This window comes from Phaseolus vulgaris, chromosome 7 (genome assembly GCF_051622355.1).
Source record: "Phaseolus vulgaris cultivar YP4 chromosome 7, ASM5162235v1, whole genome shotgun sequence".
Classification (NCBI taxonomy): domain Eukaryota; kingdom Viridiplantae; phylum Streptophyta; class Magnoliopsida; order Fabales; family Fabaceae; genus Phaseolus; species Phaseolus vulgaris.
Window position 1 is genome coordinate 50671617 of NC_143504.1, and position 71419 is coordinate 50743035.

General features: G+C 32.0%; 7 protein-coding genes across 16 annotated transcripts in view; 2 read left to right on the top strand and 5 right to left on the bottom strand.

Moving 5' to 3' along the window:
- Positions 1-2751: 2751 nt before the first annotated feature.
- Positions 2752-8143, top strand: LOC137829956 (ATP citrate lyase (ACL) family protein). The gene is made up of 12 exons (XM_068636997.1): positions 2752-3091; positions 3375-3485; positions 3662-3773; positions 4007-4071; positions 4754-4831; positions 4961-5035; positions 5130-5282; positions 5368-5502; positions 6568-6732; positions 6932-7054; positions 7532-7603; positions 7689-8143. Exons 1-12 carry the CDS (start codon positions 2990-2992, stop codon positions 7764-7766), a joined length of 1269 nt encoding a protein of 422 aa, XP_068493098.1. The 5' UTR covers positions 2752-2989; the 3' UTR covers positions 7767-8143.
- Positions 8144-14559: 6416 nt separating this feature from the next.
- LOC137828167 (CRIB domain-containing protein RIC6) lies at positions 14560-16208 on the top strand. The gene is made up of 4 exons (XM_068634629.2): positions 14560-15099; positions 15187-15287; positions 15401-15479; positions 15548-16208. Exons 1-4 carry the CDS (start codon positions 15039-15041, stop codon positions 15934-15936), a joined length of 630 nt encoding a protein of 209 aa, XP_068490730.1. The 5' UTR covers positions 14560-15038; the 3' UTR covers positions 15937-16208.
- A 678-nt stretch (positions 16209-16886) lies between these two features.
- RIC7 (ROP-interactive CRIB motif-containing protein 7) lies at positions 16887-18665 on the bottom strand. Its single transcript, XM_068636998.2, has one exon. The coding sequence runs from the start codon at positions 18489-18491 to the stop codon at positions 17124-17126; it is 1368 nt and encodes a 455-aa protein (XP_068493099.2). The 5' UTR covers positions 18492-18665; the 3' UTR covers positions 16887-17123.
- Positions 18666-26744: 8079 nt separating this feature from the next.
- On the bottom strand, positions 26745-33671 carry LOC137829958 (uncharacterized). Of its 4 annotated transcripts, none has more exons than XR_011084119.2 (12): positions 33415-33652; positions 32903-33191; positions 32529-32624; positions 30921-31024; positions 29921-30099; positions 29252-29374; positions 29073-29161; positions 28308-28413; positions 27862-27959; positions 27444-27703; positions 27267-27350; positions 26745-27183 (listed from the first exon to the last, which is right to left on the bottom strand). XR_011084119.2 is itself a non-coding variant. In XM_068637000.2 (12 exons), the coding sequence occupies exons 2-12, from the start codon at positions 33026-33028 to the stop codon at positions 27169-27171; spliced, it is 1269 nt and encodes a 422-aa protein (XP_068493101.1). In that variant the 5' UTR covers positions 33029-33191; positions 33415-33671; the 3' UTR covers positions 26745-27168. The 4 variants fall into 4 exon arrangements, 2 of the variants coding, with proteins under 2 accessions (XP_068493101.1, XP_068493100.1); XR_016523132.1 differs by having other exon boundaries at positions 29252-29398; XM_068637000.2 differs by having other exon boundaries at positions 27444-27692; positions 33415-33671.
- An 8389-nt stretch (positions 33672-42060) lies between these two features.
- Positions 42061-48701, bottom strand: LOC137829961 (casein kinase 1-like protein 6). Of its 5 annotated transcripts, none has more exons than XM_068637008.1 (15): positions 48316-48701; positions 47951-48166; positions 47800-47840; positions 47045-47114; positions 46618-46766; positions 46429-46524; positions 44874-44944; positions 44437-44498; positions 44254-44317; positions 44065-44149; positions 43593-43719; positions 43381-43454; positions 43244-43307; positions 42898-43031; positions 42061-42653 (listed from the first exon to the last, which is right to left on the bottom strand). In XM_068637008.1, the coding sequence occupies exons 2-15, from the start codon at positions 48024-48026 to the stop codon at positions 42405-42407; spliced, it is 1362 nt and encodes a 453-aa protein (XP_068493109.1). In that variant the 5' UTR covers positions 48027-48166; positions 48316-48701; the 3' UTR covers positions 42061-42404. The 5 variants fall into 5 exon arrangements, with proteins under 5 accessions (XP_068493109.1, XP_068493105.1, XP_068493107.1 ...); XM_068637004.1 differs by having other exon boundaries at positions 43244-43310; XM_068637006.1 differs by having other exon boundaries at positions 47951-48064; positions 48167-48701.
- Positions 48702-62253: 13552 nt separating this feature from the next.
- On the bottom strand, positions 62254-64230 carry LOC137828243 (scarecrow-like protein 23). Its single transcript, XM_068634726.2, has one exon. The coding sequence runs from the start codon at positions 64081-64083 to the stop codon at positions 62542-62544; it is 1542 nt and encodes a 513-aa protein (XP_068490827.1). The 5' UTR covers positions 64084-64230; the 3' UTR covers positions 62254-62541.
- Positions 64231-67598: 3368 nt separating this feature from the next.
- The window catches only part of LOC137829962 (uncharacterized), an 8350-nt gene continuing 4529 nt past the window's right edge, over positions 67599-71419 (bottom strand). For all 3 annotated transcript variants that reach the window (XM_068637009.1, XM_068637010.1, XM_068637011.1), the window contains 6 exons: positions 70965-71096; positions 70759-70872; positions 70620-70667; positions 69262-69346; positions 68202-68258; positions 67599-68041 (listed from right to left, as the gene is read on the bottom strand). In XM_068637009.1, coding sequence (XP_068493110.1) covers positions 67929-68041; positions 68202-68258; positions 69262-69346; positions 70620-70667; positions 70759-70872; positions 70965-71096 — 549 coding nt within the window. In that variant the 3' untranslated portion in view covers positions 67599-67928. The remainder of the gene's footprint in view (positions 68042-68201; positions 68259-69261; positions 69347-70619; positions 70668-70758; positions 70873-70964; positions 71097-71419) is intronic.

Genomic DNA, 71419 nt, shown 5'->3' on the forward strand with positions numbered 1-71419 from the left:
GAGTCTGCGCATGTCTGCGCTTGGCTGCGCCTGTCTGTACCTTTAGCGGTACGGAGTGCTCTTTTGTCTGGACCGCGCCCCTCTCAGATGGTGACACGTGGAGGCCTGCAACTCACATCTAACCACACGCGTGTCACTTACTGGAAGGGCTCTAGCGCCTCTCTTTGTCTGCCTAAGTTACGCCCTTGCGGAGTAACTTAGGATGCTTCTCTTATCTGGGTAAATTGCATACTCTTATGAGAGCGTCGGGTGTGGCTGGTTTAGGCGCACTCACCAAACGTTACTCTCTGCGTAGGCGACTTACCCTTCAGGATGACACGCACGTAATGGGTCGAGGGAATCACCAATCACCGACTGGCCTACTAGCTCCCTCAGGCCACTCTCGTGCATGATTCCTTGAGGTGTGCTCATGCGAGGTCCATGCGTAACGCTCTCGCTGGGAACCTTAGTCCCAGTTTAACTACGTGTAGCACGAGACCCCGATGACAATACACCCGATGACTGATCAGTGTTTATTTGCTACTCGCGCTCTGCCTCCAGGCGCGAGTCTGGGTACTGGTCTGCTGGTGGTCACTTGGCTACTGACCACCGATCACCATTCTGGGTGATCTACCCCCCGACCTCTCTGCCGCCTGATCTGTCGGTGGTAACTTGGTTACTGACCACCGATCACCTCTCTTGGCGATCGTCCCCTTACCTCTCTGCCACCTGGTCCACGTGTCACCCTGCGAGTGGTCCACGTGGTTCTCTGATGCTGACGTCATCGACTACCGATGACCGATCGGATCAATTTCATTACTCAAATCAAAGTTAAAAATCATGTACAAAAGACTCTTATTTATAGGTGAAAGTCTCTCAAATGAGAGTGTGACAAGTGTCACCACATTATTAGTGTAAATTCTCTTCATTGGGAGAGTGACAAGTGGCATGTCTTATTGGAGTAAAATTCTCTCCATTGAGAAGAGGACACGTGGACCTTCTTGTCTTCTTTGCCTACATTTCATTTTTACCCCTCTTTTACTACTTTACACTATACTTTCTTTTCTATTTATATCTTACTTTACTTTGGCCTAAAATATAATGCCCAATACTTTCTAACTACTCTATACAATATTTACAAGACTAAGAAGAATAAAAAAAAATTTACAATTTTTTCATTAAGACTCAATCTTCGTCTAACTTCTTAGTAAAAATTTTTGAGACTGGATGATTTTTATAAATACAAAAATAAAAATCTAAATAAAGAAAGGATTTTAGAATTTGTGAGAAGAATATAATGTCCTTAAGATTGATACATGCATTGTGTAACGAGTGAGTCATGCATAGTATGTTGTGTGTGCCACATATAATTAATATAACATATTACATCTATGTAATATTACTTGTTTTAACAAACTATTAGTTTTTTTAAAAAATAAAATACGAGTTTTTATATTTGGTTTTTAATCTAAGTAACACCTCACAAAAAATTAATTTATGTTTCCTTTATTTATATATTACGTAGATATAGATGAGTTTAGAGTTGTGTATTTTTTGCCTTTACCAATATTTTATTTTTTGTGATGTGACTTTTATGAGCTTCTAAGACATGTATTGACTCCTTCAAATATGTTTAATTTACATATGTCACCTTTATTTTAACTTTCCTTCTTCATAAAAATGAAAGTTTTATGAACTTTCTTAACAAATCAACACAAAATAGTTGTAGCAGATACAAATATGATTTTCAAGGTCGTCCTCTCCCTTTTTTCCTTCACAATACCATAAATACGCAAACAAATGATAATATTTATATTAAATAACACTTTACAATACCATAAAGATGCAAATAAAGGATAATATTTATATTAAATAAAACTTTCATTTTTTTAGTATAAAATAAACACTTATCTCTTTATGTTTTTAATAGACGAGACTCCTTATGTTTTTAATATAGTGACAATCACTTCCATTTTTGAATATCTAAATTTTAATTTTTAATTTTTATATTTTAGTTGATATAATTTTTAAATAAAATAAATAAACAAGTATCACTTTATTAAAAAATAATCATAAGTTAACCTCATTTATTATAAATATAATAAAATTGAGTATTTATTTAAAAAAATCTAAATATTATTTTATTTAAAAAATAAAAATGAGTATTTTTTAAAAAAAATTAAAAAGGATGTGAATGTTATTTCATTAAAAATATAATGTATATTTTAAAATACATCGATATAAATATTTGGGACATTTTTTTTGTGGTGATATATATATATATATTCATTAAAATTTTACTCTTTATTAAATTAAATAATTTTATTTAATGCCCTTTACTTCATATCTTTTCTTTCTTAAAAAAAAGATAGTTTTTCAACTTTCATCTTTATGAAATTATTTATTTTCTATTTTTTTAGAATTATATATACACTGACCACTTATATGTTTGCCCTATTTGTTCTAATTTGTAATAATTTGGTTGTAATTTATGGTAAAAACCATAGTATTCTTAGACCACTAATAAAAGTACATGTGTTACAGTGGCTATATTTTTATTATATTAAAATAATATAATTTTTGAAAATATAAAAAAAAATATAAAAGTAAAAGTTGAATAATAATATAATTATTTTTAATTAAAAATTATACTATTAGATAATAATTATTTTAATTTAATAGAGAGTAAAATTGTATACAAAATAATAATTAACCATATTTTGTTTGTTTTCAATTATACATGATATACTGTACTTCTACTGTATTTGAGTTAGGCTATTAAACATTATTACACAGAAGAAAAACAATAGGTTTAAACATATGGTATTTGGAATTTTTATTTTTCTTTTTTTTAAACAAAAAAAAAATTGCTAGGGTCTTGGAGTCTGCCACAGACTGCGCAGTGTTTGAACATTGAAGGGAGCATAAGAGGCAGAGGTTTTCTCACTGTTCAAACGAATCCAATTCCATTTGATCGTTCCACTCTCCGATCTGCAAATTCGCAACAACAATGGTGAGGGGATTGCTTAACAAACTCGTCTCTCGCTCCCTCTCGGTTGCCGGAAAATGGCAGCACCACCAACTCCGCCGCCTCAACATCCACGAGTATCAGGTCTATCTCCTTTATCCTTCCTCATCGTCATCGATATATTATTATGATTTACAAATCAATTCCGACCTTCACGGAATCTGTTCCCAGAGATGCCTCTCACCGAATCTGTTCTTTTCGTGCCTTTGTTTTAATAATCGATGATTAATAGTTTCTATAGAAAATGAATATGAAGTTTCTTCAATATATAATTTGTGAAATTGTGGATGTTTATTTCTCGAACCTCTTTGATTTATTGATCGAGCGAGCATCGCTTTTAATGACTATTGAATTTTCATAAAACTAGGGCGCTGAGTTGATGGGTAAACACGGTGTGAATGTTCCAAGGGGCGTGGCTGTTTCCTCTGTTGAAGAGGCCAGAAAGGCCATTAAGGACTTTTTTCCTAATGAAAAGGAGGTAATCCATGTCACATCTTGATGCTCTCAGAAAAATTCTGTGTTTCTATTAATTCTTTCCTTTAGGAACAATAGAAACCTTAGTTCTGCAAGTTTTCTTTTGTGTAATAATGTCGTGGCTGGGTTCGATTGCATGTGACTATGATGACGAACGGTGTAAATGGGATTATTGTGCAGTTGGTAGTTAAGAGTCAAATTTTAGCCGGTGGAAGAGGCTTGGGAACATTTAAAAGCGGCCTTCAGGGAGGAGTGCACATTGTTAAGACTGACCAGGTTGAAGACTTAGCTGGTAATGCATGTCTCCCCCTTTATTCCTCTAATTGCAATTTCCTTGTTCTCATTATATGTTTTTTGGCTTTCAATACAAAACTATGCCCTATGAAGTAACGTGCTCATATGCATTGATTTATTAAATTGAATTCATATTGGATATAGTACTTTATAATACGATTTTCAGTGATATTTTTTCTTAGTACTATTATTATTTCATTGCTGTCACTGTCATTATTCTTATTATTTCAGGGAAGATGCTTGGACAGATACTAGTTACCAAACAAACTGGTCCTCAGGGCAAGATAGTTAGCAAGGTTTGAAATTATTCAACCATTCTCCATGCAAATATGCTAGCATTTTTAGTTTGTATGTATATGCCAGGAATTTTCATTTCTAGAAATTGAACATTTGGTCTGGCAATGTATGTACCTTCACAGGGGTATAATGCGTGAGTACTTATTGTTTGTTTTCTTTATGGAAAAAATAGCAAACCTCTTTTGAGCCTCCAATGGGTGTTGTTTCTGTAATACGTTCAGAGATAATTTGGTGCTTCCAATTATTAGTTCAGTTACTTCACAGTTGTAGTCCGGTTTTATGTAGGTTGATTTCAACACATGAACTGGTGTAGTCTGACAGTTGAACTGATGAACCCCTGTTACTTTTAGTCCTTGAACTGGTTAACTGAACATTCTTCCTCTCAAAAGATTTCTATTTATTCTTACTTAAGCTATTAATTAATAACCAATTGTGCTAACCACTTGTTCCATTTGATTCCTAACCTGCTGTATTGATAATGAAAGTAAATTTCATGTGAATAATACCCAATTGGGTATTCAAATACCTTATGCAATGCTCATAGTTTCTTTATTTTGAAAATTGGATGCACAATGGCCATGGCTATTTTGTTTTATTTTGGGTATCATTCAATTCATTTATATAGAAATATTCACTAAAAGGGGGTTTTTTGTTTAACTTTGCATTTTCCATGTTCCACAGGTTTACTTGTGCGAAAAGCTTTCTCTTGTAAATGAGATGTACTTTGCTATAACCCTGGATCGTACAACTGCTGGTCCAGTAAGTTTTCTATTTCAATATGTTATCTTTGATTTGCTTTATATATACAAAGTTAAATTCTTATTACCAATAAACTGTTATATTGCTTAATGCAATTATTATTTTTTTGTTTTGTTTTTTGTTTTGTAGATTATAATTGCTTGTAGCAAAGGAGGAACCAGCATTGAAGATCTTGCAGAGAAATTTCCTGACATGATTATAAAGGTTTGTGATCCATGGTTCTTCTGTGATGGTATAATTTTTTGCCTGAGCAGTCTTCTTTGCAAGACACACCTGATGCACTCTTTCTTTCTAGTAGGTACCTATCGATGTTTTTGAAGGAATTACTGATGAAAATGCTGCAAAGGTTGTTGATGGTTTGGCTCCCAAAGGAGCTGATAGAAATAAGTCAATCGAACAAGTGAAGAATTTGTATAAACTTTTTGTTGATTGTGACTGCACTCTTTTGGAAGTAAGCATAAGCAAGTTTTAGTTGTCTGACTTTATACAAGTTTATTTTATGAAGAATGTCTCAAAAAATTGATTATTTTGAACAGATCAATCCCATAGCAGAGACAGCTGATAACCAGTTGGTGGCTGCTGATGCTAAGTTGAATTTTGACGATAATGCTGCATATCGTCAAAAACATATATTTGCTCTCCGAGATACAACACAAGAGGACCCTCGAGAGGTTTACTTCTTATTTTGTTTGTGTTTTACCTTACATGGGAATGGAGCATATGATGCCTAGACCCACACCTTCTTTGCCACTTGGCTTAGGGGGATTCAACCCAGCTGAGAATTTCCTCAAGAATTAGGTGTAATGTGTTTTTGGGTTAGATCCAGAACTTATTTTAAGTAAGCCCGACTTGGCATGATGCCATAGTAGGCGTTTTTTGTAATTAGTGACAACTAAGAAAGGGCTCGACTTCAAATAATACCTTTTACATAACATGATAATATATTTATATTGATATGCTTTGTTTTGTAATATATATTGTGTAACATTCCTTAGCTTTACTTTCCTACTTCTAAATTTTAAGACATAGATATGCAATAGCAACATTCTTAATATTCAATTTTTTATGTTTTGTCTTAATAGGTTGGGCAGGTTATTAATTGGGCTGGTCCTGTGTTCAGGTCAAAAAATTGGCCTGACCGTATGTTGGGTGGGTTCATGTTAAGAAACCAAATTCAGCCTGTCCCATATACACGTCAGCCTTATTCATGTAGCTACACATTTCTTTCGTGGCACTGTTCTGCTTTTGATATGTATGTGGAGCTTAAGTTTATGACATACTTATGGTAAGACAGTGAGATTGTTAGGATGGTTTAGGAAGGTCCAGAAATGCCATAAAACCTAAATGGTTAAAGGAATTTATTAGATGGGGTTAAGACATTAGAATATTAGGATATTGTTTTAATGTTATTTAGTTTTGTTTAAATTCACTAAATGATGATACCTGTAGGGTCATTATTCAATTGTTGGCACCTTTTAGGTTATATGTAGTACACCTCCTCCTTACTTATTATCACGAAGGGAAAATATGAATCCTTATTTTATTATGTCTATAACTTTATTGGTAGTCTTCATGGTATTTGCAGTAGGTAGTTCCTTTTTCTTCCTAGCAACGATTCCATATGGCAATGCCAAATTTCACATGATCTATCTATTTGTGACTGGTTATCAAGCCCTTATATCCTTGAATCTACATTCTTTATTGCGTGTAATGTTGTGGCTTTTATCTTTGAGCAGGTGACTGCTGCAAAGGCAGACTTAAATTATATTGGGTTAGATGGAGAAATTGGCTGCATGGTGAATGGAGCAGGGTTGGCGATGGCCACAATGGATATAATTAAATTGCATGGGGGTACTCCTGCCAATTTTCTGGATGTTGGTGGGAATGCCTCTGAAGGCCAGGTAAGGTCTTGAAGTTGGTATTACTATTAACCATCATGATCAACATAATTGTTCTTATGTCCTTTATCAGATCAATTTGTAATCTATTGGTGCATTAACCTAGACTATACTCCAAAAAGACAATTAAAAATATTGTTTAATATGAATAATCTCTGTCTTATGATTTTTTGTTCATATTTGATGCAATTATGTAATTCAGGTGATTGAGGCATTTAAAATATTGACTGCTGATGACAAAGTGAAGGCAATTTTGGTTAATATTTTTGGTGGTATAATGAAGTGTGATGTTATAGCAAGTGGAATAGTGAATGCTGCAAAAGAGGTTAGTAAGGCTATGACTATATCGATGCCCTCTCCCTCTCTTTCCAAAAAAAAAAAAAAAAAACAAACAAAAAAACTTGCCTTTAAAAACCAGTTTTGTTCCTCTTCCTTCTGTGCTACCATATAATGAGAACGAAGAGGGTTATTTATCTGTTCAGATTAACTTTTTAATCTTATCCTCATTAGCTCTTTAGACTATGGTTTTATTTGGATCTTTTTGATATTGAAAGACTAAGATGAAGCCAAGAAAATGTAGATTCTTTATATTTGGCGCCTTATAAGTTATAACATTTCAATTTTTGTCTATGATGTTGATGTAAATTGTGGATATTGCAAGTTTTGAAATAAAATTTGACATAAAGAACCAATATCATTGTTCTCGTTCTCTTTTTATTTGAAAAAGATTTGGGATTGAACATGACACCTATTTTATCCTGATATTATAATAGCATTAACTTTTCTTGCCATTGTTCTCAAGGTTGCACTGAAAGTACCAGTAATTGTTCGTCTGGAAGGCACCAATGTTGATCAAGGAAAAAGAATTTTGAAGGTAAATGTTAGATTTATTAATTATAATATAATGAAAAGTGTTATTGAAGAGTTGCTTAGTATGTTTTTTATTATCAATGGAACAGGAAAGTGGTATGGCATTAATAACGGCGGAAGATTTAGATGATGCTGCCCAAAAAGCAGTAAAAGCTGCTTACAAATGAAGAGTTACTTCTCAGATTTAAAATTCGGTTTAGTTATAACATTATTTTTCGTGTTAAAACATATTGATGAGAAAGGGATTGATGCAAGAAGTCTTACTGAAGCTGCAGTGCTTATCAAAGCGTTTCCAATAAGTTAGTGATTTCCAACTTGAAGGTCGTTTGGGTTGGTGCACGTGGTTTGCTCTTTGGCTTCTCTCACAATTCAAGATACTGCTCCCTTCCTTTTTGGTTTTTCCCGGTTGAATTCCCTTAACTCTATATTATGCAAATAACATGGAAATACTTGTTTATTTATCTATTAGACATGGATATTCCTTTAAGAGGCCAAAACCTGTTTCTAAATTGAGGTTATTCAATTTTGAATGTTTGATGACAAATGTTTTTCTTGTATTCTGTTGGCTCAAAATTAAATCAGCTGAAATAAAAAAAAGGGAAAAGTGGTTGTAGTAACATAAAATGTGACTAATTCAATATGATTTTAATTAGGTTGATTAACCGGATTGACTAATTGAAAAAAGGAATATTTGAAAATTTAAAATAGAAACTAGAAAAATTAGAAAAATGACTTTTTCTTTTTTTTAGTAAAATTAAAATATGTAATGCAGCAAATAGATAACACCAACTAATTAAATCAGAATAATAAATAATACCCCCATCTGTTATTGCAATTAGAAAATGAATAATTATTTAAAATAATGAGATGAACATGTTGACAAAGAAAAATGAAATATAAATGAAGTAGATTGGATTAAATGGATTTATGGATCAATCCCAATTTGTTTATACCCTGTAATGGATTTATGACTAATTTGTTCAAAAATTGACGATGAAAACTAATTAGTTTAATAAACTTATATCATATTCACCTGTAAGCATTTGTCCTGACAAGATTTCTAACTTAACATAATATTCATATCTTCATAATCTAAAATTTAATAAAAAATTCTATTTATAATAAAAGCACATGACACAGCAGTTAAAATAACTTAAAATCCAAACTACACTTCTTAATTTCTTGATCAATTAGGTTGTTAACCTTCTACCTCCGTTAGTAATGAAAAAGCTTGAACACAAATAGCGAAAACACAGATGAGAGAAGAAAGAGGAACTTTTTTTCCTTGGATCCAGAAAGGACAGAACAAAAAACTTAAAACCTTCAAAAATTTGTTTCACGATGAATTAGCATATTCGTAATTGTCAATTCTTTTAGAATTTCTAATATACTTCTAACTTAAAATATTACCCAACAAATAAGATTTTACTCTCGATGGAGTTTAAAATGTGAAATATCTTAGATTAGTAAAGGTATGTCTAGGAATGCATAGTAACACGGCTCTAACCCAACTTCAAGGTTGGCATTAATTGTTTAAACCAACAAATTTAACATTACAAAATTTGTAAAAAAATGGTTAACTTTTTTTTAACATACAAATAATATAAAAACAGGAAATCTACAAGTGAAGTTATAGAGGTTGTTCAGAGAGAGGCGAAAAAGTTGTTTGAAAAAAGATTTGAGAAAACAAAAGATTTTGGGGTTTGACTTGGTGAGGTGGAGTTTAAATGTCTATCTGTGGAAGATAATCTTAGTCTTATTGCTGACTTTTCTGAGGAAGAGATACGGGAAGCGATTTGGCAGTGTGAAGGGAATAAAAGCTCAGGACCGGATGACTATAATTTTAACTTTATCAAGAAGAGTTGGGATATTATGAAAGGTGAGGTTGTAGCAGCGGTGAAGCTTTTTCAGGTCTCGGGTTATATACTGAAAGGGTGTAATGCATCCTTTATAGCCTTAGTTCCTAAAGTGAGGGACCCTTTAAAGCTTGAGCAATATAGGCCTATTTCTCTAGTGGGGGCTATGTACAAAATTATCTCAAAGGTCCTATCATGTAGAATTAAGAAGGTCTTACCATCTGTTATCGATGAAAGTCAATCAGCTTTTTTGAAGGACATAGGGATATTAGATAGTGTCCTCATTGCAAATGAGGTGGTGGAGGATTTCAGGAGGAATGGGAGAAAAGGGTTGTGTTTGAAGGTGGATTATGAGAAGGCGTATGATTCAGTGAGATGGGAATTCTTATATCATATTATGCAAAGGATGGGGTTCCATAGTAGGTGGATTAATTGGGTTAGAGCATGTTTGGAATCAGCATCGATATCAGTGTTGGTTAATGGTAGTCCTACGGAGGAATTTTGTCCTTCGAGAGGGTTGAGGCAGGGTGACCCGTTAGTGTCGTTCCTTTTCTTAGTGGTAGCTGAAGGCTTAGCAGGGTTAGTAAGACAAGCTTTAAAAGCTAATCTGCTATCAGGTGTGAAGATTGGAAGGAATGAAGTAGAAGTGTGCTTGCTACAATTCGCGGATGATACCTTGTTCATGTGTGAAGACTCTTTTCATAATGTGGTAACCATCAAGGCCATTCTCAGGGGTTATGAGCTTGCCTCAGGTCTGAAGATCAACTTCAATAAGTCAAATCTAACTGGCATGAATGTGGAAAGTAGGACCCTTGCGCGTATGCAAACACTCTGAATTGTAATTTGATGAAAGTTCCTTTTAAATATCTAGGCCTGGAAGTGGGAGGTAATCCGAGGAAGAAGATCTTTTGGGAGCCAATCCTAGACAAACTAAAGGCCAGGCTTAGTGTGTGGAGGGGAAGATTTCTGTCTTTGGCAGGTAGAATATGTCTAATAAAGTCGGTATTTACAGCGCTACCACTTTTCTATCTATCCTTCTTCAAGATCCCTGAGTCTGTTTGCAAAAGTATTATCAGTATTTAAAGGAGGTTTCTTTGGGGGTGGGGGAAGGAGAACAAACCTATTCTGTGGGTGAGTTGGGAGAATTTATGTAAACCTAAACAGGAGGGAGGCTTGGGGATTAAGGATATTCGTAAGTTCAATGTTGCTTTATTAGCTAAGTGGAAATGGCGTTTTGTAAGCGAAGAGGTAGGGAAATGGAAAGATCTGTTAGTGTCGAAATATGGCATGGAAGGAGACAACCTAAGGGTCCATGTTAAACACCAATCTTGGTGGTGGAGGGACGTATCACAGGTGTGTGGTGAGGGAGGAGGGGTAGGTTGGTTTTCAAAGGCTTTGAGATGGAAATTAGGAATAGGAGATAAAGCCAGATTCTGGGAGGATGGATGGATTGACAACTGTAACCTCAAAACTCTTTATCCAAGGTTGTACTCTTTATCCCTGGACCATGGTCTAAAAGTGGGAGAGGTAGGGGGAAGGGAAGAGTCGGTTTGGTGTTGGCGTCTAAGGTGGAGACGGGAGAGGTTCGTATGAGAATCTCAATTGGAGGAGGAATTGTATTCCTTTATATCGAGGATCCCCCTTTATAAGGAGGCCAAGGACGTTCAGGAATGGGGGTATGAAGATCCCAGGTTGTTCTCTGTGAAGTCTGCTTATGATTTACTTGCTAATTACGCCAGTGGGCACAATGATCTCTTCACTTGTTTGTGGAAGGTCAAAACTTTACCTAATGTGTTGACTACAACTTGGAGGGTGTTATTGGATAGAGTTCCTACTAGATTATGTCTGAGTCGGAGAGGGGTTGCTCTTGACTCTACATTATGTGGTATGTGTCAAGCTGCGGATGAATCTAGTCAACATCTGTTCTTAGAGTGCAAACATTCCCAGAGCGTTTGGTCATTGTGTTTTAGATGGATTGACATCCAAGGTGTCCAGCATAATGATTTGAAACGTCACTTTGAGAGTTTCCATCTAGTTCAGGTTAGTAACAATCAAAACCTGGTATGGAAAGGGCTATGGGCAGCGGTAATTTAGAGTATCTGGGAACAAAAGAATAATGTTATTTTCAAGCAAGGAATAGTTGATGTTGAAGAGGTCTTTCAAAAAGCACAACTCAAATCTTGGTTGTGGTTAAAACACAAGGTACCCTATTATAACTATTCTTTTGTAGATTGGGTTCTGAACCCCCTTCCCTGCATTAGAAGCCTTAGATAATTTTATTAATGGGTGGTAGGCTGTATGGCCTTGTCTTGAGGTGAGGAAGGGGTGGTAACCAATGGGAAGCTATGTTGGAAGCTCTGAAGGGTCTGTTAACAAGCTGTTGCAGCAAATAGGCTGCCTAGTTATGGTCTATTTGGTGCTCAGGACAGTAGAGTGAAAGTGTCGTCTGCTGTGGGGGCCAAAGTTGGTGTTATGAAGTAGGCTGATGGTGCTGTGGTGGAGTTATCTCTCTTTGTTGGTTACGGGTGGAGTAGGTTCATGGCATTCCTGCAGCATTTAAGGGAGTTTGACACTCTTATTCGGTATATGGTTACTTATGTATGTGCTGATAAATCTTTTTCTGCATTGCTGGTGATGTTTGTGTCAACCCCAGACTAGCAGTAACTGAAGCATCTCGCTATCAGCTACAATGTACTATAAGTTCTAAAGTTTTCAAGGTTGTGATCTTTGAAAGGAAGGGTGGTAGATGCATTTGATATCTAGTTCTTCTTTAATCTCCCCTGTTGCCTAGTTGGAATAGACATGATGTCTTGTGATGCTGCAAAATAGGGAAGTTGCTTTTGACCTCATGCTTGGTGGCACTGTTGTAATGACTATGTTTAGCTCTAAAGAAAGAGGATCAGGTTGGTTCGGCTTAGTTGTTGACCATGAGAAGTAGTGGTTTGGGTTTGTGCAGTTACTTTATGTATGCTGGAGTGGAATTTCTCTTTAAAGGTTGGTGATAGAGGGGTGGAACTTCTCTAGCAGCTTTACTAGTCCCTCTTTTGCTTTTTGGGGAAGTACGTGGTATGCGGTTGTGAAGGCTTGGGATTTGGGGCTGTTGATATTGTCATAAGGAAAAACAACAGCTGATCAGTTTCTTTGTGGATGGGCTTGTTCTGTTGCAGTTTCTTTTCCTTTTCTTTAGCTTTGTCTTGAGGCAACCTTAATCTTAGCTTTTTTGCTTGTTCTCCTGCTGTATTACCGTGGCATTGTGGTTGCATATATATACATCTTTTATAAGGTTCCTTGGGGCACATGGGCTCCTCTTAAGTGCTGTTTTTTGAACCATTATGCGGGAGTGTATACTGATATGGAGTGGAATAACAAGCTGAAACACAGGAGTCTTGGATGTGAATAGCCCGGTCCGTTAGGCTTATGTGCAGCAACTAGAGTCAAGTAGTCTAAAGCTCAAACATCTTGAACAAGACCTTTAAAGAGCCGCTCTCAGGGAGTGTTTATGGGGTGTGGTGGAGCTGGCGGAAGTATAAGTTCTGGAGCTGCAATGTTTGACATGGAATATGCATTTGTCAACCTTGAAGGATTTGTTGGCCAGGCTGTTAATTTGAGAGAACAAACCCTTCACCAGTTATGTCGATTACTGTCATTTCGACAAGCAGCAAGATGTTTTGTTGTGAGTGGAGAGTATTATGGCCGTCTAAGTGCTTTAAGTTCTCTCTGGGCACCAAGACCACGAGGGTAAGATTTTCTCTTGCTTTTAAGGTTCAATACTGTATATATATATTCTTTGGCTTGGATGGAGCTGGAATGATGGTGTAATATGCTGCTTGGCAAAGTAATTGCTGCATTTTGCTGCCACAAAATCTTTTTTATTCATTTTAAGCTTTCTATGATGCTGGTGCTCTCTTCGAAGGCTGCTCCATGTGGCTCTAGTTACACACTTTGCTCCTCCAACAGGTTGTACTGCAGATTGGGGGTAGGTGTTAGCTTTGTGCTGATATAGGTATATGAAATCAACTTTGGGTTTGTAATGATGTAGATTAAGCCATATAATGGTTGGTACTCTAAGCTACAAGGAGGAGTAACATTGTGATTTTTGTACAAGGGTTGGGATACCTCTGAAGTATCTCTCTTAATTTAATTTATTCATTGCTGATAAAAAAAAATTATACAAAAGTTTCTTTATGAAAGTCTTTCTGACGAGATGTAAGAGCCAATGTATCTCAATAACATGAGCTAATGTTGTAACTAATATTGAATTTTAAAAGTTGAAGTTTAGTTTAATATAACTATGTTTTTTTTATATATATATATATATATTAAATTAAATTAATAAAAATAAGTTAATTACTTTTCATTTTTTAAATTTAAACAATGCAAAATTTACCTGTTTTTACTCTTCTTTCTTCCCATCTCTTTTTTTTTTCTTTTCTTGTCCAGTCAGTCTTCATACATACTCCTAGGTTTCTCATTAAAAGTAAATTATATCCTAATACATGGAAACTAATAATTTCTTCAAAGAAGGGCTAGGGAATTTGTAAGATTAAAACTCTTGAATTAGTTCGCAGAAAAGTGGATGTTGAGGATTATAAAAAAATGTGCTAAGTGGAAGAATATTATTAACTTAATAATATTTATTCTATCTTAATATGATATTAGTCATTTACTATAGTTGATTAGATTTATTAGACCACCCAATATAAATCACTTATAATATAAATGGATGCAAATCGATTGAATTAAACATAAAATTTATTTTTTAATACTAATATATAAAGAATAGATAATAATAGAGATTTGAGATAATAAGTAATTTGACAACTTTATTAGATTATGCAGAGTATCTATATGATGTAGATTGAAAAATATAATTTAAGTGGAGTATAACTGTATTATTACTTTTTTTTACGTAAGATAATTGTAAAATGGAGGCAATTCCCATGAATTTAGGAATGAGGAATATCCAATCATCTATTTTCCATTCATGTGGACTTATATTTTTTTACAAATGACCTGTTAAAGGGTTTTAAATTTAGCATTTTCAAATTGTTTCCCTTAATTTTGCTTTATATTACTTCTCATCGTAACACCTCAAATTTCGAAAAGCTTCTGGCCTTGATTGTGTGGAAAAACCAACCAACCAACAATTCAAGGAAATCAAAGATGGACATTCTTTTAACAGAAATGTTAGTTAGACTCAGCCCTTTTCTCACCATTCCCATCTTCGTCACACTTTTGTCAAAAACTGCCTCAAGTTTTTGAACCATAACCTTTCTCTCTCTTCAAACGCAAAAAAAAAAAAAAAAACCAAGTAGAAACCCAATTTGCACACACTAAGAAGAAAAACAAAACACAGATACCTTGAAGCATCCTTTGACGGGTTCTCATGGGATGATGTCTTCAATTCCAGCATACACGCATCGTTGAATGTTCAACAAAGAAAGTTGTTGCGTCGTGGACCTATCTCGAAATCAATGTTGGTTTCTCATCTTCCAGATTTGACTTGAGGTTAACCAATCACAACCACATCATTGAAAATTTCCAAAAGAGAATTCAAACGCATCAAATTTTGCTGAGTTGAGCATGTCCGGCGGCAAGGTGAAGGGCATTCTGAAAGGCTTTAGATACTTTACTCAAATATTTGGTAAACAATTCAATTTCTAATGCTTTTTGTTAGCATAATTTTTTTTTTCTTGATGTTAATTTTTTTTAAAAAAACGTGACATGACAGAGGGTGAAAAAGAACAAGAAATTCAGATCGGATTTCCCACAGATGTAAAACACGTGGCTCATATAGGGTGGGATGGACCCTCTGTAAATTCTCCCAGCTGGGTAATTCTCAATTTTCTTAATGACTTTTGTTAATTGTTAATCATCAATATTTGATCTTGCAAGTGTTACCTAAAGAGAAATGGCTTTGCGTTTACGCTTATGTTGATTTTCAGATGAACGAATTTAAAACTTCTCCAGGTGTAGATGTTCAAAATAAAGGACAAGAGAATGGAGTGAAACGTGTACCCGAAGGTACATTTTTTTTATTAATTTAGTTTATTATTATTAGAATTTAAATGGGTAAAAATGTTTGAACATAGAACCAAAGAGAAGAAGTAGTCGAGATTCAGCAGATTTACCGAAGGCGTCTAAAAGACAATCAACGGGTCTGACGGATTCTCCCGTAAGAGAAAAGACAACCAAACCGCGAACAAGGAAATCTTCCAACAAGCCCAAAGAAGAGCCCCACCCGACCCGAATACCCGAATATTCGGATCCATATCCCCTACCTTCCACCCTACCCTCACCGGATAATAATATTCCTAAAAAGACCCGTCGCCACAAACCAAAGGACACTTCTAGTGGCGTCCCATCCAAATTAAGATCCAAAGCCCAACTTACTTCCGATTCCGGATCCCCGGCCCAACCCAAGCCCAGGAACACCCCAGTCACCACCTTTGATCAAGCTGAACATGATCTTTTGCTGTAATATTGCTCTATTTTTACCCTATTAGTTTAGTCTTCTGTACAGATAACTCTTGAAACTAGAACAACACACTTCCTTCCCCCATTTTAATATTTATCATTATTATTATTATTATTATTATTTCTGTTGTTTCTTCATTTCGTATTTTATATAGAAAGTATTGTATTATCACCCACTGCTCATATGTAATTACGCACCAATCAGTCAACTTGTTCATTCTGGTTTCAATACTTTTTCTTCTTCTTGAGATTAATATCAACATTTTCGTTTCAAACGTGGTGGAAGGAAATCCCGTTATCGTGTTGGTGTTTCATCGAAGAATAAAATCAAATGTAACATAAAAAACGAAGAGAAATTTGACTTTTTGTGAAAAATAAATCATATTCGTGGTAGTGTTTATAGTCGATTGTTTTGTTTAAATACATTGATAATCATTAAGTAAGTATTTATATAAAAAAAGTTAGCTGTAAATTCATTTTTACAGTTGGCGTAATCATAACATAAAAGGCAAAGAAAGTAAAGGTGTGCAGATTCATTTTTCTTAGCATATGGACACAGGACATAATAAATGAGATGGGAATAATATGGGTTAGCATGCATGCATTGTCAATTCAATTATTGTCATCTATATTGCTTCTTGCTTCTGTCAGTGTCACTGCAAATCATACAATTTATAGCTCCCTGCTCCAATGTTAAGAATCAATTATTACACACTATACCCTTTTCTTTACCACTCCTTCCTCATCTCGTGCAAACTATTATTGGAAACCATATTCAACATATATAGCTACACATGCGCCAAGAACACTACATTTTTTACATGATGTGAAAACTAATATGCATGTAATTATTAGAAGAGACTAGCATAATTATAAGAACACAGAAATAAGAAAGAAATAAAGTGAAGGGAAACTCCAATACACCAAATGTTAACAACAGTGTAATGGTTTAAATAGGTAAGCATAAAATAAATAATTTATATATCCAACTTTGAGTTATAAGAAAGTAATGAGCAACTGCCCTCCAATCACCCTCATTACCACTTTACAATGTTAATTTAAAAAGGTTTCCAGGTCAGAAATAAACATGTCTTTTTGTTGTTTAGTGGTCAAAAAGAAGTTTCTCCTTAAGTCTAAGAGACAAAAAAGACAAAACCTATTCTCTACACTTAAGAACCAACCAAAGCATCCTCAAAATCCCGTGAAGACAACCACCCCAGCAGCGACAGAAGCAAGACGAACCAGCAAGGCAAGAGAATCAAACCGCAGCAGAGAAGAAGCCCTACTGAAAACGACAGCATCAGGAACATCAGTTTTCTTGCAGGCTTCGAGTTGACCCAACCCATCACCACCACCACCACCACCACTTTCACACCCTCTTTTATTGTCCAAACAGAGCCCTCTGTTGCCTGCCACCTTCAGCTTCAGCTTTTGACCTACTCTTCTTGACAATCTCACCCTCCCACTTAAATTGTTGTTCTCCAAGTTGATCTCACCACCATACTCCAAAAGCCCAAAGGGCACAGGCCCTTCAAGGCTATTGTTATCAAGCCCAAGATAAGACAAATTTTTCAAATATACCCCCATTGAAACAGGGATGCTCCCCACCAGCCCCATCTCTGAAAGCCCCAATCTTTCAACACCCCCCAGATTTTCCCATATTTCCGGAATCACCCCGGAGAGAGAATTCCCACTCAGATACACTTCCTTCAACGTGGGGACCTCCCCTACAAACAAAGGCACACCGAAACTGCCGAAACGGTTGAAGCTTAAATCCAAAAACTCCAAACTTTGCAACCCTCTTAAACTCTCAGGGATTCTGCAACCAAAAGCGTTGAAGCTCAAATCAAGCTTCAAAAGGCGAGAGAGATTCCCAAGCGACTCGGGTAAACAAGCTTCAAACTTGTTCCCACTGAGATCAAGAACTTTGAGTTTGTCCAGGAGCCCCAAGCTGGAAGGAATTTCACCGCTAAGGTTGTTTCTGGATAAAGTAACCTCTTCCAAGTTGAGGAAGGCACCAATCTGAGAAGGAACCTCGCCGTGAAAAGCGTTTCCGATCAAAATAAGTCTACGGAGAGAGGTGAGGTTTTGAACGAGAGGAGCGAGAGGTGAAATGAAAGAAGGGTTGTTGATGAAAACGAGTTCCTGGAGGGAGGAAGGTAAAGAGAGGGATGAAGAGAGAGAAAGAGGGGTGTGGTTGAAGCAATTGTAGAAAAAGAGTTTGCGAAGGTAGGGGAAGGAGGCGAAGAGATGAAAGTTGAGGGTGGCGTTAGAGGAGCAGGGAGGGTTGGGGGTTTCGTCGGAAACGTAGCCGAAGCTGAGTTGGACGATGTGGGGCGTTTGGTTTAGCTGCGTTGGGTAGTCGCAAACGACGCCGTGTGGGGCGGAGAGGCAGAAGTCGTCGGGGAAGAGGGTGCGCCAGGGAATGGTGGGGTTGAGGGAGTGGAGAATCTGGTAAAGAGATTGTTGTTCGGAGGAGTCCAAAGGAGGTTGCTGGTGGGAGAGAGAGAAGAGGGTGGTTGTGAGGAGAAGAGAAAGGAGTATGGACAAGACAGCCATTTGTTGGTAGGAATGTTTTGTTTTGTTTTGTTTTGAGGTTGTTGGTTTAGTATTAGTATGTGGAATGGGAGAGTGAGGTTGCAGAAGAGAGGAGGCAGAGAGGAAAAAGACGAGAGAAAAAGAGACAGAAACCTGCTGAGGAAAGAGGCGACAGTGGTGCGCCGCACTCGCCGACTTCATGTGTCGTGTTGTAGAAAGCGACTTGTAACGCCGTCTACCTACACTCTTTTTCCATTTCTATCCTTCTACACACTGTTACACTTTTACCAATATTACAAATACTATCCCTTCTTTCTAATTTTGGTTTCTAATTGTACCTAAAACCCAAAACCGATACACATTTTTCAAAATCTCTTCACTCTTTCCTTATTCCCCTGTCTTTCTCATTCCTTTGGTTTCCAACACTCAACTCTGCAACAACCACCTACTGATTAATTATTTTATATTATTGTAACATTTTAATCCTTTCTTATTCTTCGCACTTTATTTTCTTTCATTCCAAAACAAATAACATTTTTAAGGACCACTATCTTAGTGCTAATATTTTCTTAATTATTATTTTATATTACTGTTCTATAATAAGTTACGCTTTTTAAAAGTAAAGACTTTTAATTCAAGAAATCTTCATTTCTAACACCCCATTACAATAAAAATTATACTAATTTCTATCCAAACTTTTAAGTTTTTCAAAATATTTCTAATACATGATTATAATTTATAGAAATACAAATATTTACATATTCATAGTTCAAAATAAAACTCTGAAACCTCTAAGGTTCTCCTGCACTTGTATGGTCATCTGCTCGTGTACATAGTACAGTCATAACAGTTGAAACACAACAACAAAAACAAGAGTAAGCTAGTGAAAATATAATTTTATAATATACACTCTTAACTCCAAAGAGAAAACCAGATTACATGATCAATTTATTAAATTATTCAATTTTCTTTAAATCTCAATAATAAACAATCACATAGATCTCACATGGATTTACACATCCAAAATATTCAACAAACAACGTCTTCCGGAAGACCGTATTAAGTCAGTCCTACCAGAGACTAACACCTAATCTAAAGATTACCAGCGAATCCAACAAAAAGGATCAGAGTAAGTTCAATACAACTCAACTCGTGCATCTCATATGTCATGGTGTGCATGAACTCCCCCATCAACTTCTCACCACCTGATATCTTAATCTATGTGACTTAGATCATCAGTGAACCCGAAAATCTCTGTTACCACATAGACATCAATACTTAATACACAACAAACATCAGTCCATACATTATTCCAAATGTATGAATTTAATTTCATACCATTCCGTCATACAATATCATTCAAAAAGTGATCCGCAATATTCAAAAGTCTATTTGACATAAAAAAAATAACACTTTAATACTAAATCATTAAAACCTAATATTTCCACAAATTTAAATAATATATAAACAAACAACCCAATATATATAAACACACAACATCCTGCAAGAGAAATTGAATATTGGGACCACGTCCCTTCCGCATTCAGATCTTCTATACTAGGGTGTTATTAAAAATTAAATTTAGCTTTCTTTACCTTAATTGCTTACTTTCCAAACAACTTCTAGCAATTTGGATAAGTTTCAAGATTTACGAGCCCTAATGCAAGTTATCCAAACATAACAAAAATTCAGTATATAGTAAAATAAATTGAGAGGATTAAACTTCTCAACTAATACCACCAATATTAATGACTAAATTCTAAGAAAAAACATAAAACAAAGGATATCTAGAGTAAAAATGAACTTACTCTGTTTAAAAAATTTGATCAGATATAAATGTTCATTAACTCCTCAGTTACAATGTGGTATGATCAGATTCTAAAATAAATGAAGATTAAGAGAAAGAGAAAGAAGAGAACATGGAGAGATAAAGAAAAAAAATGAAAGGGACTAGTTCGGGGTTGCGGCGAGGTTGTATTGGTTTTTAAAAAAAAAACACGCTCTTACAATACCCATCCCAATTATTATTAAAATAAATAATTCATTTTAATATTATATATATATATATATATTTTAATTTGGTTTTATTTATAATTAATATGAAATCTCTAATATATTTAAAGAATGAATATCCGCATTGTAAAAGGTTAAAGAGGATTATTTTTTTCAATAAAAATATTTAATATTTTATACATTCAAGTACATTTGTAAATGTGTAAATATTAATAAAGATGGTAAACTAAAATAAATATATAGATATAACAAATAAATACTGTGAATTAAGATTAACATTAAATTTGAATTTATAAATAAAGTTTTAATAATAATGTTTAATACTTTATTACCCTTAAAAAGTATAAATATAATATGTTAAAGATTTCTTTTCAAACCAACACGTCTCCTTCCACAATCAACCCGTGATTAATACTTTCACCAATTACAAAAATCTATGTTTTGTTTGGACTGTAGCATGAATTTTAGGTAGTAAAAAAAGGATAAATTTAAAAAGGAAAGTAGGATTGTTTAAATTAAGGAAAAAAATGAAAAATGAAATAAAAATTTGTGAGATGAATTGTAAATTTTGAAAATATACATAAATAAATTTTAACTAAAAATAAAAATAATTATAAAACCTTAATCAATAAATAAAATAACAATTTAAAATAAAAGTATATTAAAATAAATTATCAAAATTTATTTAAGTATGCTTTTTTTTCACTTTCTTCACATTTCTTTACCTTCCAACTTTCCATCGTTGACAAAAAAACACCCTTACTTATGAAATTCTATACATAACAAAAGAAAAGTACAATAACATAAATATTGAAAATAAGGTTATTATTGAGATAGAAGTATAATATAAAAAAATTGAAAGAAAATAAATTAAATAAATATGCAAACGATTTTTTATATTAGACATTTAATAAGTTATTTTTAACGTTTGACTTAAGATAGTGATTTTATATGTAATAATTTATAAATATTCTATAAGAAAATTAAACTAAAATAATGATTACCTAATAGTTTAGAAAATGATTTTAAATACAATAGGGTATAAGGAAAAAATATTTTGACATGAACTTACTACTACAACATAAAATTAAAAATATTGTCCACCAATGAAGTAGAAAAACCTTTCCCCAAGTCCTCCCGCATCACAAATTAACCTTTATTATATTAAACTAATAAATAATGTTAAACATTTCACATCATGTAGAGTATTTACGTCTTTTGATATTCATTGTGGATACTATCTTTGAATGACAAAAAGATAGTTCATATTCACGTAAAATGATAACAAAATCTATATCCACATATATTTGTGAGTAAAATTTGCAATAGATATATGAATATTCTTAATGGATATCCGTAATAATTGAATACAATAATTTTAATTATTAGTTTATTGATGAGATGAGTATGAGGATTGTGGTATCCAATTTATAAATATTTGTTATTAATTAATTATTGTTAGTAAATTTTATTTAAGTATTTTTTTTAAAAAATAATTAATCAAAATAAATTTATTAATAAGATAAATGTTAACATTGAAGAATTGTTTAGAATTTGATTTTATATATCTAAATTTTTTTATTTAGACTTATAGAATTGAAGTTATTTTTAAAAATATTATTTTTTAAAACCCATTTGTTTTTAGAAATAGAAAATTCATTTACATTAATATTTTAATTTGTAATTTTATTTAAACTATATATATATATATTATGTCATAATATGGAAGATTTTATTGGTACTTATATTCCTGCGATGGTTTCCTCTGAGGAGAATATGATGTTGATTAAATGTTCTGATTTTTCTAAAATCAAGAATGCTGTTTTTAATCTTAACGGTAATAGTGCTCTTGGTCCTGATGGTTTTGGTGGTGTTTTCTATCATTCTTGCTGGGAAATTATTGGGACAGATGTTTGTAATGCTGTTCAACAATTCTTTAAACAAAATTGGGTTCTCCCTGGAATAAACAGTAATGTGGTATCTCTTATTCCTAAGATTCAGGGTCCTGATTCCATTAAAGATTATAGGCCAATTGTTGTTGCTAATTTCAAATTTAAAATTATTTCCAAGATACTGGCGGATAGGCTTGCTCTTGTGGCTGCTAGAATCATTTCTCCTAATCAATATGGGTTTGTGCAGGGTAGACAGATTCATGATTGCATTGGTATTGTTTCTGAAGCTATTAACATGCTTTCTAAAAAGGTTAGAGGAGGTAATGTGGCTTACAAAGTTGATATTCATAAAACTTTTGACACTCTGAGTTGGAAGTTCTTATTATTAGTTTTGAAACGTTTTGGTTTTCACCCATCATTTGTCAGTTGGATTAGTACAATTCTTCGTTCAGCTATGTTTTCTATCAGAATAAGTGGTAGTTTGGTGGGTTTCTTTCCCTGCAGTCGAGGTGTAAGATAAGGTGATCCATTGTCTCCTTTACTTTTTTGTCTTGCAGAGGAAGTTCTTAGTAGAGGTATCTCTAAGCTTGTGAAAGATAAGAAGATTTTAAATATGGCTAGTCCGAAAGGTTATCTCACTCCCTCTTATATTTTGTATGTTGATGACATTTTTATTTTTTGTAGGGGGATATTAAGTCTCTTCGAAATTTGAGTACTTTTCTTAAAATATATGGTGATTTTTCTGGTCAATATATTAATAACTCTAAAAGTAGTTTCTTCACCATGGATAATTCTCCAAAATTTGTCACCAAAATTCAAAATATTCTTTCTTGTAGTCATGGTTGTTTGCCTTTCAATTATTTAGGAGTGTCTATCTTTGTTGGTGCTCCAAAGTGTCGATTTCTTCAACCTTTGGTTGATAAAGTCAAATTGAAGCTAGCATCTTGGAAAGGTAAATCTCTTAGCATGATGGGTTGGATCCAACTGGTCAATACAGTGATTACTGGATTTCTAGCTTATAGTTTTAATATGTATAAATGGCCTGTTTCACTTATTAAGCAAGTTGAGCAGTGGTGCCGAAATTTTATTTGGACTAGTGATATTATGAAAAAAGGTATAGCTACCGTTAATTGGGCGAAAATTTGTTCACCTCTTGAGGATGGAGGCTTGAATATTATTAATCTTCATCATGAAAATAATGCATATCTTCTTAAGCTTGCTTGGAACTTTGCTTATAGCAACAAACCTTGGTCTTTACTCTTGAAAGCCAGAGTTCTTAAATCAAAATACGAGTTTAGAATGGTTTATAGATCCTCCTCTCTTTGGCTTGGAATTAAACAATTTTATTCTATCATACTTGATTATACTTCTTGGACTGTTGGTACAGGTTCTTTTATTAATTTCTGGAATGATAAATGGTGTTCTACTACTTCTTTAACAAATATTGCAGGGTTATCTGATGGGGCTAGTATTCCGGATACAGTCTCTCAATTTTGGTCAGGTTATGATTGGAATATTCCCTTATCTTTACAACAGATGTCGCATTTTTTTAATCATATCATGGTTAGAGAGGAACAAGATATTCCTAATTGGATTCTAGATGAGTCTGGTCGTTTCACTCTTAAGTCGGCTAGGGCCTTTTTCTTGGAACCAGGAGTTCCATGTGGTTGGGGTAAGTTCATTTGGTCTTCATCTATTTCGCCTTCCAAAACTCTAGTACTCTGGAAAAATTTTCATGGGCGACTTCCTACAAATCTGCATATTCAGAATAAGGGTTTGCAATATATGTTCTATGTGTACGCTTTGTGAAAAGCATGAAGAATCTATTCAACATCTATTTTTTGAATGTTCTAATGCATTACATATTTGGAGTTGGGTTCGACAAGTTTTTCTTACTTCTCATTTCTCTAATAAAGATGATGGTAGTCCTTTAGTTAAATTGATTAAGCTTGCTGTGACAACCTTTTCTATATGGATGATATGGCGTATGAGGAATTATGCTAGATTTCAGGATAAGATTGAGGTTTCTAAGGCTATTTCGGTAATTAAAGATTTAACTTGTCTAGTGAGAAATTCGTCTAAAGCTTCAATGAAGAATGATATGTTGGATTTCAACGTGATTAAGTTTTTTGGTATTAACACTCGTAGTGGGAAAGTTCTTTGTCCTCTTCCTGTTAGATGGGAATTTCCTTCACCAGGATGGGTTAAAATTAACACTGATGGGGCTACTAGGGGGTATCCCGATCTTGCTACTTGTGGAGGTATTTTTCGTGGGAGTATGGGAGAATTTATTGGTGCTTTTTCAGGGTTTCTTGAAGTTCAGATTGCTTTGGTTGCTGAGTTTTATGGAGTTATACATGCTATGGAGGAAGCTCAAAAGATGGGACTTACTAATGTTTGGCTTGAATGTGATCTGTCTTGGTTTGTGCTGCGTTTACTACTAGGACTAATGTTCCGTGGATGCTTCGTAATATAGACTTCCATCTAGTCTGTTCATTTATAGAGAATCATTTTATTGGTATAATAGACTTCCATCTAGTCTGTTCTTAGAATTCTTTATGAATAGGTATAGTATACCTATGTATCGTTTTTGTTAACATGTGGGTTTTGGTCTAGTTCCCCATATTTTTGTTTTGTTATTTTTTTTTTTTAATAATACTTTTTTCATGTGATGACAGATGATTGTTGTTACTTGAGGTGTCAACCTAGATGAGATGTCAAGTTGCATAATGATAACATGAAAACTTTTATAAAAAAATAAAAATAAAAATAAAAATAACCAAACCAAAATCTTGTTAAAAAAACTATTACAATTGTATTGTTTCAAATGCTAATTAATATAATATGCGACACAGTTACACATTTAGTTTTCTTCGTTACATAATAATCGATATAATATCTATATTTTATATTACAAAATTGTAATATTTTATTTTATAAAGGTTTTCACTCAATCGACATAATATCTATTTGTAAAATGCTGACTTACCACTAGTGAAGATGTAAATATAACTACAAATATTAGTTTAAAAGTTTCCAACTTAATTTAAATGGTCTGCTTCTAAGCTTTATAGCTCATCTCATTACGGATTAAATACCAACTTTTTGCAATTCATATAGTTTATTGTATACATAACACACCAATTAATCATCTTTAAAGGTTCAATATATTATTTATGTAGGACTTTTTTTTTCCAAATTGTGTTTAAATTATTTTCTTAAAAAATCTTCACCTTACCAAGTTCCCCAACCGTTACAAATGCATTCAACTCATCTACAAATGAATCTAAGTATAATCTCTCCTTGCATTATTTCAACCAAAAATGGTTTTCATAAAAATAAAATAAAATAAAATAAATATATATATATATAAATATATATATATATATATATAAATATATCACTACAAGAAAATTATTAAATTGCAACTAATTTTAGAGATCAAAATAATTAGTTACTATTAAACTAAATTAAAGTTCAGTTTAGAAATTAAAAAAATTATTGATATCTAAAGTAGTTTTTAATATTAATAAAAATTTATAAAATAGTTTTTAAACGAGGTCAATTTAAAATTTAAAATATTAGTAACTAAAATGTTGATAACTAATTTAAATACTAATTAAAAATTATTTTATAATTTTTTATTAATAATATAAACTATATTAGATATAAATAATTTTTTAGTTTTTAAAATTATATCTAATTTATTTAGTTGCTATTTGATAAATTTATTGTAATGTATACTGACTACATGAATATATTTTCACTACAAAAATATTGATAATTAGCTATCAAATAATAGGATCTTTTACATAACGAAAGCAGACTATAATTTAAAATTAGAATAAAAAAATAGTAAAACTAAATATATTAAAGTTAGAATCGGTTAGATAGCATTAATCTTATTTAATTTTATTATTTATATTTATTTTAATTAGCATAATCAATACTAATATAATTTATTTTAACATATTAATTTAATATTTATTTTAATATTTATATTTACTCAAGATAGTAAAAATTTAGTTAATTCTAATATAGCTTATTTTTTATTATTCAAGTTAATACCAATGTAGTGGATATTAATCTTATTTTATTTGAATATGTATTTTAAATTAACGTCAACACCAATATAATTTTAATATTTATTTAAAAACTCACATTTAAACATGTGTGAAAGTTGTTTACTACAAAACTGTAAATTCAACTCAATCAATTAGTATCCTAAACTTCCACTTCAATTTTGAATATACATTGTGTTCCTTTATAATGTTACTTATAAAAAAACTAAACTTATTACCTATAGTTTATATAGAAATGACATTCATTTTTGCTCGCATTCAAACTCCATTAAATCACCCATCATATATGCTTCCCTTTATTTTTTTTAAAATATATCAATAAATTAATTACACCTTTAGAAATATTTAACAAAATAAAATATTACAATATACAACTCACTAAAATGGACCTAGTTGTAGAGAATTTAGATAATTTACATCATATCCTAAGTTCAAACTTCATTTCAACAAATAATTCCACCAAATAAATGGATTTTGTATCTGAAGTTGAGGTTTTCTTGTTCTCTAGATCTTGCAACATCGACATAGAAATATTTTTCAAAGCATAAGATTAGAAAAGAGCAAAGCAAGGAACTGCTAGCCATCAGTGGGAGAAGAAAAACAAAAATGAAAGAAAGAAAACAATGGTCTGTGAAGAGCAAGTGAAACCTCAGAAGATCGGGTAACCACAGCAGCCATCATATAGTTACAGAAAATCTACTGTTATCTCTGTCATGCCTTCTTGGCCTGCATGAGAAAAACAATAAAATGATTATTTATGAACCTTCTCCCTCCAATGTATACCCATTAAGACAAAGAATGGAGCTTGCCTTGCTCAGGTATTTTTTCTGAATTTTCAGTGCTTCAGTGCATGCCTTTTTAGCATCAAGATTTGAGGTGATGTCACCCAAGATCTGAAGAGATAGTTTCATGTGAGATACATGCAGAAACATATGCAACAACATTATGCATGGATCCATAAGGGAGATGGAATAAGAGAGAAGAACCTTGACAACATCATCGACACCCTTGGCTTCGTTTAAAATCCGCCTATTCTTGATCTCAAGAACACTTGCAACAAGAAAAACAGCTAGTGCACAATTTTCCTCTGTACTGCCAGTCTTCACATTTTTTCTCTCAAATTTTCCATATTGCTTCAAAACTTTGTCATTTACTGCTGAGGGTCCTTTTGATTTAGAATCTGGATCCTCATAATTAATGAAGATATTTGGGTTGTATTCCATGCCCCACATCAACTGGAAACAATCTATATTATGTCTCAAGTTCTCAACAATGAGCTATAATGCGAAGTACTCTATCACATCAAGAAATGCTGAGGAACCAGAAAATGGTAGCTCTCTCATCTCAAACTTTTAAAAATGCATTTGTTGAGAAAAGTTATATTGTTGTTTGAATCATCCTTACCTCCCAAAGATATAAAGTATCTGCAAAAGAAAATTCTCTTCGGAAAAGAACCATAAGCATGCGAAATGCAAAGAGATACTCTCCTCCATCTAAATCCTCTGCAAAATAAAAAGTGAAATTGAAATGAAAGGTTCTTTCACATCGATGTATAGAAGAATGATTCATCATGCAATTTCTCCCTTCATGAGAGGTCCCCTTAACTACCGTTGACCATGAATTTTAATAACAATCAGACATATCTTTTACAATTTTCTTTTCTTAAGAAATCTCAGAATATCATTGTCAAAGAAAGAAATATTTCCACAAACATATACCATCTTAAACTGAAAAGATTTTGGACGTATTTGACGCTGAATCTGGTTTAAATATGAAGATAGAAGAATCTGAGTTATGAAATGAAACTATAACTCAGCATATTAGAAGCTTCCCAAACAAGTTTCACGTACCGAGGTGATGATGAAGCTTAGGATCCACTGTTTTTATTATCTGTGAGAGTGTAGCTAACTGAGATTGGACCCCCATTGAACTTGCACTGCACCTGAAGTTCTCTCTCTAATATGAAAACAAAAGCACGAATGTAATTGCAATTGAAAAATAAATTATTGAAATCACACGAAAACAAAATTAACAGCAAGAGATAGAATATGCCTAAATATTATCCAACTGAATCAGAAGCATTTCTTTATTTGAACTAGCTACAGTTATATGTTCAACTGCAGTATAGTCAATTGGATTTCCACATGTGAGAAAGGACTGGTACAACACTAATAAAATAAGGAATAAACCACTGTTTTTTCTTGAGGAATCAGTTCCAACCCCAACAGTAGTGTAGTCCGTGTTCCGAGACTTAGCATACAACTCTTTGTGCAACAAAAGATTTCAGGAAGTATCGAAATCATGTTATGTGAAACGAATAGAACAGGAACGAAGTTAGAGAAATTTCATCCTTTTCTAGTCTCAACTCACCAACTATAAGTAAAAGTACCGAATAAGTTGTGAGAATAGCATCCCTGAATATTGGCAAGCACAACAATGTAGCAATATCAAAGCATGGAAAGAACAGTCTGTCCGATGGACAATTAAGCATGTGTTCTAACTTTTTTCAAGGCAGTATCCACTAGATTGTAGTTTCTTATTATCGTTATCCATCCAAGAAATACATAGAATTATCACTTTTAGGCAAATTTGTAGTAGCATTATGTCTGTCTTACCATCCTTCGCATTGCACGGTCAAAGCACCAGTAGCAATCTGCTTCATTCTCAATAAGAATAATTATAGGTGAGCAAATATCATTCATTCCTGCAAAGAAAACAACCCTTTGAGAATGTCTAAAACTTCTGAAAGCCGTTTCAGTTCAACATCTAAAAATTGAGAACTACAACAATTCACCTTGTACATAACCAATATCATTATCCAACCAAGCATAAACTGATAGCACATCCCAAAGTTTTGCTTGATTATCTTCACTCTCATAAAAGACAAGTGCTCGATCTGTTCGAACAACATCCAGGCCTACATTGCAAAAATAATCGATTGCTACCAATGTTGATTGTTAGAACAATTAATTATAAATAAACCACAAGAAAACAATTTTTAAGAAAAAATAACATGACCTTGTTCTGTGAACACCACGGAACATATGCCATTGACATCACAAGCTCAAGGCACATTTATGCTTGCCATCCAAAATTTTCAGGTTGCTATTCCATTTTAATGACTTCCAAATTTGTTAATTAGCTACACTTATGGAAGTATAAACTGTATGTTCAGGATATTTGTCTTCTAAGGATTTAAAATTTACTTGCAAACTAATTGAGTGAAAAGTACTGATAATATTGTGGCCTTACACCCACAAAAAAGAACACAACCCAGCTTCTATATCATTGATCTATGAGACAATCTGTAAGTACAAGAAGAGATCTCACTTTTCATGAATCCTCAAATTTATGATACTAGCTTTTCAGTTAAATGAAGTCCAAGAAGCAAAACTTTTGAACAAAAATAAAACTGAACAGAATGGAAAAAACATACAGTACTTTTGCAGAAGCATTTACATACCGATCTGATGTAATAACTGCAACCATTGCACAACTTTCTTGTCTGAAGTGTGGACAGCTACCAAAGAAGGATCTATTGGCCGACCTTCATCATCAATGAGGGGTGTAGTAACAAATTTTCCACTACCAATGACTGGGACCATCTTTTGACATTCAGCTTTCCACATATCATACTCCCCCCTGAGTAATAAATTTACAAAACATGTCACTCTGTTTATTTTCAATCAATACAAAGAAGTCGCCCAGTCTCCAGTTACTATAGTCTAGATTATTTAGGAGATAAAGCAAACAGAACTAATCTTCTTGTTCATTTATTACGAGGCCCCAGCCAGAGATTAATAGGAAGGATGGCATCCAAGAGTTAACAATTTTGGTCTCACAATTTTGATTAGAATAAACTATGAAGATTTGACCATCAACTATATACAGAAGTGCTGTAATAGCAATGGTCACAGTAGAAGGAATAGTGGTGATAAATGAAAACAAATTGATAGGAAGCAGGTAGTCTATGTAGCACGATTCGGACATGTCACAAACATGTGGACATGGCAAAAAAGAAAACTTAAGATACAGGTGCCACACACACACACACATGGAGACATGGCAGCAAGGAATGCTGACGTTGTTCTTGGGTCACAACTGAGAGTAGCATTCATAGCCTTGGCTGAGACAATGTCTTTTGTGCCATACTGCTCGACAGTTCTTGTAAGCAGGAGTCAGCAAGAAAGCACTGCAGGCAGTGGCAATTGGAGTGTGGAGGAATTCAAGGATGATGGCTAAGTATAGTCCGCTTATTTGATTTGTTTTAATTCCCAAATATGTTAGCTACAAAAAAAGTGATAACATGATCCCTTTTCACAAGTTAAACAAGACAAAGTGAAAAGTACACCAATAACATCAATTGTCTTAGAAGCAACAGCAATTGCATTCCTAATGAACAAAGGCCTGAATTTAGAAGAAGATCACAGATTTTATAGAAAAACATTTAAATCAAAATATACCTCCTGCGTTGCTTGAGCTCATTCCGTTCTTCAAGTGAACTGTTAGGATCATAGCAACCTAGCAAGAACTCCCACACTTCCCCTTTGATTGAAGGATGGACACCCTAAATAATTTATAGAAATAAGTACAGACACAAAACAGAAGGAACAAAACTTGAACAATTATATGATACCGAATTTACTTTTTCAAGGTACATCGCATGAAAATTATAAAGCACATGAAATGGTCATCACAAATCATCATCTTTTGGTGTGTCTTTTATAGAGTGTCTCAAAGGCATGTGAAGATTAGGAAGGGAGTGTCATCAACCAACTCTCTCAAGCTTATGCTCATATGTATACAACACATTAACGATTTTATACTTTGATATAACACTTCTAATCGTTTTATTCTCAAGCAAGAGCCTTTGGGGCTTGAAGCATAGAAAATGCATTGACCAGATAAATGAATGATGACAACAAGGATAGAACTATCGCCATTAGCCATTTAGGTTCTAAGTATTTCAAAAGGTTAAAAGTTCCAGTAGTTTGATTTTAGCTGTTTTCAAGCCTTTACGAATCACCTTGTGTGCCTTTAGCTTATGAACAAATTAGCAAGAGGCGTGTGCTCGCACACATGAGATCACACCAAGTTGGCTCGGGGCAGTGTAAATCTGTCGATTTGCTCCTCTACCCTGTTCCTTGTTCCCATGATAATGGGCTTTGCTAACCTTTATTGTATTCACTAATTTTTAAAAATTAATTTGAAGTTAAATTTTTTTTTTAAAAAAAACAAACTTTTTTTTGGTATAGTTTATTTGACTGTGGACTTGGTGGCCGGAGGTAGTTTTAAAACGTTAAAAAATCTCATCTAAAACAGTCTTATTAAATTATAAATTTTAGTCATTGATCATCAGAAAAACCCTAATTTTTCAAAATATATATACACATACACACACATATCTCCCTCTTCCCTTCTTCTCTCTGAGTAGTTCCTAGGTCCAAAATAAAAACTCATACTATTTCATGGCCTCAACATGGGATGAGATGAGCATATTAAGTCTTAGGGACTTGTGCATGGCACATATAAAACATTGAAGACTGTACGAAGTCACATTCTCAAGATTATTTTGTTTTCTTACCAATTGAGTTTGTGCATGCGTGAAGGTTTGCCATGAATGATATTGGCCTACCTACCACAGCAACATTCATCATGCCATAAACTGACTCTCAACAATGTTTAAACTGTTTAGTTAAGATTTAAGACATATATTAATGGTTTTATGCCTTTGTAACACTTCTAACCAAAAAGTTAGGATCTTGAGAGGAGTCTGACACCAATGAACTATGAACAAACCCACACAAGAGATCAAGATACCATTTACAACCCAAAATCTTAAGGCAATAAGTTTGTGGGTATTTTTTCTTTATCTATTACTCTTCTTATCTATTTTACAAAGCGTGGCACTCAAACGCACACTTACTCCAACAAAAAGTTACATATTATTGGTACAGTCTACGAACTATAGGGAACGGATCATGTAATTGAACTAGTGTTTTCAGAGTGATTGCAAATCCGAAAACAAATGGAGACACAAACACAGAGTGCAAGTAAACAACAAAAGTTACCCCACGCTGAATTCGTCGTAGCACTTTTGCAATGTCTAAGTGACCATCTTCAGAGAATGATGCTTGCCATCTTCTTTGACTTAGAGTTTTGCCAGCCTGTGAAAACAGAAATTGCAGTGTGTAAATCGCAAGATTTTTATATATAGCAAAATTCCTAAAAGACCATCTATGTGGTATGCGAAGAAGAAACATAAGCACAAATTTCAATCTTGCACTTGTATGAATGAGTTACTCATCACATTCAAAGGGGTACCACCAAGTGCACAATCATTCCAAATAAAAGTAATTGAATTGGTGTGCATTAGTGATCAAAATAAAACGACGATGCAATAGGAAGTGTGACAAGAAGCATTGGTTGAGAAGCAAAAGCTCACCCTTGGTTTAAAACGAGGGGCGGGAACATCACCTTGGCATTCTGCTCTAATGGGGTAGAAGGCATTCAACTCAGTAGTTCCAGAACTCTTCATAAGAAACCTACACAGTCCCCCACAACCAATCATCCGCTAACGCCAACCTCTTCAATTCAAACAACCCCCTTAGTAGAGACCCATCACAGCATCAATTTTTGCTCATTGAAGAAACTCTACCCGTCAAACAAAATTTACTTTTTTTTCTTCGTCGAAGGAAAAAACACAAAAGGATCAAATCCACTTGCTACGGGATCTATCGACAAAAACAACCAAGTCAGGTTCCTTAAACTTGCCAAATTGTCGGAAAAAACAAAAAACCAAAAAAAACACAAAGACACAAAGATACGTATCAAATCGTTTATTGGTAATCCTGATAACGAGAAAAACGTGATCTTAATCGGATTCGTTGTGAAAAACCCAGTTGGGAAAACGTTTGTGACGCAAGCACAAAATCTGGGGCGAGGAAAAGGAAGTACCTTGGCAAGATTTGGTAAGTGATCTATTAACGCGATGAGGTGAAGGTTGTGGAAGGAAGGTGGGAGAGATGGAATTGAAAGAAAGGGAGCAAAATTGGAGAATGGAATGTGTCGCAGGAAACGAAGGAGAGAGAAAGATGGAAGGCAATGAGTGTTGAATAGGATAATTGAACCAATGACCAATGATTGTTTACGAGGAAAGGGAAGAGAAGACTATTTATGTGCATGCTCTGTTCTCAACGGTTATTTATTTGGATATTTTGACCTTTGTAAACACACCAAATTCATTAATATCAAGGTATATTTGGAACATTTCTGTTCCACATTGCTACTTCCATTATTTTCAATTTTTCATGGACCCTTTAACCATCATCACAAAAAGGAAATATTTTACTAATTTGGTATTTTTTAAATTGAATTGGAGTTTGAATTATATTTCAAGTTAAAAGTAAATGTATCAAAAGCCATTGGTATTGTTTATGTTTCTTCAAAATAAACATAAATGTCATGTTAATTGGCGGTAAATCCACAACATGAATTGATTCATAAAATGTTTGTTCTGAATTGTTTAAATAAAAAATGTTTAATACAATAATTTTTTTAATTAGTTTTTTTATGTAAAAATAACAAAAACAAGAAGTTTAAATTTTCAATGTAGATTTTGTCATTTTCTCTTTATTTAAGTCACCATGAAAACCTTAGAAATGTAATTGTGATCTTGCTTTTATTTTAAAAAAAATTAAACATATATCTACTCCTTCATGTTTTTATTAGATTCAATAGGGGTCATAAATGAAAATTTGAGTCTGAAGTTGAAGATAGTTTACATAAATGTTGGATTGAAAAACAGTGACTTGGGTGTATTATTTTAAGCATATTATTCGAATGGTAGGTATTTAAACAAAATGAGATCAATGTCAGAATTTTAATTATGTAATTATCTATAACTTTTACGAGAATAAAACTTAAATTAACATGTAAATTGTCTGATGTAAAAAAACACATTAAATATAAATAAGTTTAAAGGCCAGTGTTGAGTAATATTATTTCAATGCGCGTACTTCAGCCAATTTTAAATAAAAAATAATTAGTGTTAATGTGAATTTAAGAATTGAAAATCAATTTGGTTCGTAAAGGATTAAGACCTACTTTATTTTTTTTTGCAATTAAGTTCCTTAAAAAAAATCTCATTTAACATATTAGTTATTTTGTTAGGAAAATTAGAATCATATGTTTACTATTACATTAATTATTGGGTATAAACTCTTATGTAACATTTAATATTTAAGTTCTTTAGTCAATAACCTGAAGCAAGTGTGAGGTATAGAGTTTCATTTGAGACCTTGAAAAAGTTTCAATTTAGCATTTAAGTTTTTTTTTACAATATTGACTTCTACTTCAATAACCTATCTGTGTACAAAACACTTATAATTTAAAAGGATGTGTTATTTGATAAAGACTTAGTTTCTTATTTTTATAATACAATCGTTTCATAAGTGGGTGTTGGATTTTTGGTTGCCGCTCTCATAAGAATCATTAAAGAAATTAATTTGTCATATTTTAAAGGTGATAATGTTCTAATGGAAAATAACGCTACATGCAAGATGATTGATTAGGTTTTATTCATATATGGATGCATGAATAATTCATACATTGACCAATGTTCGAAACGTTCCAAAGTTGAAGAAAAATATTATATCTATTAGAGTCTTGGATATGAAGGGTTTAGATGTCATGTTGAGGATGAAGTAATGTGAATCCATGAGAGGGGTGATGGTGTTGTGATGTAGGGAATTCTTTTTTCTTTATGGATTTTTTGAATTGCATCTAAAGCTGAAACCATCTCGTTTGTCACCTTGGTGTTTAGTGCTCTATGACACATGTATTTAGGTTACATGAGTACTTGTAACAAGGGTTACTAGGTAACTAGTAGAAGGTGATTTTTTTGTTTTTTTTTTTTTTTGAATTGTGAGTTTAGGAAGTACCATAGGCATAACTTTTCAATAGGATTGTAGAGGATGAAAGTCACGTTTTGGGGTTTGAAACTTGTATCATTGGAGTTGTAAAGTATTTTATTTTTATGATCAATGATCATTCAATGTTTACTTGGGGTGTTATGGTGAAATAGAAATAAAAAAAAGCATATGATGAGTTTAAGTATTGGACATTCTTAATACTTAACCATATTAGGAAAAATGTCAAGCTTTTAAGGACAGACAATGATATGAAGTTATTCTCTAAAAAGTTTAACAACTTCTATAGAGTAAGGCATTTTATTGTTCATGATACTACACAACACAATAAAGTTCTTGAAAGGATGAACAAAACTTATTAAAGAGAAAAAGGAGCATGTTGCCACATTCTAGTTTGGATATGAACACGTGTTATCTAGTGAATCATTCTCCTTCTACGACCATTCAGTTCAAAAGTCTAGTGAGATCTAGACGTGTAAGCTTGCTAACAACTTAAAGTTGAAAGTGTTTGGGTACTATGTAGGTGAAGGTAGGCTTGAACCCACGGAGTATTCACTGGCTATGGGAGAGGAGTGAAAGATTTTAGAGTATATGTCTGAGAAACAAGTGATTGTTAGTAGAGACATTATGTTTGATTAAGTCTTTATGATTCATAGACAATATTAAGAAGCACTGTGTGAAATGACTGGAGAGTCGAAAAGAATTGGGAACAAGTGGAGTTTTATTTGAATGAATCATTTTATTGACATGTGGCATCCATAGAGGATACACCTAATCATCTAGTTTAACAACACTTGTTTGACCCTCAAACTTCTGTTCTAAGGTTCCAATGGCAACAACAACTAGAGATTAGTTTGATGTCCTTTTGCCCTATGCATTGGTCATAGTGGAGAAGGTGAAGTCGTTTAAGCCAACTACATTTCATGAGATAGTCACTTGTTTGAGGGCGACAATTCAATTATGGTCATGCATGAAGCGATGGAATCTTTGTAGAAGAATGAGACTTGGGAGTTGTTGAAGTTTTCTAAGGGCTAAATTAAGAAGATCACTTTTGACGTGTTTATTAAAGCATCTACATAAGAGTTTGTGAGGTTCAAGGCTTGGAGCCAAGGTCTATAGTCAAAAGAAAGAAGTGGATTACAATGAAATTTTTTTTTTCTTTGATAGTCAAACAACCTTCTATTAGGATCTTGCTTGCTCTTTAATAGTAAGCCAAGATATGGAGCTTGAACAAATCCATAGTGATCTTTTTGCATGGCTAGTTGGAGGAAGATATTTTGATGCATAAATCGAAAGTTTTTGAGGTGGCTAGTAAGGAAAAATATGTTTGTAAATTGAAGACGTTGTTGTATAAACATAAAAATCTCTTAGAGAGTGATATAAGATGTTTGGTCAATTCATTATCTCGTAGGGGCACAATAGAGATCTTTATAATCCATGTGTTTATATAATAAGGTTGAGAATGTTGAGTTTGTTTTGAAACTATAGATACATGACATGTTGATAGCCTCTCATGATAAGATTGAGATCAGAAGGTTAAAGATACTACTCTTTAGTGAATTTGAGGTAAAGGATATGGGAAAAATGAGAAGATGTTACAGATAAATATCAAGAGGGATCAAGCCCAAAAGAAGCTATTTCTTCGCTAGAAGAAATACATTCAAAAGGTGTTGAGACATTTTGGGATGCAATGTGCTAAAGTCGTGAACACACCTCTGACAATTGGCATATGTCTTTTTGAGATCAATTCTACTTAAGTCGATGAGGAGAATATGTTCCTTGCTCAAACAGTTAGTCTAGAGAGTAGATATGTAAAAAAAAAAACCTAGGAAGTAACATTAACAACTTGTGAAGCAGATTCTAAGATACCCAAAGGGAACCAAGGACATTGAAACTATTTTCAAGGGTGATTCATAGTGTACTTTGGTAAGGTTATCACATTCTAACTTTGTTGTGGATATGACAACTACATTGTCCATAACAGATTATGCTTTCATAATTGACATGTCATTGATTAATTGGAAAGTTATTCCCCCACCAATAGCATTCTTGTCAACCATGTTAGCAGAAGCGACTAAGCAGGGTACACGGTTGAAGGGTTTAATGGGCAATATAGGATTTTCTAAGGGGAAGATGACCATCTTCTAGGATAGGCTAAGACAATTTTTTTGACTAAAGATCATATACAACATGGTAGGAAAAAACATATTGATGTCAAATATCACTTCCTTTGTATTAAAGAGAGGATACATGTGAAAAAAAATCGAAACTAAAGAGAATTCAACAAATGTCTTTATAAAACTATTTCCTAAGAACAAGTTCATGCATTGCTTGTACTTGTTGAACATAGATTTTGGTAATAGTTGTAGAAAGAGGTTGTGGTCCAATGTGGAATTTTTTATATCTTAGTGCATTAAACATTTTTAGGGTAACGATTTGGTTGTGATGTGATCCTAAAAAAATTGAGTTTTCACCTCAAGGAAAGCTTATAACAAATGTCACTAAAAGACAAGATGAAAAATATAAATTTTGTAAAAGTATAGAAAATAAATTGCATAATAAATATTGTGTGAATATTGACATTACTTGGCTAAATGTGCATTCAACTTGTACATATAAAGGGTTAGCTAGTCTTAAGGTAGAATAATGAAGGAGTGACATCCAAACATTCATAGGGTTTCTTTAGAGAAAGGAATCAAAGTCTCACATCCCTCTTCACCTTGGTCAACTCAAAATCAAAGGCCTATATAAAGAAACTCAAGTGAGTGTTATAACACAACTTTATTAGAATTCAATATATGAGTGTTTGAGTTTGAGAAAAGTGTGATTTTTTTTCTCTCTAGATAATTTCTAGTACTTTCTCAATGTTCAAGTGACGTCATTCTCCCTTATGTTCTCTAGATGGTACTTTTTAGCTTATCCAAGTAGGAGCTAGGACTTTCTTGATCTTTTGGTGGTTTTCTTTATCTTATTCAAGGTGGAAGGCCTTGAGAAGATCACATTCATCTTTTTCTGACTTCAAGTAGAAGACACCCTTTTTAGTAAGTGCTTCATTTCCTTTCTTATTCAATTCTTTTATCCATTCTCATTTTTTCGTTTCTTTTCTCTAAAAAATAATACAACATAACCCTTTTCTTGTTGAAGCTCTCATTCGACCACTAACATACACCAAATCGAAAACCAAGAACCAACCAAATCCTCCAAGAAACCAAACAAGATAGTTTGTGGTTATCCACCTTTTAACCCACTAAAACACCACCAAATTTAAGAAACCTACACCATTCTCTCCCTCATACATTTTGCAACAAACCCAACCATCAAAGAATCCAATCTTGAACCTAATACACCTTAGCCTATATTGATCATAGCTTCCGCAAATCTTTACCAATTGTTAGTTCCAAGAATCATCCATGATTCTTCCAAGATATATCTTAAACATTACCTAACCTTTTAGACACCCTTATCCTTCCATAAGCACACAAACCACAACCTACCCAAGCTAAGAACCACTTAAGAAGTCATCTAATCAATCCAAACTAAGTGATTATTCTTTTATCTTTCTTATCTTTTTGTGTTGAATTGTGTAGCATGCAAGTGGAAAGATCTGGAACCTCATCATATTGTAGGCGTCTTGTGAGTAGATAATTTAATGACAAATTATAGATCATCTGGTGAACTAGTAACCATTGTAAATTGTTTATTTGTTAGTTAGGATTTTATTTTTCATTTTTACCTCACTAGTTGTTTTGTGTCCCTTTTTCAAGGATGGGTTGTACACCAAAATAAGATATGAGATTCAACTTACGCTTATCTTGGGTAATGCACAAGATGATTTATTCTTTTTTATATTTATGTTGCTCTTTTATCTTGTCTTTATTAGGCTTGATTTGTAGTTAGCTTTCCATAGTATTTTTAGAACTATCAAAACAAACTATTCAACCTCACCCACCACGAATTAGTGAGTTTATAAAAAAATTCAAATTTTTAGTTTTTCTTTTTTATAATTTTTTTTCTTAATATGATAATTAAAATCAAATTCCAAATTACAGGAATAATCATGAAATAAAATTATCATATTAATATGCACATAATGACAATGACATATATATATATTAAATATCATATTAATATGTATTTGACAGTTTTGAATTTATTTTGGCATATTATTTAAACAACTTATACATCTTGTACTTCAAAATTTTAATATTTTCTTTACATGTAGAATGATCTGTCTTTAAATAACAAAATTGAATGGCTCTAAAATTTATCCATGGATCAAGAATAACATCAATATCAAGAATGTCACAATAATGATCTCAATACTAACTAAACTTGATCATCATACTCAATGTCATATCTTTAATTGTCGGATCATCACCTTATACAACAAAGAAGTGGTGAGGGAGAGGGAGAGTAAGAGAGAAGAACGAGAACTTGTGAGTCGTGCATATTTTCTTCACCCCATTTTTTTAATTATATTGGACTATTTTGTGTATTTTGTTTAGGTTTTTTAACATGTTGTAAGTATAGTTTATCGTACTATCTTATATTATAAAAATAGTTTAATTACCTTTTTGGTTCCTACATTTAGGGTCAATATTGAATTTACTACGATTGTTTAAAAAAAATCAATTTGGTCCCTTCTGTTCAATTTCCACCAACAACAATTGATGATTTGGCACACACAATGTCATTGGTATGCAAAATGTGGATTGTGTAGTTAGAACACATGGTATGTCCACGTAGGCACCTACATTTAGGGTTTTATCTTCTTCGCACTTGGGGTTGTGGTGGGGGAATGGGTCAGGGGTGGCGGCGACGGGTTTAGGGTTTTATCTTCCTCCCATTTAACCTTCATTTTCCATCTCAAATTTACCATGGAACCCTGATTCAGTTAACCCTTTTGTGCGTCGCAATAAGTAAGCTTTGTTGGGTTTTTTGAAAAGGATTGCGTTTCCAAATGGACACTGTCAATCCCTTTGATTTGTTGGATTTAATTACCTTTGAGCTCCAAATATACCATTTTAGCATTATCCAACAATTAAATTACTCTATGAGAAATCATTAGGTTCACATATGATCTTAAAAGGTCAAAAGTATAACATTAAATCTCGCACACCTAACATAAAAGTTCACATTAGGATCTTGATTGTGTTGTCGATCCTGTCAGAACAAACGGACTATGATATATAATTTATATGATAACTTATTGTACATTGTATATCTAATCGATTATGTTATAGAATTATATATATAATCGATTATATTTTATACATAGTCAATTATTTATATAAATTTTATAATATCTTATTATAATAATAATATCATAAATATATTTATAATAATAGAAAATATTATTATTAATAGCAATATAAATATTAAAATAATAATAATATTTAAAATTAATATATAAAATTATAAAATTAATAATATTATTATTAATTAAAATAAAATTTTAAAATAATGATAATAAATATAAATTAAAAACTTAATAATAATTAAATATATTTATTAAATAATAATAGTTTTATTTGTATAAAATATTTAATAATATTTTAAATAAAAATAAATAATAATAATTAATAAAAATAAAAATAAGTATAATTATTTATATAATTATTTATATAAAAATTATATAATAATATTTTTATTATTAATTATAAAAAATATGTAAATAAATAATTTTTTTATTATTTAAAAAAAAATTGAAAAACAAGGATAAATTTGTAAACTTAATTTTACACCTAAAAAATTGAAAATTCTTCACAAACATCATATCACTCACAAATTTCAATAAATTTTTCTCACAAATCTAGTTTAACATTCTCCAATTCAAACAACACACACTTTCTTCATATTTTTCTCCTAAATCATTTTAAATTCACTTCTCTAATTTCACTCTCTAATTCAAACAAAGGATAAAAGTTCGACAAATAGTTCCTTTACCGCATAAAAAATATACTTAAGTCAAGAAAACTAAAAGGAATTAAATGCATATTTACTTTCTACATCTTCGAAAAATGTATATTTACTTTAAAAAGGTTTATATAAATTAAATTCCTTTACAATAATATTTATAACAGAATACTTGCACTGAAAAATAACTAAAACATATTCATAATCTTTTACAATATAATTGACTTTAAAAAATGATAAAAGTTCTTTATGGACTTGTCTTTTTACGTCTAAAATCTTCAAATTACTTTTTCCGTGATTGCACATTCAGGTTATTATACACATATTAAGAACAATAATAAAGACATCACTTGCTGAAGTCATTTAACTAAAACAATTTTACCCTTTTCATAGATATATTACTTTGAATAACAAAAAGAAAATAATTAATTTAAGAATATATGAGGAAAATATATAAATGTTTTATTAAAAAGTGAGAACATAAGTCAAATCAAAACTTTTATAGAATTATGTTGGAGTGGAGAGAGTAATAATTAGTAATAGTAGTAATAGAAAATAACCTAGAGAACCAAGTTGAAGAATAAATAAAGTACGTAATTAGCTAAAACTCATTTATTTGTGTGGAGTTTATGCAATCAGAGATTTGCATTTCCTCTTATTTCTTACTCTTGTGTTACTGTTGGCATGAGTAAGGTATGTAATACTGCTCCAGTTTTCCTTTAGCTTAAGTTAAAATGATGTTAAAAATAGAAATGAGTAGCTGGTGAATAATTCCATTCTTAAGGGCAGTGTTAATATGTAACATAGGAGCAGTGTTAATATGTAACATAGAGGCAGCGTTGGAGCTCATTGTTAAGAAACAATAACATGGTCTCATCTAGTACAGTAATTAAATATAAGAAAGAATCTTAGTTGAATTCTCTTCTGGACGTTACAGTGGCTGAGAAACCTTTTGAAGCAATTCTGGGGGTAGAAAAAAAGTCCACCTTGGTCCAAAACTGGTACAAGGAGATGAAGTCATTATGACTTCCGTTCTTTGGTTTCTTGCATCTCAGGTGTGTCATACAGAAATGGAAACAAAAGGACACACCCTTCACTTAATTACTTCCTGATGTTGAGGAGCTCAAAGCTCCTCAGAGTATCATCACGGTGGCCTCTGGCGGAGGAACCGCGTGCATGATTTGCTTGTTTGGTGTCGTAGGCCGGTTGAACTCTATGAACACCAGATGGACGGCTCCCAGTTATGGTTGGCCTGCCAGTATGGTCACCTGAGGAAACTGGCTTGTTTGATGTGATCATGGCTCTTCTAGAACTGCTGCCATATCGACCACTATTGTGCTGTCCATAGTGCTGTCAATAATAACAGAATCAATAATATAATAACAGAATAATATAAACTATAGGCTAAGCCCATTACATTCAACACTCATCATATTCTGCACAAATTTTAAGAAGAAAATTGAGATTTTTTTTAATTATAATAATTTAAACTGGAAACAGGAAGTGAAATAAGTTGTCAAACAATACTCTAATATTCTCATATGAAAAGCATCAAATGGTGGTTAATATACTATTGTTAGATAAACAATATTACCAAATCCTTTTGCATCGGTACATCTTCAAAACTCCTCTGTTTGATGTGATCAACATGAGGACTTGAACCTGCAGGATTCCTCCTGGAGAATGCTTCAACTGCACCAGAGAATTTCTCTCGAATGTCTTTCCCAACTGAAAGAAATTGAATGACCCAAAATGGAATTTGAGAACATTGAACTAGTTTAAATATTGATGTGCACCATGAAAAGGATAATTATAGCTGACTGCTTTCATATAACGATTTTGAGCCACAGCATATATTAAATTTAAAAGTTTGACCGCCCAAGTTCAGGCTCATTAGGACTCAAAACTTCTGTATCTTATTCAGCTGAAAGAGAATGAACCTGAGATTTTTTCTGGCTTTTGTACATGTGGACTTGCTTGCATAGCTGCCTTGCCAGTGACATGCTGCTATTACAACAACAGTAAGTGACCAACAACAGAAAACATAACCAAAATTTGCAAGCACAAACGTACTAACCCGCCCTCTTGAGCTGCTACTGATCTGTGGATACTTTAACATAGTCCAGTCAAAAATGTAGTCAAACTGATAGCCTATATAAACAATGACAAGATCAATTTACAACCACTAAATACACTAAAAGTTTCTAGTAAAACATACAGCATTCATTGTCCCATATATTTTGGGGACATACTGATGAAAACCATCCGGGCTAGGATAGCATCACATACCTTCTCTAATAAACAGGTCTCGGAAAAGTCTCTTTAAATATGAATAATCTGGTTTGTCCTCAAATTGCAATGATCGGCAATAGTGGAAGTATGATACAAATTCAGTGGGATAAGATTTGCAAAGCACCTGTTTATACAAGCACATTATTCAACAGGATCAATAAAATCAAAAAAGGATGAGACAGAAGAGGAATATTTACGGGTTATGCAAGTGCCTACTGTTGAAAGCAAGGATTAATATAGGGTTAAGAATAAAAAAGTGGACATCAACCCGAGGGCATTTGGTCATCTAAGTATTTAATAGAAATAGAATACTTTGTTCAAAATGCCCAAACTATTGTGAAGCTGGCTTCAAGCCTGGCCTTTCCTATAAGCCTCAATGGCATCAGAATATCTAACCTAACATAGTATCAAGTCAAGATCCAGAGTTACTTTCTCCCGAAAACCTGACAGATCCAGATAGTCATAATACCTCTATGGGAGTGGACACCTTTGTCTCACTGATTTTATCATATTTTTGTTTTTTGGTGCCAGCCTTAAGTCCTTGCCAGGGAAGACTGAAAAAGGAAAATGTAAGAAAGAAATCTGATGGTAAGAAAATTATGTAATAACATCAAACCTCTTAAAGTCAAAAGGTAGAAGCATTTCTCAATTATCTAACCTTCCTCTTAAGAAATACATGAGCACATAACCAAGAGATTCCAGATCATCCCTTCTGCTTTGTTCTACCAGTTAAATAAATATAATTAGCTTATACAAAACATTCAAGTCTAAAAATAATGTAATGATTTACCACTAATCTTTTGTTGTCAGCAGAAAAAAATCAGCACAAAATATTACTCACCAATTCCAATATGAGTATTGACACTTGCATAGCGTGCTGTACCTGTAAGGTTCTTGTTTTCCCTATACACGGAAAATACATACAATTATTACAACAACTGATTGAGATCGAGGAGGATATATTTCAAACAACAGAACTCCAATACTGTGAGTTGGGTTTGGGTGGGTATCACATATTATTCTACCAGTGGTAATTTGGTGGAGCAAGTTCAATGATAATAATAATTAGTATTATTAAGGTACAAAAGTAACACTTTCATTTAAGTGCAGAGTTTCCAATAGAAGACAGCAGAAATGCATAACAACCTAGCAAAGTGATCAAATGCATACAAACAAAGAGGGGAAGATCAGTGCAATTATTAATATAGGCTAGGTTTGCTTAAGTGTTGATGTTTGACAAAATATTGCACCCTCCTTAAATAATGACACCGAACCAACCTGTATGGTATGTGCCTATGAGTCTGAAGATCCCTATACTTTTTTGCAAGGCCATAATCAATGGCATACACCTGAAATAACACACAGAAGGACGTATAATTAAAAAAACTGAAATTTGAACATGTAACTAAGTTATTTCTTATCAAAATAAGTCAAACATTTTATTTTAGTTGGACAACACAATTGGATTCTATTATAACATAGATTGGAATTAAAAGATGGGTAAAACAAGTCATGTATAACATCCATAAGTTAAAAGAATGAAAGAATGTTACAAACCCATAAAAGGGATATGAGAATTGAGAGAAACAAAAGAAAGGAACAAACTTGTTGAATGACTAAGAATATCCTCTTCACAAAGGATTTCCCATTTCATACTAACTCTATAATTTTTTTAATGAATACTTCCATATCCTCGTTGCCCCTATTTATCTGACCAATGGCCAAACCGCAAGATGTGATTATGTTATCCCCAGTAGGTGCTCCTCCTACTTTATTCAATGTAATATTCATAATCTTATATATTTTCTTGAATCATTCTTTTTGTTGGCACTTTATTACCCAATGTAGACTGTGCTGTAAATTTTCCTTTTGAGCTTGAGACACCTTTCAATCAGAAAAAAGATGCACGTCTATTTACTCCACTTCACTTTTGTTAAAGCCAGTTGTTGAAGATTAGAAAAGAAGTTATTCTTGTATAAAATATTCTAGTGATTATTTTTTAGAGATTTTAAAAAAGAAATCTAATTTATTTTGTTTACAATCATAAGAATAAAAATTCTTTAAGAACTGCAGTTGATTTTACAAGAAGCTATTCAAAGCAGCTTCTGATTTTAATCATATTTAATATTCTTTTCAACTTCTGGTAATATTTTTAAAAGCTTACACAAACACCTGAAACTAAAATAAGCAATTATTTATTAAAAAGATGTCACTCTTTAACAAAAAGAAGCTATAACAAATGAGCCCTTAATCATAAACCATGTGATTCTAAAGCTTCTCCCAACAACTTGAGTTTACCATTTGTTCTTTCTAAACATGATTTCAATTTATTCTTTCTAAACACTATTTCACTATGACGATATCATCTACAAAAAGCATATATCGAGGCATTGGCTCTTGGATAATAAGAGCTTTCAATAACAAAGCATATATTGAGGTATTGGCCCTTGGATGTACTCAACAAGAACTTTCAATAACAAGGCATAAACATTACAGCTCAAAAATGACCCTGCCATGTTTTTGAACTTTGAACACCAGTTTTAACATCCATCATACATATCCTTGAAAGCTCAAATCAAACATATGAAACACGATTCAACAAACTCTTCTCTAAGTCAAAGTCTTCCAGAAGACTTGTTTTACCCTATCATAAGCTTTTTCTAGGCCAATGAAAATTATATGTAGGAATGTAGGTTGTTTAGGTTCTTCTATTCCTCTTCATTAAACATCACAAAATAGATATACTGCTTCAACATTAGATAAGGGAATAGAAAAGAAAGAAAAAAAATAAGCAAACAAAAATCAGAAGAATTTATCTTCAACAATAACATACTTGATTTGCTTTCCGTCCTAAACCCATTAAGAAATTGTCGGGCTTGATGTCACGGTGAAGGAAACCTCTTGAATGCATATATTCAACTCTGTTAATCTGAAAAGAAAAAGAAAAACATTAAACAAATAACACATTAGTATAACTTTTTAAAGTACCTTCTTGGGAAAAAAAATTGCCATACAGACTTACTAACTGATCAGCAAGCATTAACACAGTCTTCAGTGTGAACTTCCGGTTACAATAATTGAATAAATCTTCCAGACTTGGTCCAAGAAGGTCAATAACCATGACATTGTAGTCTCCCTCAGTTCCAAACCACTTGAGGTGGGGAATCCCCGCTTCATAAAGGAGGCATATTCAATTACTCAAACATAAAATGTTGATTGTTTTCTATCATGTATTTTCAATATTTTGTTTAGAAGGCAAGGTTTGAGACTAATAGTTCTTTCTGATTTCATTTCTCGACTAGAAGATCCAGTGTACCAATCATGTCAACAGGATTAAAGAAAACAGCGAGAAATATATCATATAAGTAAATATAAACATTATGACACATTTAATTAGATAATACTTTTAGTATCCTAGATATTAAAAAGAAAGAGCGATGTAGACTTACTTCCTCCTTGAAGAAGCATATACAGTTTTGACTCATAGTGAAGCTGTGGATGCCTGGTCTTCACAGGCTCCTGGAATTTTTTGAGAGAACAAGATGGCATTGTTAGAAATTTGAAATGTAGAATATCATGAGTAATTAATACCATTAACTAGTAACAAAAAAATTATCTCCAAAACCAGTAAAATATGAAGAGGAGACCAGTATAAACTATGTTGTAAAAATATGAAGCAAAGTGAGTATCCAGCAGCTGCAAGACAAAGTGCAAAGAAAACAATATGACACTCCACATGTCACTTCAAGCATAAGAACAGATCATCCACTTATTGTTCAAAAGTTAATCCTCAACAGCAAGAGACCAACAGCAAGACATGACATTTCTTTTATTATTTACTTCAATCATAAATCATTACTCATGTCAAATTCCATCTATCGTTGTTGGTTGTTGGAACTCCCGTAGCATCAACAAAAAATTCAGGACATTTCACATCCAAAGTGACAATGTCTACTGCATAGAATAACAAAGGACCCCATAGAACGTAGAAGTAAACCAGATTAAAACAAGGTGATGATTAACATCATTATGCATATTTAAGATAATATAGTATAAATACAATCTGAACCACCAGAAAGAAAAACACAAATATATCAAGCGATCTCCAGAAATTCATGAAAGATTTCAATATAAAAAAAAAAAAAAGTGTGGCGTATCCAGACAGACAGAAAAATGGTCAAAAGCTTCAAGAAAATTAACATACCAGCTTAACAGCCACCTCCTCTCCAGTTTGTATATTAACACCTAACATAAGACAGAATATAACTTAACATTTTTTACAGCAACAAAAACGCAAAACGATACAATAAAAGGCATATAAACAAAACAAAAAGGGAAAAGAAACATGAGCATACCTAAATAGAGCTCCCCAAAAGACCCACTCCCAATTTTCCTTCCCAATTTAAACTTGCCACCAATCACATGCTCCATAATGAAACGACCTTCAACACACCTCCAACCAGCAGCAGCTGCAATGATCTTTTATTCTGCTCAGATTCGTGCCCAATTCAAAGTGATTGTGACAATCCCAAACAGAGAGGAAAAAAAACACTCCACACCCACAGATTCACCTGAGTCAACAAAATATCCTAACTTTCTTCAAAGACCCACCCAAATCCAATGAGATTTCGCAGCCAAGTCAAATTAGTACCAATTCAGGGTATCCGGGACAAAAGGGTACACAAAAACCGAATCAAATTGAAGAAATTTACACCACCACCTTTAATGAGGATGAAATTGTTATCAAGAACACAACACCGCTTCCTCCAGCTACATTCCTTCACCCCAAATCAATCACCCCAAGAAAGCACGAATTGAGGCCGCAATTTCAGAAAAATAGGACCCCATTGACTCAATAAAAACAGAATCCTTGACGTACAGGAACCCCAAAAGGGGCCAAAAAATGAACTTTTTCGCCAAACGGGTTGGGAAAGCAAAAGGGGAGGAGGAGCCTGTGAAAGATCAGAGAGGAAGAGACAAAAATGGTTCCACAAATAAGAAAGCAAGGAGATGAAGGGAGGAAGCTGGTGTGGTTTGGTGCGAGGAGAGAGAAAGATGAGAGAGAGAGAATGAAGATGAAGAATGTGAACGGAAAAAACCAAGCATGAGGATTATAGGAATCCTGTTTCCTTTTTTTGGTTGGATTTTTATTTTTTATTTTTTATTTTTAAATGAATTCAATTTTACCTGAAGTTTTTAGATTTATTGTTATTTTTTTAAAATTGTTTTTAAATAATCTGATTTTTTTTTTTACTGAGTTTGTTTTTTTTTTCTGTTGACAAAAAATCAGAAAAAGAGACGTAAGGTTACCCGATTCCTGCTCTGTCTGCCCCATGTTTGTGCTGCCAAAAAAAACAGTTTTTCTTAATTTCTTTACATATTTTTTATTTTTTCTGTTATTTTTCTCATTCTTGTCTTTTTCTGTTATTTTTCTTTCATTTTTTTTTCCTTTTCTATGTCTGCGTACATTGCTACGGAATAAGGTCAATTATGATAGTCTTTTTACTTGGCAAAACATTTGGTGGCTATTGCTCCTTTTAATAATTGGAGAAACTTATAGAATTAGTTAGGTTTAAGTAACTTTATAATTAATAGTAGTTTCTTTTACTTTTCCACTTTATATTTCTTTCTCTATAATACATTATAGTTTCTGTTGCAGTGCTGTTGCATTCCTCCCTCAAATAGAAATAAACTAAAAGAATCAAATACAAATTTATAGGGACAGAAGCTTGGTGAATTAAATAAAACAAATGCACTGACGAAGGAAAAAAAATAAAATAAATCTACCATGAATAAATCAATTACAAATTTTTTTTTAATAATAATTATACTAATAATAAAAATATGACCAAGAGAGATTCAGTGTTGTATTTTACTATTTCTAGCTCAATTTTCACTTAAAATTAAAAGAATATTAAATTAACAAGATATAATAAATAATATATTATAAAATAGAAAATAAATGAATAAAAGATAATAGAGATGAACAAAATAGTAGAAGAAAGAAAAATGATATAAGAATGAATATCTCTTCTATTATATATTAAAATCAAAACAAATAGTATGAGAATATATAAAACAGTACACTCATTCTAGGTCTAGCTAAAGATAAAGAATCAATTAATAAATACTAAAATCAACAAAAACAAAAATAAAGATTATTCATATTTATAAAAAGAAATAACTAAGAATTAGAAAAGAGACAATTAATATTAATATTAATATCCTTATGTAACTAACTCTTTATTATTGCACAAGATAAATAATACAAATTTTATTAACTATTTATTTTATCTGTTATATTATAATCAACAAAATATTTTTATAATTTACGAAAAAAAATAAACACAAAACAATACAAAATAGATCGTCCACTAATTATGAGAAGAGGAAGAGATAACACTACAATACACACTACACTTCAATTTATGATAATTATCTTGACAATATATAAAGTATTTTTTTTACATATTTGGTTTTTCAATTTTATTCTTTATAATATTGAAATATAATAAATTTGATAGTTAGTTATTTTAAATTAAAAAAATGAATTTAAAAATTTAAAAAAAATGAATTTGAAAAAAAAAACCATCACACTTTAAATTAGAGATTTTTTTAATGTGTAATTTATTATTATAAAATTATCAGACTTTAAATTAGTATTTTTACTTTTAAAATGTGTAAATAAAAATATATAATAAATTTTGTAATCAGATTTGTGAATTTATATCATATATTAATTCAATAAAATTATAATTATTACAAAGATTTTAGTTACCAATTAATTAGATTCTAAATTTAATAATTGACAGTTAATTAGATACCCATTTAGAAATTATATATTAATATTTAATTAATTAGAAGGTTTTAACTACCAATTAATTAGATTCTAAATTTGATAGTTAAAATATTAATAATTAATTAGATATCAATTTAAAAACTATATATCAATAATAATTTTTATAATATTTAAAATAATATTTAATTTAATCAATATATCAACTAATTTTTTTTATCTAAAATTAGTTTATATTTAATGACTTTTTTTATAATGTAAATTATAATCAATATTTTGTTTCACCGTTAGAAAAATAATATTTTATGCAAGAGAGATATATAAAATTTATCTTAGAGTGCACATTATATTTCGATCTTATTATTCATAATGGCTATATTTGCTTTATAACTTGAAGTATCATTACATGATTCCTACCAAGCTGTGTGATTAAGGTTTATTTTTGTATATATAAGAAAATAAATTTTGCCACCGTTAAATATATGTTATAAGTTATTTTACTCTCCATTAGTGCATTAATTATAGTATTTGAAAGTTTAATTTTCAATAAATTTAGCTTAATTATTCATTTATTCTCTACAGTATTTTTTTAAAACTATTTTACCTTTCCATTTTCTATAATTTTTCATTTTGATTTTGATTTTTGTAATGTTTTAGTAAATTACAAAATATATTAGGGACAATTGAAAGAGAAAGGATGAAAAGAAATTCATCCATATATCACAGATTATATTTTTTTAAGTCATACTTAATTTATAATTTTGTAATTATAAGAAAAATATAAAGTGAAATAAGTAATAATATTATTTTTAATAACAAATAGTGAAATAAGAAGTAGAATGATAAAAGTAATTCTTGTATCATTTAGATATATTTTAATATCAAAATTTAAAATAAACAGTACATAAGTTATTAAAAAAAAGTTAGATATTAATTTCTTAATTCATCCTTAACTCTTTGTTTTATATAAAAAAAATATATATCTTTTGCATTTTCTCTACAATAAAATGAAACCATATTCTAAATGTGGATTTTTTTTATCGCTTAAACATTAAATAAGATGAGAAACTCAATTGATATGACTTTTGATCAAAGTATTATATGTTAAATGTTTAAACATGATGAGAAGAAAACTAACATGTCTCATGAATTAATAATATTGGATGATATATAATTTGAACGCTTCAAAATTGAGTAAACATGTATATTTAAAATTTATTTTTGAAATATGCTTGGATTGAATATAGTATAACCATTATATTCAATCTCCGTTACTCAAAAAGTTAGTTACATTTTAAAATACTTATTTCAAATTAAACATAGTTTATGAAGAATAATATAAATACTTGTTAAATATGTTATATAATTATTATTTAATATATTTTTATACAACTTTTTTTTGTCTTTTTTTATATGTCTTATTTATCATTATAATATTTCTAGTACGATTCTATTTTAAAAATTACAGATAATAAAAACTAAAAATATTTAATAAATAATTTATAACTTAATTTATTTTTAGGATTATAATATTTCTATTTTAAATATAGTTTAACAATAATAAATTGATAATGAAAACCAAAATAAAAATTAAAAATCAAGTTATATAATTTATTATTTAATATTTTTTCATACAATCACTTTTATCTTTAATTAATCTCATTTTTCCCAATTTTCTTGCCATCATTTTTACCATCACTCGTTTATATATAATATTTTAGTAACACCATATTTATATATTAGTTAATACACCAGAGCCGTTAACACAAAACCGTTAGTATTTTGTTTTATAACTTCCAGTAATTATAATTTTATTATATATATTATTAAACTAAATCAAAATGATTAAGATCACTACAATCTTGTGCAATTACCTTCAATCAGTTTCTACAATCATGTTATCAGGAATTCTACTCAATTATCAGTCTCTATCCTTGATGGAAAAAATTACAATCGGTGGTGTGTGCATATAGAGTTTTGTTTGATTATCATGAGTTATGGGATGTTGTTAAGAGTGGAGTGTCTGCATTAGTTGCTAATGCATTTGAGGTGCAACGAGTAGCGCATCGTGATAAAAAAGAAGGACAATAAGGCTTTCTATCTCATCCATCAAGGGATGAATGACAAGACGTTTGAGATTGTTGATATGAACTGCTGCAGATGGAAACCACAGAGATTGTTGATGTCTATATAAATAAAGTTTTTGCCTTAACAAATCAGATGAAAACCAATGGTAAAACACACTCGGAGCAGGCAAAGGTGGAGAAGATTTTGAGATCTTTAACTCCCAGATTTGAACATGTTGTTGCCGCAATTGAAGAGGTCAATGACAATAATATTAAAAAACCAATTGAACAGACTTTATAAACATGGTACTTATTGTAGTAAAGGTCGTGGTGGCTAGAATCATGGAGGCCTTAAGCAAAACAACATTGGTTCCAATCACAATCCAAGTTCAAATAACTCTTGGCGCGGAGGATGAGGAGACATGTATAATAAATCAAATGTGGAGTGTTATAACTGCCATAAACGTGACCATTATGGAAATGAGTGCAGATCAAAACGTGATAATCATTTTGTCAATTGTGCTAAAGAAGATAGTAATCACGAACAAGAGGAAGACAGAGTCACTCGTGAAGCACCTGCAGTTCAACCTGAAGCTGTAATTCAACCTGAAGTTGCAGCTCCAATTGCAACTATGATGGAGCGACCAAAAAGGCATCAACGACAACCTGTACACCTTCAAGATTGCGAAGTAAATCTTGATGATGAAGTTGTTGACAATGGAGATTTAGTTCACTTTGCTTTTCTTGCAGATTCAGAACCTGTGAGACTTGCAGATGTCATTTAACACCCAAAATGGAAAGAGTCTATGAATGAAGAATTGATGGCGATTGAGAAAAACAATACATGGCAGCTCACTGATCTTCCAAAAGGACACAAAGCAATTGATATGAAGTGGGTGTACAAGATTAAAGTGAAAGCAAATGGTGAGATTGATAGATACAAGGCAAGGTTGGTGGCAAAGGGATTTGAGCAAAGAGAAGGCTATGATTACGGAGAAATATTTATCCTGTAGCTCGAATGGAAACAGTGAGATTAATCATTGCTTTAGCTGCACAAAGGCAATGTAAAATTCACCAAATGGACGTCAAGTCTGCATTTCTAAATGGCCCACTTGATGAAGAGGTTTATGTAAAGCAGCCGCCAGGTTTCATACAATCTGGCAAAGAGGAGAAGGTGTACAGACTAACTAAGGCTTTATATGGTCTTAAATAGACACCAAGAGCTTGGAACAAAAGGATTGATTCATTTCTTCATGCCACTGGATTCAAAAAAATGAGCATCAGATCATGGTCTTTATGTAAAGACTAATGATTATGGAGATTTTCTAATTTTATGTCTTTATGTTGATGATGTGATTTTTACAGGAAGTAATCTCAAAATGATTGGTGATTTCAAGCATATCATGATTGGTGATTTCAAGCATATCATGATGAAGGAATTTGAGATGACTGATCTCGGTATTATGTTCTACTTTTTGGGCATTGAAGTCATCTAAGGAGACGATGGACTCTTCATTCATCAGAGGAAATTTGTTGATGAGTTTTTAAAGAAGTTTAAGATGGAGGATTCAAACCCAGTTAAGACTCCAATTGAAGCTGGAATTAAGCTCACGAAGGAAGGTGATGGGCAAACTGTAGATGCAACATACTTTAAGCAGATTGTTGGGAGCCTTAGATATCTCATGTGTACTAGACCCGACATATGTTATGTTGTGGGATTGGTCAGTCGATACATGGAGTTACCGACAAGTTCATTTACAAGTTGTAAATAGAATTATGCGTTACATCAAAGGTACTACAAATTTTGGTCTATTTTACTCTTCATCTAAAAAGATTGAGATCGTCGGATACTCAGACAGTTATTGGGGTGGAGATTGAGACGAGAGGAAGAGCACTAGTGGTAATTGTTTTATGATCGGAAAGACGGTTTGCTTGTGGTCATCAAAGAAACAGTCAATTGTTGCATTATCTACTTGTGAAGTTGAGTATGTAGCAGCAACAACAAGTGCTTGTTAATCAATTTGGTTTAGCAATATCATGACTCAAATTGGTTTTAATCTAGATGTTCCAATTAAGATTTATGTTGACAATGTCTCTGCAATTAATCTTGCAAAGAATCCGTTTTTTCATAAAAGAAGTAAACACATTGATATTCGATATCACTTACTGCGAGACCAAGTTGGGAAGAACATGATCAAATTGGAATACTACAAATCAGAAGATCAGATTGCAAGATTGCAGATATTTTCACTGAGCGAAGATCGATGCTTTCATCAAGTTAAGAGATATGTTGGACATGAAGGTTGTTCCAAATCAGAATTAAGGAAGGATGTTGGTTATTAATTCTGATTTTATTACCCTTAAACTATTCCTATTTTATAGCTTTCAGTAATTGTAATTTTATTATATATATTATTGAAGTAAATCAAAATGAGTAAGACCAGCTCAACAGTTTTGCAATTTGTGCAATTACCTTCAATCAGTTTCTACAACTTTTTGTCTTCTCTTATTTTTTTTTTCTTCAATTAATTCCTAAGTTTAATATTATAGAAGTACAATAAATTATATAAATCAGTGTAATAAAAAAACAAAATAAGGTAAAAATAAATACTATATTTAAAATGTTTTAAATTTGGACTACATAAATTTATAAATTAGATTTAATATTAAATAAATACTTTTGAAATGCAATTAAGTCATGAAATGATGTTTATAAATCTAAAGTAGTTTCCTATGATGACTATGACTTAAATAAGCCAAATGAATTTGTAGGCACATTTTCTCCACTTTTATTATTTTTCTAAATTAAAATCACAGAAAAATCTATAATCTACATAAACGTCACATTAACATTAAAATGCCTCATCAAAGTCATCATGTCATATCATAAAAAAAGCCATTTCATTATTTCCATGGTACACCACATATAGTTTTTCTTTTTCACAATTACATGTTTCGCCGTCTAATACATGTGTTGTTCGTGCCGACAACTTTTTTTTTTCTCCTTATATTTTTTTTTCAAAAGAATATAATAATATTTTTTTAAAATATAATAATGTATTAAGAATTTGATTTAAGTTTATTTTATTTGTAAGACTCATTTATTTATTATAAAACATTATTATCTTTTAATTTGTGTATGATTATATATTTAAGGGTCACTTGATAAAGAATGAATTTAAACTTAATTTAATTTTACAAAATCAACTTTGTAACATGTTATATTCAACTATATCATATTTATGAAGAATGAATAATTTTTAAAAAAAAATTATTGTATAATAAGTATTTTTTTGACCAAAGTTGTAGACAAATATATAAATTATTGTATAAGTTTGTTCATTATAAAGATGTGGTACTTAGAGACAAAATTTTGATGACAAAATACTTAATTGGGTTTTCAATGAAAGAACACGCAAATACACAATTTTCAATCTAAAACAAAGAAAAAGTTGTTGTGATGAAGAGATGAAGGAAAAATTGAGCGGACAAGAATTTATGATAAAGGAGAAATAGTCTTTAGTGAAAGCAAACACATATATACATCACCTGTAATGAAGTATTAATTTAACAAATTCTAATGAAATGAAAAATTCATTTCAAACTAAATTATAAATTTTTATGTAAAAAGTAATAAATCATCATAAAAACACCTTCATATAAAATTTTAGAAATTTTAAAATTCAATATACTGTTTGATACGAAGTTTAAGAAAATTATAAGATTTTAACGAAACCAACTACAATAAAGTTCATGGAGTTTTTTTTTATCGGCCAAGAAAAAAAAGTTTATGGAGATAATCTACAAAACTGTTTATTGTGGTTTATGAATAAGTTTTTTTATTATTAAATCACAATAAGTTTTTATTGTGGTTTATGAATGAGTTTTTTTAATCAAAGACCACAATAAATGTATTGTTGAAATAGTTTATATTAAATTAAAATAAATATCAATTATGCATTTTATTTCTATTTTAATTATTCTTTCTCCTTCCTAGTGTTTCAATGTGTCCGGTGAACAACATTTAATTGTAAATTGTAATTCACCATTTAATGGAATAGAAAATAAATTTTGTGCTATGGAAAACTTTAATGAAGTAATCTACCATAAACTGATGGATGGGGAGAATATGTAACAACTTATTTTGATTCACACAAAAAAAAGTGTTTTGTTGTAAAAAAAAATTCACAACAATAGCTGATAATTGTTTATACATTGACTATTTTTATTAATATATATATATATATATAATATTTTGGAAAAAAAATATTTAACAACAATATTACTAGAAAGTAAAAACTAATTTTAGAAACTAAAAATAATTAATTATTATATTAATTAAATTAAATATTATTTTAGAGACTAAAACAATTATTTGTATCTAAATTAGTTTTTATTAATATTTTTTAAATTAATATCTAATTAGTTATCAAAATTTTAATTACTAATTATTTAAATTCTAAAGTTGTTAGCTAAAACTTTAATTGCTAATTAGATACTAATTTAAAAATTATTTATTAATTATATAAATTAATTTAAATATTAATATTTTTTAATCTTTAAAATAATATATAATTTAGTTAATATAATAACTAATTATTTTTTGTTTTTAAGATTGATATCTATTTTCTTTAGTGAAAATGTTGTAGAAGAAATCATGTTTAGAACTAATAAATAAGTGAGACTCTCACTTCATATTCCATTTAGAAGGTGTAATTCATTAATTTAAAAAATAAATTTCATATGCACAAAAGTATAATTAATAAATATATGAGATTGTCATTATACTTTATGCAAGCCTATATTTATATCCTAAGAAAAATGCTCTTTTAGAACTTCAAAGTCCAAAAATAAGAACTCCAAAGTCCAAAATAAGAACTCCAAAGTCTAAATAAGTTAGAGGTTGAAGTTTTTTTAAAATAAAAGCTTTCATGTTAAGTATTACGGTGTAATTTAAGATCTCAATTAGGCTGACACTTTAAGTAACAACAATAATTTGTCATCACATAAAAAAGTATTACTTAAAAAAAATAAATAAAGAAAATAAAAAAAAATACGGGGAATAGACCAAAACTCATATGTTAACAAAAACGAAACAATACTACATAGGTAGACTATACATATTCATAAAAATTCTAAAAACAGACAAGATGGAAGCTTATTATACCAATGAAAAGATTCTCTATAAAAAAATTCTAAATTAGCCAACTTATCAGCACCCCTTCACGAAAAATATGAGTAACTCTAAACCTAATTTTCCCATAGTAATTAAGACAAACATTCCATCGATCGCGAAGCATCCAAGGAACATTTGTCCTAGCAATAAACGCAACGCAAACCAAAGCAGAATCACATTCCAGCCAAACATTAGTAAGCTCCAACTTATCAGCAACCAGAGCAGTCCTAACTTCAAGAAACGCAGAAAAAACTTCAATAAATTCTCTCATACTCCCACGAAAAATACTTCCACAAGTAGCAAGACTAGAATATCCCTTAGCAACCCCATTAGTGTTAATTTTAATCTAGCCTAGTGAAGGAAACTCCCATCTAACAGGAAGAGGGTTAATACCAAAAAATTTGGGCACATTGAAATCGAACATATCATTCTTCATTGAAGTTTTAGACGAATTATGCAGTAGACAAGTTAAATATTTAATAACCAAAATAGCCCTAGAAACCTCAATCTTATCCTGAAAACGAGCATAATTCCTCATACGTCATATCATCCAAATAGAAAAAGTTATCACAACTAGCTTAATCAATTTAACCAACAGACTACCATCACTCTTAATAAAAGAAAGAAAATCATCCTTATTAGAGAAATGATAAGTAGGAAAAATGTGTCGAACCCAACTTCAAATACGCAAAGCACTAGCACATTCAAAAAATAAATGTTGAATAGATTCTTCGTGCTTTTCACAAAGCGTACACATAGAACAAATATGCATACCTTTATTTTGAATATGTTAATCCATACGAAGCCACCCATGAAAATTTTTCCAAAGAACAAGAGTTTTGGAAGGCGAGATATATGAAGACCAAATAAATTTACCCCAACCACAGTAAACCCTTGGATCCAATAAAAAAGTCCTAGGTGATTTAAGAGTGAGACGACCAGACTCATCTAGAATCCAATTAGGAATATCCTGTTCTGCCCTAACCATGATATGACTAAAAAGATGAGGCATCTGCTGTAAAGACAATGAAATATTCCAATCACCACCTGTCCAAAACTGAGAGACTGTATCCGGAATACTAGCATCATCAAATGATAATCCTGCAATATTGAAGTTTAGGACTTCGTAATTTATCATAATGATCGAATATTTCTTAGACACCTCCTAATAGAAATTGAAGTTTATATTAAGAAAATAATGATTATTAAATTATACGCAATTATTGTACGTTATTATACTACGCAGATAGAATCCCATTATTAATGGATCACTACATAATTAGCTTGTAATTTGTAGAGAGAAAGTCTTCATACATTTGTATATATTTACTACACACAAGAATAAAATCATCTCAATTTTATCTGGCATCTCTGACAGCCCTCTCCATCTTTATCCTTTAAATAAATAAGAGATAATGTCTGGCAAAGAAAGCACCAGTAACGAGTCTGATGGAAACCTAGTACAAGGTTTTACCAGAGACCAAATTCAGCAATTGACAAAGGTTGTGTAGTGCTTAACAATAATGTGGTAAAAGTGAGATGTTTATAAACACTGCAGGTTTGTTTGCCCATAACTCGTCTATTAATTCTGCTTTTACGAAACTATGGATTTTAGATAGTGGATCAATCAATCACATTGCATCTGATTCACAATTTTTCACACACACACTTCATCATCATTTATTCCAAATGTTAATCTGCCCACAGACTCAATTGCGCCCATCTCATCTATGAGCACAATTAAATTCAATGACAATGTCATTCTCAAAGATGTTCTTTGCATTCCTTCTTTTAATTTAAATCTCATTTTTGTTGGTAAGGTAACCAATTCACTAAATTATTGTTTTTTTTTTCACATGGTTGCGTTTTGCAGGACTTGGCTACGGGAGGATGATTGGCTCGAGAAACAACATGTGGCCTATACTACATGTCCCATCTTCCAAACCAAGCCCACGCATCTCAAATTTTGACCGACCCTGATTTATGGCACAAACGCCTTGGGCATCTTCTTCGGCGTGAAAATCTCATTCTTATTCATAATACTTGTATTGTCCAAAGCTAAACAGACAAGGCTACCCTTCTCTTTAAGCACAATAAAATCTCATTCTCCATTTAATCTATTGCATTGTGAGATTTGGGGTCCTCATAAAATCCCAACTCATTTTGGAAAACGTTTTTTATACTAAATGTTATTTCTTATGAATCATAAGTCTGAAACACAACATCTCTCAGAATTATTCATTACATTTTGCACAAAATCAATTTCAGACATCTATTAAAACCATTCGCATTAATGGATTGGAATTTATTTCAATGCGTAATTTTTTTTCTCAAAAAAGGTATTGAAGGTCAACGCACTTGAGTCTACACTCCTCAACAAAATGGAGTAGTAGAACGCAAACATAGACACATTTTAAACACATCACGAACCTCTTATTTCAATCTCATTTACCATTATAATTTTGGGAAATGCGTTTTAACCGTCACATATATCATTAATCGCTTGTCATCATCTTTACTACAAATAAATCACCTTTTGAGATGCTATATAATCGCCCACCTTTACTTTCTCACCTAAAAACTTTTGGTTTTCTCTATTTCACCTAAGCAAAAATTTGATCCGCACACTCTCAATAAAAAATGATACAAATTATTTGGTATAGATGCAAACACTTTTTTACTAGTCACCTTAGATGAAAGTTTTTCCCATTTTGTCAACCGTCTTAGACGCAATCCTCACCTCCATTACAATATATTTTGCACGCTATTGACATTGACTTACCCACTCCAATACAACATTCACTCAATCCACCATTTTCTCCTACTCGTCACAATGCACCTGAACCTCCAGCAGACCAACCTTCTTCTCTTACGCAAAGAAGTCTAGCACCCATTACTGAACCTTCTCCAGTTGACCTTCCTGTTCGACAATCTAGTCACATCAATCTCACCTTCCTGGTTTCAAGACTACGTAACGGGATCCCAAGCCAATCATTCGACCACTACCCAAGACCGGTCGAATGTAACCAGGTATCCCATGCATCATTTTCTTTCTAATTCACAATTTTCTTTTACACATAGTGCATATCTGACTAACATCACAACCACCAAGCTATCCTTGATCCAAATTGACAAAAAGAAATGGACGAAGAGCTTTCCGCCGTGCAGCTAAATCAAACGTGGACCTGACAACGTTACTCATTGAGCAAAAAGCTCATTAGATGCAAATGAGTCTATAAAATAAAGTACAACTCAGATGGCAACTAAGGCTCGTCTTGTCACAAATGGTACACTCATTCTCTTTCACGTTTTTTTTCTTCTATAAACTATTTTTAGTTTTTTTTTTTTTTCTTTTTCAATATGACCAAACCATTATTTGACTTCTTATATTTATTATGATGGGTGGATCCACTTCCACGCTGTTGTCCGATAGAAGAAAATTATAGTAAAATATATTTTCGGAATTAAAAAATTAGCCTTAATTTTATATTTTCTCTTAACTTTTTTACTACTGGATACTCAGATTAAAAAATCCTCTTATTTAAAAAAATGTAATTTATATATTACTAATTTTCGAACTTTGGAATTAATTTTGAGATCATTGAAAGACCAATTTTATTTTATTTTTAATCTTTTACATTTTACAATTTTTTAATGAAATTTTAATATTACCAATTTTAGTATATGAATTTTTAAATTATACTCTTCTTATTCGCTGTGTAATTTATTAACCATGTAATAATGGGTTTCCAATTTATTAGTTTGTATAATATCAAGTATGAAATATGTCTTACATTTTAAATTATATATTTTATTAAATTGGTATGTAATAACTTGAGAATTTTTTTTATTTATATATGAAAAAAATTCATATGTAATATTTTTACATATAATTTTTTTTATGTAATCTCTTTTTATTTGTATATAAATATCTATGTAACACTTTATTTTATATATGAATTCAGATTTGTATGTAATAACTAATATGTAAATAAATATTTTTTTTTATGAATTCAGATCGGTAGGTAATAATTAATATGTAAATAGATAAAAAAAATTTATATGGTTTAGAACTTTGTTATAAAATACTACCAGAAATATACTAATGACAATTGTTCACGAATATGTGGATGAAAAACATGAATTGTGGAGATATATTTTTATGATATCAAAGGTTGATTTGAGACACATGAATCAGTGGGTGAAAACTAAACAATGGAACACTATTGTATGTTGTTTTCATAAATTAAATATTAGTACGTGACACCTACAGTTAATAATGTAGGGTTAAAAATGAAGGCATGGAATGTGTTTCATCCCTATAAATTGTTCCACTGCAGTACACATTTTCAGCAAAACATGCATCACCAATTCTTATAAAGGTTGGGCAAAATTTTAATAGGTCCAACAATATTAATGAAGTTCATACACCTGTTGTCATCACCTTACTTGCCTGAAACGAAGATAAGTAATTGCTTATAGGTTTGTGAAACAAAAGCAAATGAAACTTGAGAATCTTTTGTTTTGTTGTGCAGCTTCCCAAATTAATTTGTTTATCCTAGTAGAGAGGCATGGGCATGTGCATGTCTAAGTTTAAACAACATTTGGGACCACATAAAGAGAAAAAAAAATGAAGTATAGTAGCATTCAATGAGAGCCAAGAAAATAGGAAGTAGAAAGATTCCCTCCTGAGGCCAAAAAATGAAAGAAAAAACAGACAAACTATAGATTTCAAGGGAGCAAAATATGAACATGAATACATGTATGGCTAAAGAACTGTTTATCCTAAAATGTTCCAATCAATCTTCTCAATATAGAGCTCAATTCTGAAGCTGCTACTACTTTAAAAGTATGAACACTTAAGAGCCATTAAAAGGCTATAGGAACCTTATTGATGAAGGGAGCAAGCTAGTTAGAAGTACAGCAGGTCCATGCAGAAGCCGTGTACAAACTTGTATCCTTCCAACCAAGCCTTAATGTGCCATCAACTTGTGCAAGGCTATACCCATAAGCTGGTGAAAACATGTTCAATATCAACTGAGCTTGAGCCATTGAATTGGCACTCATTGGAACCTGTGCAAAACAGTGCCTAGCAAGTTCGGTTCTCCACTGCCTAAACTTGTCTTCACCATTCCTCTTAGGGCCTCCTATGGCCAACACATTGTTGATCTCCCTGGAGAGAAGGCCATGCTCCACTCGGTGCCTGTTTGAATCATCAAAGTGCAAGTATGCTCCAAGAGAATCAAAAAGGGTGGAGTAGTAGTGCAAGGAGGCCACAAAACGGTCCAAGAAAGAGCCTCCATGGTTCACATCCTGCTCTACCAAGGTAATGATTCTTGGGTTCAACTCCTGAAGGAGCCTCAGTGTTTTCCAATCAGGTCCAGTTGCATCGTAGAGTGAATGCTGCAACCAATGCACTGCCACTGCCTCGCCAGGCTTTACATGCAACATGGACACATCAATCACTTCCCCAAACTTGCTTGCAATGGGGTGGAACTTGAATGACATGCCAAGCCTTCTTGCAAAGTTTGAGAGTTGTTTACCAGTTTCAACAAGGAGTTCCATTGAGGTTCCCAAACATGTCATCGTGACCTGTGGTGGACCCTCCATTCTGGTGGCTAATATGTGGAAAAAAGGCGGCCATTGCAGCCCTTGCATGATGTCCAAGTCAATGATGTGAATACTGTCACAATGGTTCACTGCCTCAAGGATTGCCTGGTTGGAAGTGAAGTGAGCAAATTTTATGAAAGGGGAAACGTTGTTGAACACTTGGAATGCCGAGTTAATGCTCTTGTGATCAACCAAAGGAGAACACACCCCAAGCCAAGAATTCATCACCCTCCCAGTCATGGCCTTGGCAAAATAAGCAACAACACGTTCAGCACATGACGCTTTGTAGGGTGAGGCCACTTGTGTTAGCTCTAGTAACATCCTATGAGCCTCACCCAGGTTCTCAACTGAAATTGCCACTGCACACTCCATTAGAAGGGTTATCAGGCTCAACCCTTGATCACAAACATTGTAGCTATCATCTAAACCCGAGTGAAGATTGAAGTTCGGGGGGTCGTTGGTGATGGCCTCAAATTGTCTAAAACATGAAGCTTTTCTTTGAGTGAAGTTGGGCAAAAGTGAGGGAACAAAGTTGTGATGGGAAACCCTTGCTGTGTTATTAGCCATCAAGCTATCAGAACTGGTTTCTGGTAAGTCTTCAACAAGGTGTTTGGTGATGTCACCAATGTGTTCCTCCATCCAATCAGAGAGTTCATTCTGCCCCAAGTTTAGGCAGTGGTTTTCTGTTGCTGGTTTTGGATATAGGTTTGATGGAGTTGGACTTGGAGCTGAAAATGGCAGGGAAGTAATATTTGAGTAGTGATCCCATGTTTCATGCATGTGTGGACGAATCATGTTTGGATTATGATTTGCATGAACCAGCTCGAATCCCACTTTCATCGTAGAAGGATGAAATAATGCAAGAAATGTAAGTAACTATTATGAGATAGGGAAAAGAAAACAAGTAGCAAAAGGGAGGAGAAGGTGTAAAGGGGGCTTTGAAGAATAGGCTTTGTGCGACTTTTAAAGGCAAAGTTTGAAGAATAAGGTAGTATTGTCAATGCCATTGCCAATTCCAGGGAATGGCCGGCATAATAAAGACACTAAGAAAAAGATAAGTGACTAGAAGCTAATCATTACACGTCGATTTGGCAGTGATTTTACTATTATAGTAATGAGGTTAAATGTTTCTAAGCTTTCAGTTACATGGTTTAACTTTGAGCTATTTTTCAAAGTTGATGTGAATAGCTAGGAGAGGGATGGTTTTGTTTGTGGTGACCATGGTGATGGAGAAGCAGCAACTACCCTGTTTAAATAATAATATATGATTCATGTTTTTCACTTGTTTATCTTAATGCTCTCTGACTTCGCAAAGCCACTCAGGAATTCCAATAATCAAAATCCCAGGTCACAGATTACGTTGGTTATTAGGAATGAAATGGAAATTATTGTTCATACACTACACATATATATCATATCAGTTCAATGAGTTTGCAAAGTGCATATTAAATTTAGATAATCAACTAACAATTATCCTTACAAATATAGTTTAACATTTATTACATACTATTATCATATACACTTGTTAGATTGAGATTTACTAAGTATAATTTCATAAAACTTTAGAGATAATTAGTACACTTTTCTCTTTACTTTTTAATATATAAACTGAAAAGGTTAAAAAAAACACCCTTTTCCCTTGAACACCTTCTTTAGTTAGCAATGTCTTTTTACTTGAACACTTTTCAATCTTCAAAAGTTACATCCCTCCCATGTAGATATTTATTTAGTAGCATATAAAAGTAGGTTAACCCCTTCCCTTTGATTATTAACTGATAATAACATATTAGTTGAGTAATTAGTGAACCACCTTTTAAATGAAAGTGAGGTTTATGTTAGTTTATTAAGGGTGTATGGGTATGGAAGGACCGTCCCAATTATTTTACCATGCTACAATGACAGTTTAATATAGAAAAATCATTGATGTCTAATTCTGATTAGAATGCAAGTCTTGTGATTAATAAAGAACATGAAGTTAATGAAGTTAAATAACATGATTCAAACGACACGGCAGATGAAAAATAATGGTATCAGTATCTGTGGGCTGTTTCATGGTGTTTTTGTGACATAATTATTAAGTGAGTTTGACTTTTTCCTCATTAAGGTTGCTTCATAGGGAATGGGTTAATGGGGTTGGCTATGCTATAGAATGCTATTATTTTATATTTAGAAGAAAGTAAAGAAATAAAGCATGGAACCATTCCAATACCTTAAAAAAAAAGTGAATGTCACACTGTAAATGTGTGAAGAAATCAAATGTTGGGACTAAAGGAGGCACTCAAAATGGGTTGATTCTATGTATAAACACTCTCTACACAAGGTTAGTTACTTTAGGACAAATTATCCTTTAAAGAAGATTATAAACCTAAATTATAAAATTAGATATGTTTATGGATAAATTTTATATAATTTTTAATTAATTTTAAACTTTTATGATATTTATTTATATGTTAATTGTTTTAGTGATAACAAATATACCATTTATCAATATTAATATATTAAATTATATATATAAACATATTCTGAAATAAATATTTTTAATTGAGTCTTTCTAAATTTTTTTATTTATTGAATATTTGAAATTTTTATATTTTCTAATTGAGATATTGTTTTTAATTTTTTCATTAATACAGTGATGTGGATGTTATCTTGTAGTGTCATTTTAATGTAGAACAATAAATAAATTTTATTGTTTTCATTGAAATGTGTTGAATAATAAAGAATTATTGTCATGATATTTATGGTAATGCTACAATTTCTTGATTGACTTAATTGGTGAAATGAGAGTTATGAAGGAAGAGAACAACCTTATTATCCAATATGTTTGATATCTTCAATAAAAATAATAAAAATCAATTATTTCATTAAATGTTAATTTTTTTAACAAATTCTGACAAGTAAGTGAGATTATAAACAATCTAATTAATAAAAAAGATAAAATTTCAATTGAAAAATATACAATTTTTTTAAATACTCATAACAAACAAAATTAATAGAAAGTCAATTAAAAATTTCCAAATTTATAAATAATTAAAACATAATTAAATTTAGATTATATAATAAATAATGTTATTAATCACCGAAGGATTTTTAATCCTTGATATTAACTATCCATAAATATTTGAAATGAACAAATACATGGACAGGCTAGAAGGTTCTACCTGTCAAAAAAATCTATGAACTATTTCATCCTACAAAGTGAGGAGGAGCCATTGTGCACTGCACTTATAAAAGCAAACCTAGATTATATAATATAAAAAGTATCTAAATATTAATGATAATAAATTTATTTTATATCTTTGTAAATATTTTAGATAAGTATAAATAAAAAATGAGACATTTTTATCTAATTATATTAAAAAAATATAAAGTCATGGTTTAGAAATTGTTTGACATAATAAAATAATAAAATCATGTTTTACCAAAAAAATGTAAAAAAAAAATTTAAGAAATATTTTAAAGTAAGGCATATGTCATCTCTCAAATCTCCACAGAATAATCGAATAAGTTTTCCTGGTAATGGTCCTGCACCAATCAATCATAACAGTCTAGTATATTTGGCAGCAACTGCTTCAAGTTAGTGCGATTTTTATAGGAATACAACAATATTTAACTTTTTTTTCCTCCCTAGAATTTCTGCTGTAAATTCTTGATCAACTAATCTATTGCAAGTTTGACTTAAATTTTGCCTGATTTCAATATTAAAAAAAATAATTATTTTGTAAGTAGGAATATATACACCAAGTTAACAACAAAAACAAAATATACAGACTATGATAAGTGAAAACAAGTGCATCTTTGGTATGATTAAAACTGGAATTTCAAGGTTGATATTTTTAAGCTGAAAAATATGAGATTTTATTTTCGGGGGACATAAACAATCATGTCAACTTCTAAAAGATAGTGATCACCAAATCCAACACTCTTATAAAAATACACATTAGTTTCTGTTTTTTTTTTAATAAAATAAAACAATGTTAGTATGCACAAAGCACAAAGTAAGAAAGATGAATTTAAATTTTCACGTGATGCATGAAGCATGTTAGAATCGAGGGTAAAAGCAAAGCACAAAGTAAGAGATACAGAAGAATTTTTCACATTATATGTAATAAACATTGTGAATGTAAGTAATTAATAACTCCTAAAAATACAGTATCATGTTAACTTTGTTAAATATTACAGAAGAATTCATAGTGTGCAGAAAAAAGTAACTCAAAGCTATACCAATCCAATAATAATAGGAAAAGTAATTCTCCAATTATAAAGTGTAAGCCATGAAGTAGACATAACCTCTGAGGAATCTCGTCCAATATAATCATCAATAAACGAACCATAACACTTACAAATTCATGATATTTAAAAAAAAAATCCAAACAGGTCTTGTTCTTATATATTAAATAACTTGTCAATCATTAAACTCCAATGTTACAGGGATAAATGGTTTGCTATCATTAATGTAAAAGAGAACGCGAATATACATGGTATGTGTAACAAGGGACATGGTGAGCAGTAAGAGATTTACAAAATCAATAGTTGCGGGCCACTGACGAGACTGGTCCAAGTCATTAGTGTAATGATGAACAAATCCAAACGCATCAAGAGTGAAATTTTAAAGGTGGAAATGATTAAAATGCTACGAGTTATGATTCCTACTGTCAGACTGGATAGATCACGCGAGAAGCTTGTTATGACCTGGGAGGAAGATTCTTGTCTCTACGAGATATCTCTAACTGGGGTGGCAAGAGCTTTAAAAAGCTTCCTTGAGAAGATGTATCAGACAACTCTTGCTCTGGTGTTTCTGAATCACAATCAATCATGTCAGCCAGTTTTATCACTTCAAAAGATTTATGGTTACATTACATGTAAGAAACACAGTATAGGTACAAAGAGAAACACAAACTAAAAGAAAACAGCTTGAAGGAATATAATGAATGGTCCCAAAGCAAGAGAAAGCCTACCGAAAAGTGACTTGATGGTTGGCCTCTTTGGTTTGGACTGTTTCTTCTTCAGTTCAGCTGTGCGGCAAGAGGAAACCAAAGTCAACGCAAAAGAACAAAACACACGACCTTCCAGAACATTAAATGTAAATATAATCATCACAAAGACAAACACAAAAATTCAAAGATTTTTGCCTTTCAACATAACCCCACAAGTTTATGTTTCCTGCCAGAAAAAAACATGTCACCTCGTTGATGTGAAACTGAGGTTTTATATATCCTTCCAATAATATCTGGGCCTTCCACCCTAAGAAGATGGAAAGAATCATATGCCAGATCTAATCATCTGGACCAAGTTTAGCACATAATCTATTGATTAAAGAACTCTTAATACACATTAAATTCCCTCAAGGAAATTAACCAAAGGAATAATGCTTAAGATTGTTATTATTTGTTCATGTAATAACCACTTACTGACTTAAACAATCACTTTTAATTAATGTATCTCTTGGGCCTTTAACCCCTGTTCACAAGAAGAAGAGGAGGAGTAAAACGAAGGAAGATGGGCTGAGACTAAATGGGCTAAAAGCATGGAAATGCAAAATGTGCGATATGCATAACAAAATGTCCACATGGCAAGAGGACATTAGAGTGGAATACTGTCATGAGATACGAGGGAGTAGCAAAAGGGCGTGACAGAAGTTGGGTGAGGTATTGGTAGGCATTTGCCTTGGGGACAGAGGTTGCATCCTGCAGCTCTGGATGTTATCTTCTTTTCTGCATTGCTATTTTCCGTTTTTCCTGGTTTCTTTTTCTAAGTAATTGTTCTCCTACAACAATATCATCTATTTCCTTTCATATACTACCAGTTTCTATCAGTATCTAAGATGGAAACATATACACAAATAGAACTCCTAAACCATAATTCTCTCGAAATGGTTTTGAATATCCGAATATTCCCTCTTATAATAAAATATATCTAACATAACAAGCATAATAGCTATGAGTCATGACATGGCCAAAATAGAATCCCCAACAAACATAAATTTGAAGCAGTGAAAAGCAAAAACAAGAGATGTACCCATCCCAGGAACTTGATAATCGTTGACAATTTCAAAGTTCTTGTATGTGTATCCAACAAAATTTAAGTCCTTAGATGAAAGCATCTGCAAAGACAAAGGAAATAGATAGGGTGACAGATGTCAGGTATATAAGGCAGCAAGAAAAAATATTAAAAAAGTTGTGACAGATGTCAGGTAAAAAGAATAAAACAACCAACAATTGTAACTTGTGAGACACCCATTGGTCATTGCTAATACCAAGCAAGTATAAGCAAGTTAAACACTGGTAAGTTTTTTATAAGGGTTAACAAGAATGCCTTAAGTATAAATTAATACAATTCAGACTCAAGATGATATAAACAACCCTATATCATGAAAGTTATTGCTAACCTAGTGCTGACGTTTTGGCAAAGCCTTAATTAGGGTTTGTAAAGCAGGATGGGCCACGCAGGGTGGGCTGTCTATTCCAATCAGCTAGCCCACTTAGATCCATCCCGCATAACCCGCGGCTCGCACGGGCCAAGTGCGGGCCGAGACGAGGTGACCCGCATAACTTAAAAATATAGAAATTTCCTTTTGTACCCCCATATTTACTTCATGCTAAAAAAATTTAAAATTATCCATTTCAAATTCTACAATCTGGAATATTTGTATTCTAGATTGTGTAATCTGGAATATTGTACAATCCAAAACACAAATTTTAACTTCCAGATTCTATAACTCTTGGAAGTCTCTGAATTCCACATTCTGGAATTTGTACTCATATCTTATTACGCATGTGTCGTGAGAAAATGTGAGACAATTTACCTACTTCATCTAAATAAAAAAATTATTAAATTTATTCCAAATTTATATTTAATTTTTTTTCATTAATTTCTATAAAAAGTATTTCCTATGCAGGTTGGCGCCAACCCTCATGTAGGAAGAGTCAGCCTGCATTGTCATCCATAGCCTTAATACACATATCAACATGAGCCATAAGTTAGGTTTCCTAAAAATTCAGGGAAAGTGTGTTCTTGTTTGAAAAATAGTTAGATGTAGGAAGTAGAAGCCAAAACATTATTAGTTTAAAGAAGATAAGTAATTCAAAAGGTATAAACCAAACAATGATGACTAACTGATTTTACCTACAACCACGGTCCTGCCTATGGTTTATACCATCTCAACAACTAACACAACTCATGACGAATAAAAGATATACCAGCAGTCTACTCATAAATCACATCCATGCAGAGCAATTAAAATAAAAGAATTCAAAGTATAAAATAATTATGACTAACTAATTTTCTTTGTACTTCCCTATACTACCGGGGGTGACACAAGCTCTATAGATAACTTGGTAACAATTTCCCACAGAGAAGCAAACGCCAAATATTACCTTCCTCCATGGACCAGATCTTGATGATGATTGACTTTGGCTGTCAGACTACAATTGCAAAAGAGAAAGTGAGAATTAGTGGAATAAGGCACTTCTAACTACAAGCTACACAAAGCGAGAATGTAAGAGACTCAAATACCTCATCAAACTTTTCAAAATTTTGAGTGTCCAACTCATCATTGACCTCAGGAATAAATGCAGCTTCCATATGATACAGCTTATCCCATTCAACACCTTTGAAGAAAGGATGAGCCTAAAGAAGAATACGGCAAAAAGGTAAAATCCATACCAAAAAGTATAATACAGCAAACAAATGAATTTAGAAAATGACAGAGCATACAGCACCTTTATTTCATCTGCACCATTTGACCCCAGCCTATGACTGACATTACACAAAAGCTTACTAATAAGATCTTTAGCTTCTGGGGACAGCCTAGCTTCTTCAGGAAATTTCAAGTAAGCTTTCCAATTTACTATCTGCACAAAAGATAAACCAAGATTAACATTCTCCATAAAATTTAGAAAAAGTTATACACAATGTTAACAGGATTTTGGTACTATAGAGTGTAGGTTGCACTATACTGTGGATCATGTTAGAAAACTTTTTTATGGAAATTGAGAGGAAAAAAAAAGTTACTTTAATGCTTGACTGAAAAAGTGAATAAATCAAGAAAGATCTCTCCGCTAACCAAGCTCCAGCTTTGTTCTAGCACATTTTCATGCCACTCCTTTCTACCTCTCCAGTTTTAAGCTAAATGCATATGCTTCCAACCCCTCTAATTAACCGTGTGTTTGGTTAT

Excerpts from the sequence above, each read along its gene's own strand:
- LOC137829958 (XM_068636999.2), bottom strand. The coding sequence starts at position 33,028 with ATGATTGGTTGTGGGGGACTGTGTAGGTTTCTTATGAAGAGTTCTGGA. Across the intron at positions 27,693-27,861 it reads ATACTTTATATCTTTGGGAG|TTGATGTGGGGCATGGAATA; the intron begins GTAAGGATGATT and ends GATTGTTTCCAG. Across the intron at positions 27,351-27,443 it reads GTGTCGATGATGTTGTCAAG|ATCTTGGGTGACATCACCTC; the intron begins GTTCTTCTCTCT and ends CTATCTCTTCAG.
- LOC137829961 (XM_068637004.1), bottom strand. The coding sequence starts at position 48,026 with ATGGAGCATGTGATTGGTGGCAAGTTTAAATTGGGAAGGAAAATTGGG. Across the intron at positions 46,525-46,617 it reads TAATGCTTGCTGATCAGTTA|ATTAACAGAGTTGAATATAT; the intron begins GTAAGTCTGTAT and ends TTTTCTTTTCAG. Across the intron at positions 43,311-43,380 it reads GTAGCAGCTCAAGAGGGCGG|CAGCATGTCACTGGCAAGGC; the intron begins GTTAGTACGTTT and ends TTGTTGTAATAG.
- LOC137828243 (XM_068634726.2), bottom strand. The coding sequence starts at position 64,083 with ATGAAAGTGGGATTCGAGCTGGTTCATGCAAATCATAATCCAAACATG.
- LOC137828167 (XM_068634629.2), top strand. The coding sequence starts at position 15,039 with ATGTCCGGCGGCAAGGTGAAGGGCATTCTGAAAGGCTTTAGATACTTT. Across the intron at positions 15,288-15,400 it reads CTGTAAATTCTCCCAGCTGG|ATGAACGAATTTAAAACTTC; the intron begins GTAATTCTCAAT and ends GTTGATTTTCAG. Across the intron at positions 15,480-15,547 it reads AGTGAAACGTGTACCCGAAG|AACCAAAGAGAAGAAGTAGT; the intron begins GTACATTTTTTT and ends GTTTGAACATAG.
- LOC137829956 (XM_068636997.1), top strand. The coding sequence starts at position 2,990 with ATGGTGAGGGGATTGCTTAACAAACTCGTCTCTCGCTCCCTCTCGGTT. Across the intron at positions 4,072-4,753 it reads AGGGCAAGATAGTTAGCAAG|GTTTACTTGTGCGAAAAGCT; the intron begins GTTTGAAATTAT and ends CATGTTCCACAG. Across the intron at positions 5,036-5,129 it reads TTCCTGACATGATTATAAAG|GTACCTATCGATGTTTTTGA; the intron begins GTTTGTGATCCA and ends TCTTTCTAGTAG.
- RIC7 (XM_068636998.2), bottom strand. The coding sequence starts at position 18,491 with ATGGCTGTCTTGTCCATACTCCTTTCTCTTCTCCTCACAACCACCCTC.